The 72,089-nt window shown below is 36.7% G+C and overlaps 1 protein-coding gene across 6 annotated transcripts; it reads left to right on the top strand.

The window, feature by feature from the left end:
* Positions 1 to 13,636: 13,636 nt before the first annotated feature.
* Positions 13,637 to 67,776, top strand: LOC149795686 (uncharacterized). Of its 6 annotated transcripts, none has more exons than XM_089965552.1 (5): positions 31,535 to 31,664; positions 32,519 to 32,623; positions 35,448 to 35,662; positions 43,815 to 43,925; positions 67,079 to 67,776. In XM_089965552.1, the coding sequence occupies exons 2-5, from the start codon at positions 32,605 to 32,607 to the stop codon at positions 67,424 to 67,426; spliced, it is 693 nt and encodes a 230-aa protein (XP_089821678.1). In that variant the 5' UTR covers positions 31,535 to 31,664; positions 32,519 to 32,604; the 3' UTR covers positions 67,427 to 67,776. The 6 variants fall into 6 exon arrangements, with proteins under 6 accessions (XP_089821680.1, XP_089821678.1, XP_089821676.1 ...); XM_089965550.1 differs by having other exon boundaries at positions 31,564 to 31,664; positions 32,510 to 32,623; XM_089965553.1 differs by having other exon boundaries at positions 31,579 to 31,748.
* Positions 67,777 to 72,089: the final 4,313 nt, after the last annotated feature.

The raw sequence follows: 72,089 nt of genomic DNA, 5'->3' as shown, positions 1-72,089 counted from the left end.
TGCACGCCATGTTATTTAACCATAATATTCCCAAAAGCGCTTTTCTATTTGTCATCATTACTGCACGTGGAAACAGGAGTCTGGAATATAAGGAAAGAAGAGTATTAATTACACTCACTAAAAATTGTTACTTGTGTTACATCCAGAAATTTTACAAGAAAATGATCAGTCTCAAACTAGCCCAATTCGGTCTGTTAGTAAAATGTTGGTCCTTGTTTGGCTGGTAATGTTAGTTTGTTGGCACTCTAAAAGAAATGCCATATTACGTTATGCGTATTACATGATAAGTCTTTCTGTTTGTAACCTGTTTGTTCTATTTTAGAGGGAAATGTAATAATCTGATTTCGTTAACCCTCTAACTGAAAATGAATATAGAATTATCACGTATGAGGACTGCAGTCCTATAACAAGAAATGTTACGATAAATCTCCACTTACTATAGGTAATGTCTTTGGAATGACCAATATTCACTGATTTACTGACTTCATAGGTTAGTATGCAAAAGAGGAGGAATAAAAAAAATGTAATTTCCTTATAATAAAAATACTTTCTAAAGTCACCCTACCACCATGCGATTCGTATTACAACTAAAGTAACAATCTCTAATCCGTTTGTAATGTCACTATCCATCTTGTATACACACAACTACCATCCCGTTCACAAAAGGTTGAATGCAAAGGAAGAGGTGTAAGAGTGCCGGATTACTCATTAAGCACACTAAGCACTTGCGTAGGGCACCAGCCCCCCAACAGGGGCACCAGCAAAAATTCAAATTAATTGTTGCTGATAAAACCGAATGAATTATATATGACCAATTCGATCTGCATGTATGAGTATTTTGATTTGGAATGATGGCAACACTGGTATTTGTTTCCACCTTTTAAGCTTTTAATATTGTTTCATTTTTTTAGTTTCACATTTTGTAGGAAGGTGGGCACTATATTTTCATTGAGTAGGGCCCTGGAAGGCCTTAATCAGGTACTTGATGTGTTTAATTGTCCTGTGGTCGCACGTCAATGTTATGTTTTATCGCATTTCTTCTTCCTTTTTTTGAACGATCTGAAACCCGTCTTAACTGGCGGTAACAGGAAGTTTCCATAGAGACCATATGACTATTTTTGCTGCTACATTTAGTCGATTTAATTGCAATTGCTTTCATTGCCCACCATTTGCAAAACATGTTGAGTAGATTGCAAGCAAATTGCTTTAAGTGGAAAGCATAAAAGGAATATAGAAAAACAAAACAGGAGTGATTGTATTTCGCAATCGCGAAATCGTTCATAATTTGACAAAATATACGTAACTGGATTGCTTCTTCTGTTTCACTCGAAGATAGCTTGAAGAGCTGAGGTAAGGATCGTTTATGATGCCAATGATATTAAAAATGTTCCTTTGTCACACTCTTTGCATCTCTAAGTGTACTCCAAATGCATTCATATATAATGAAGTAGGAATAATATATTCAGAAAATAAGATATGAACTTATTAAAAAATGTTAAATATCCTAAACAATATTTCAATTTACAATTAAGATGGAGAGAAATTTGTGATAGCTGGGCCAACAGTGCTAAAAAGTATATTTACGCATTGATTTGGCAATGTTTGGTGTGGTCAGGGCTTAAATCGTAAATAGAGATGTGAAGATAGTTTTAGGCCAAAAAATTTCATGATGAGATGAAATTAATGGAAAGACTGCGTTTCTATAGGTCATTGAGAATATCATACACTTGCCAAACTTAGCTATGTTTACCATGAAAGCCTGAAAGATTAGATAATCCTTTTTATCATCAACTCCTGCTACATACACTCTATTTCAATAAATATTATACAAGTTATGTTTGTTCCATACGGGATTTAGGGTTTTCTTGAAATTATATTGTGATTACTGTGTTTTTCAGGAAGCGGTCCCAGTCGCTGATAGAGATGTTGATTAACTGGGAATCTCAAAACGATTTGTATGGACTGGAAGTCATTCTTCGACACACAACAGCTTTTCCAAAATCCCGTGGCAATATAATCCGTTCTCGGTTGGGTATCCATGGCTTTATGATAGCAATATGAACACATCCTAGTCTGGCCCGTCAATAACACCGCTGACAATATTTGGAAGTCAGTTTTTAAAACAGAGCAGCACAACACACGCAGGCTTATGTATTCGTCGACAGTTGGTCAAAACAATTCAAAGTTCGCCAGAATGTTATTGTTTTTTCTATTATTCTACCGTCCACGAGATCGTGAAATAGTGTCCTTACAGTCATGGGGTCGAACGTCTTTTCTTGGAAGAGTCAAAGGAGAAAGTGTGCTATTATTAGTGTTGATGCTTTTACTGGAGTGGTGTGTCTCCGCTGGCATCAGGCGGAGAACACTCTCCGCCTCTCTTTGTATGATTTCAAAATGGTAGACTTTCTTGTCTGAGCGATTGTATTCGCCATCTATTTTAAGACCTTTTCCCCAAACAGACACACTAGATATAAGCCGGCATGTAGGTGCAACAGTCTAGGATTCTGATGAAACACATGTCAGAACGTATTTTAAAGGTTCAAGCCGAGCCTTAATTACCGGAGACCAAATAAGGGTCAAACTAAAAATATCGCAAGGAGATGATCCGATCGTTTTTTTTGTGGAAATACTACTTATCCTTCGGTGTGCCTTATAGAATAATTTTCTATTTAGCCTCCACGTTTCATGCAACACGCTAGATTAATTTCGTCCAAACCTATCCCAATGTTTGACAAACTACCTGACATCTCCGAAAAGGGTTAAAATAAGAATAATTTAAGTAGGGGATCTTATAGGAATATTATCTTTGTCATTATTAATCTCTCTACAGCCAATAAACCATAATGACCATGCTATTGCGGAAAGGATCACTACCTAGGAACGGACAGAGGTTAAAACAAAAATTCTCTTAGTAAGGGATGCAAAGTGATAGGCTCAGTCCACCATGTGCTTGTTTAGCACATCCGGTTTCGCTCTTATTTCTTTGATTTCACTCTATAATACGGTCATAACTTCTTTAGGGGTTCGAAAAGATCCATAGGTTCAAAATATCATAGAAGTATCCATGTTCAAATTGTTAGGACGAGGGGATGTTAGGAACCACACGTGGACATAAAGTTCAATCCACCGGACTTTGTTATGGCTTCCGTCTATTTGGTTCATATTACTCGGAATCTGCTCGACAGATGTTCTCAAAAAATGTCTTACAGTTGTAAAAGATTCCTATAAAGAAACTTTTAACAAAGAATTGAAATTAACATTCTCTAAGTATGAGTTTATTTGATGCTAGTTGTTAATAGAATCGGTCCATTATGTATCTCATTACCTAGCCGGTATACATAATGACCCTCATATCTATTTTATTCTGTCTTTACCTCTTGTTGGGGTCGATCACATCCCAAGAGATAAAATTTCACAGAAAGGTAAAGGTCAAAATCCTTAAAGGGGGGTATGTTAGGACTTGTTTGTGGATGTAATATTTAATCCCTAACAGCCTTTAACATAGCCACCATAAATGTAGTCCCGTATTCTTAAAATTGGTCGAACAAATGTTCTCTTGACTTTGCTGTAGTTTGAAGAGAGCCATAACTAGGAACTGCCAAACAGGGGTTGAAATCATCATTCTTTAATTAGAGGCTCACAAACTGTAAAATGTTGATATAATCGGTACTTTCTGTAAAGGTATTACATATCACTAGGTACAAATTATCATAGAATGATCACACTTTTTTAGGAGGAGATTGTAGGGTCGATATATAAACTTAGGAGATGATCTCTTTATGGGCTTTGCTATAGCTACCATGTATTTAGACCCCGTCTCTCGAAATCAACTAATTTTCACTAAACGTTTCTTACTGTTGGCGCAGCTCATAACAGGAAACTAACAAGAACAATTTCGATCAAAATCCTCTATGTAATGGTTTCCATAGTTCAGCTTGTTTATAGGATCGTTCCACTATATACCTGTTTACGTGGCAGGTAAGCATAAGGACCTATTATGTCTGATTCCATTCGATGAACTGTATGAATAGCTCTTTTTGGGGATGAAGATAGACCAGGATGCAAAATCTCAAAGAAGTGTCCATGTAAAACATATCTGAGGGGAGCATGTTATTTTCCATATATGGAAGTAAGATTTAATTCCCTTACCGGTGTTGTTATGAATTTCGTGGATTTAGTCACATATTTTTTGAAAATAGTACGCAAATTTGCTGTAAACGTTTTGTATTTGTTGGAACAGATCCCTGACTAGAAACTGTCAAACAGGGGTTGAAAACCAACATCCTCTAAGTGTGGGCTCATTTAATGCTGATTAATCATAGAACGAGCCAGCTACTTACCTCCTGCATTTAACTGGTATCCACCGTTTTTTTTATAAAAAAATTCAGATATATGAATTTCGTCAATACCTTTTCTTTTGGTCGAAGATTTTTGTAGGTAGAAAATCTCAAAAGAAGTTGCCCATGCCAAACTCTTTTAAAGATGCATTGTTAGGGTTCGTATGTGTACGTAGGGTTTAATATCCTTTCAGCCGTTGTTATACCCTCATATATTTAGACAAATATTTCTCAAAATCGGCTCAACCAGTCTTATCTAAAGCTTTGCTACTGTTGGCAGAGACTCCCTTTTTGAAACAGGAGCTTAAATGAACTTACTCTATTAAGGGAATGACGTAATGCAAAATGTTGACATCGGTGTACATAGGAGCCATCCAATTTCTCTAATTCCCCTCGGCAAACATGGTCACTACATTTTTTGGGGGTCAAACATATCCCGAAGAAAATATCAGATCAGGGTCCCTGTCCAAATCTTTTAAGGAGGGGATGTTTCGGCCGATTTGTGGACTTAAGAGGTAAACTTCGTTTGTTATTGTTATGATTTGCTACAGCTTCCTTATTTTGAGCACCCATGTTTCTTGATATATCCTTGTCAAATTTTCTCTAAACGTTTTCTACCATCAGAGCAGTTCTCAGCTATAAATTTTCATAGAATGAGGGGTTGAAAGAAGCGGTTCACTTAGTGGAAAATGTTGATAAAATTAGTCATCGTTTACCTGTTTTGTATAGCGTTTATCCATAAGGGCCCTTCTATTTCTCCGGTTACTCTAAAAGAATTTCGTAAACGCTCTTTAGGGGGGAGAGGTCGAGTGTATATCTAGATACTAAATCTCACAGAATGGTAAAACCCAAAATTATTTGACTTGGGATGTTAGAGTTCATATGAGGATGTAAGATTTAATCTCTGTTTGGAATTTCGTTTCATATAGCTACCAACTATTTAGCCTCTCCAATATCATGAAAAAGACTCGGCGAATTTCGTCTATACTTTCTATACTGTGGGAGGAAATTCATAAAAATAAAATGCCAAGAGGGGTTCAGATGAAAACATTTTAAAGAAGCGTTCACGTTGATGTAAATATAATCGGTCATCTTTTTTTGTGAAGTTTATATGGCTGTACCCATAAGGACATTTCTATTTAATTACTAATTATTAAGTTCCAGTTTATTATAGTGGTCTAAGTTGACCCCTAAAAACAAATGTCCTGAAGAGTGCTCAGGTCTGAGTTTGCGCTTCTTGGATATAGAGTAGGTAACTGGTTACTTATTTCTTATGAATCGGGAATAAGGAACAAGGAATAAGTGACCAACTTGATGTCAATTACACCATAAAAAATCGAACGCTGAGACGTAGCTGACAGGTTTAGAAGTTTTTGTTTGTTTTCTGGCAAACATCCACATCAACATTCAAAATATATTCCTTGTAGTCCAGCAATGGTCTTCGAACAAGCTTGGGGAAAACAAAGAAAGAAACAATCAAAAACGTAACTCAGGCAAAACCACCTCCAAACCACAAATACTTGCTCCTAATTGTGTACATAGTACAGATGACACAGACAATAAGATTTGTTTCTTTGAGTTTCATCCACAATAAATCTAATTAAAAAGTTGCAATGCACATGATGGATTTCCCCAATAAGACTTATTATTTATGAAGAAGTGTCCGGAAGTAATATACAAACATATGTTGCAATATTGTAGCAATCAAACATGTACTAGGTAAGATGGAGTCAACCAGGTTCATTTACTTGGCAAAGTGCAAGTTCCAGATTTGACTGTCCGAGACAATCTTCCATTCACAGGCGCTCAGAACAGATGCAATTTTCGTTTATGCTAATGTGAAGAAATACCTGTTTAGTTCATATATAAAATAATAAATAATTAAAAATGGATGGCGACAATAGAAAGTTGTATACGATTAATGTTGCATTAGATGAGAGCAGTTATCACGTGCCCAAGGTGTGTGTGAAAAAAAAATGCAATAAAACAAACGGACTTCAAGAAACAACAAGTAGAGGTCGTTTTGTATGGGTATCAATAACAACCAAACAAGCTGTAAGTGACACAAGCATGTAATAATTAAACTAGAATCAAGTGATTTACATCAGGATTTGGTTCCCCGCATGCTTAAGAGGGCTGTATTTCATTGGCCGAGATAATTATTGACGTAAATTAAGAACTTCATACGTTTGTTAACATAATAAACTTCGAATTAATGACATTAAAATGACATGACAGAATTGCAATATAAATCTCGAATTATTGAGATTAGAATGACATGGCAGAATCCATTATTGTAAAAGTAAAGTAAAAAATACCATATTAACAACTTTTAACGTTTATAATACTGATTGCAATATGGATGTTTGAAATAAAAAATACACACATACACTTATATATGCATGAAGAGAGAGAGAGAGAGAGAGGACATCGACGTTGTCATCACTCCAGGCATTGATCACGTTACCTGAAAGGTTTTGAAGAAATAAAATAGGAATGCAAAGCAACAGCACTAAAATTATATAATAAGACAAAAGCTGAAAAAGCAAAAATAAACTGTTTTCCTTTGCTAACGTTTCGTCCTGAAAAAGGTGTTTATCAGCGGACAATAAAGAACATATACGCACGCACACACACATCGATACGGGTGGACAATAAGCATGCATAGTTTGGCACAGAGAAACAAACCTGTCTACAATAATGACAGGGTCGAAATTTTAAAACAAAACAACAAGAAATAATAAACTACATGACTCGTTAAGGACCTAATATTTTTATATTAGATGAACGAATTCGGAAGCAAACAGGAAGAACGATAGTGCAATGCTGTTGAGCGTGACCTAATAATCATCGTCATTACGGAAACAGGGCAACATAGGCATCTATAGCTGTACATTATCTTTGCTTGTAATTTTTACATCCTGGATATAATGTTCACTACGACGAACAAAGATATGAATGGCACATTACAAGTGAAGGTAGTGGAAATAATAATAATAATAATAATAATAATAATCTTTATTCCGTTTCCCATAGGCCACCTGCCCAAATTACATTCATGGATATAAGATATCGTACAACCATAGAACATAACAATTCTAGGATAATTAAAACACTAACTCTCTAATTTTCATAGACTTTGCTAGATAAAGAGCTACATTATGCAGGATATTAATAGTGTTATGGAAAACTATGTGATTAGCATTATAACGAACACCTCAAGGTAAACAGGCCGTTCTCAAATCATAATACTTTAAACGTTTAGCAGTTACATGAATAAATCTACTTCTATTTACCAATACAAGGAAGGGTCAGTTTCTGAACGTAGATAGTAAGTACACAGTTTGAGAAGAGTTCAGACTCTCTGTAGAGTATTGACAACTAACATAGTTTCTAATCTTATTATAATTTATCCATTACATTTATTTCGCCATTTAGTTCTTGTACAACTGTATCTTTACAACGTTTTATAATATAATGAGAAAGAGTTTCTCATCACCAACTCCTCAAATGACCCAAACCTTTCCCATATGAACAGTTGTTATGTATATTTGATTAAATTTATAACTGATTTCATTGTTTGTAAATTTAAAAAAAAATTTCTTCACAAATTTCATTATATGTCAAAATAATGTTGAACTCTTTACTAGGAACTCGATACGTTTTCCAGAAAATAGTTTGACCTTGACTGTTCAGTTTTGTAAACATCATTAGGCTAACCTGGTTCTCGACCTTAATTCAGAATTAGTAGCAGTAACGTCAACACTTTTTTTATATATTTATTTTTATTGTGGGAATAATAAGGTTGAGATCTAGGCTGTGTTGTGTACATGTTCTTCGACTTGTAAATAGTTTTTGGTGAAGTAAACATCTTTTATTCTCGAAGTAAAATGATTGGTTCTTATCAAAGACATACGGGGTCTACGTGACGTTTTATAAGTAAACATGATCACGTGACCGTTATCCGGTATCTGTTTTAAACCATCGTTTTAGAATCTCAGTTGGGCTTCTTTTGTTGTGCCATTTTGGGAATTAAATTTTAATGTTTATTCGAAATACCTGGTTTCTAAAAGGATTAATTCGTTTCTCTGGAAATATTCTTAGTGCTCATATAGAATTCCTGAACAAAGAAGTTTCTTAAAATTTTATTCGGATTTAAAACACCGGATTACCTGTGTTTCTACAAGGAACTGTAGACCACAAAACAATACAGCATACGTCATCGCTTTCCATCTTGGATTCTTCGTCAGGACTCGAGCTTGAAATCATTAGAACATTTCATTATTAGAACTTCTAAAATTATATTCGTGCATTATTCTTGGATTATTTTTTTATTGGATTCTTAAAACTGTAAGTTCTTATTTTTTCATTTATACAGTATTTTTCCAGGGAAATAAATAATTTGTTAAATTTCTCAAATCTTGTTGTTTTCATTCTTTCTTGTGTTGCTGTCTATTCGAGCATAAACACGGAACATAAGACAGTACATTCTTAACTTTATTTACCCAACAATCACAGGGTTCGCCCCATGTAGATTATATGTTAAAGATTTGTTTTGGGTATCTATCATCAGTCATCTTTGATAATTTGAACCAGTACTTACGAATTATACTAAATTTTACAACTTGCATTGACATTCTACCTAATTGATTACAGATGTACATCCTCAGTGTCATTTGATTTATAAGACCCCGAAACGTCCGTCCCATAATTCAAAATTGGTGTTACTTTAGTATCAAATGTTTGGAATAGAGTTTTGTAGACAGTGTTTTGAAACAATTAACATTTAGTATAATTCGTAAGTACTGGTTCAAATTATCAAAGAAGACTGATGATAGATATGATTAACCAAATAGTTAAACAATTCTGGACAATATTACTGAGACTTTGAATCGGTTACCTTCATCCTGGCCCGTCTTTGAAATATGCAACACTAACAACATCAACGGTAGCGGCACCACCAACACCATTCACCACAACAATTCTTCTAAACACAATTGCAGTCATTTTCTGGAACATTTGGAAAACTATCACAATGAATGAAACCTCGGATTTCAGAACCATTGAACTATTAAGCCAACATTATTTACCGAGTGACAGTTCTACTTTGATGTGTTTCCAAGAACAAATTATGTTCGTTCAAAGACAAATTATCTATAGTCATACGACTGGATCACGAAAATCATTGGAAAGTAGCTTTGATAGAATTCATTCGCTGGTAAGGAAGGTTAAAATACTTTCATCCTTTATATCCTAAACGAACAATATCGAGAACAGTTGGACAAACGATTCTCTTATTTACACCATCTGCAACCATTCTTCAGTTGAACACTATACCATGGAAATTCATTCAGAATATCATTTTATTTCTAAACATCTGGTAGATTTTTTAAAGTTATTTCCAAGGATCAGTCTGGCGGATCTCTGGAGGAAACCATAAGCATTTACATCTTATAAATGAATCTTTCTGGCAAAACAATTTCCTTTACCTTTTATCACCGTTTATTTGTTCTTCTGTGTGGACGCACCGCTCTCGCTACTATGAAAGACATTCACAACAAGGGTCGATTCTACAAATATTTTCTCTACACTACATAATTGAACAAATAAATACATTTGCCGTTTGTGTACACTGATGTTTTCAAGTACAACGTCGTGGGAAACAAATCTGCTCCGTTGAGAGAGCCATTCCCTTCGAAAGTGGATTCTGTCATTGCTACTTACAATAACAGAGGAAACATATCATATCCAACGATAATTTGTGCATCCTCATTACCTTCCTCTCAGCATTTGGGCAGTGTCAATAGAATAAAGGAGATCGTGGACGATACATTATATTCTGGAAAGGAAAAGTCACATCCACATTTTCGACAGCGGTTCTCGAGTGAATTGTAACAGATGCAGATGTACATTTAATCAGTAAAAACGATATGTACCTACAATGTTCATTTGCATATGAATTATGCGGGTTCGCTCGATACGGATTAATTCAATCTATATCGTATTTTACTGAGAAACTTATATAATTTAAGTTAATATTGAACCAGATTATCATAATTCATTGTATGAACACTTTTCTTTACAGAAAGAAATTAATTTTCGCTGCCGGTGGGCTGTGAGCTATTTTATTTTGGATTGTGAATTATGCGATAGTTTTATCTTACAAAACCAACGCCGTCCACTTCTGATGATATATCTAATTATACGCTCTTCCTACCAAATAGTAAAATTCCTGCACAACTGATGTGATTTGAAATCTAAGTATGTACGTAATTATATAATTTTTTATTTACTGTCAATCCGATGTTTTGCAAAACTAATTTAATCTCAGACACTTTGTATCCCGTTTTCCACTTATGACCTTTTAGGATCCAGTATTAGGCAGTACTCTGCCTATAATGAAAACTGTAGAAGGATGACATGGAGAAGACAATAAAATGTCACAACATGACACACATTTGCGATAATGTTTGGAGGTATAACAAACATTCCGAACAACATAATTACATAAAAATATATATGCCAAGAAACCACAACCCCCTCAGTGAGAAACATATCTATGACCTTTTGTGATGCCGATCATTTAGAATATACGTGAGAGCAAACTGTTCTAGTTTCTAAGATTTCAATGTCATTGAAATTTGTATATATTCTTTCCATTCATTTACTGGGTAGCCTGAAGGAGTCTTGAATGAAAAGATTTGGGAATAGTTAATAAAGGGAGAGAAATCTTTAAGGAAAGCAAGGTGGCATACATATAAAATTCATCGAGTTCAGTGGAGTTGTGACGTAATGTCTCCACTTTTGTGTTATTTGAATAAACGTTGCAGTATAACTATTTGGGACAGTGTTGAAGTGTGACAGTCAATCATAAACGATTATACATTTGCACCTGTTTCAATTAATATAGCTCTCACCCTTTGCGCAGGTCACTAGCTCATAAGATTTACTCGGTCCGGTGACATATGGTGCGCATGATATGTATATATATATATATATATATATATATATATATATATATATATATATATATATATATATATATATATATATATATATAGAGAGAGAGAGAGAGAGAGAGAGAGAGAGAGAGAGAGAACGCTCGTTGGTTAATGTTGTGAAAAAGATGAGATGATACTTTTTCATCGAAATAATGACTCTCATGTTACGTGTTTGGCTCGAATAAACAGTAACACAAGAAAGAGTGAAAACAACAAGCTTTGAAAAAATACAATAATTTATTTCCCTGGAAAAATTCTGTAAAAATTTAAAACAATATGAACTTACGGTTTTATAGAATCAAATCCAAAATAGTCCGAGAATTATCGAAGAATAACTTTTTTGAAGTTTTAATAACAAAATGTTCTACTGATTTCAAGTTCGAATCCGACGAAGAATCCAAGATGGATGTGTGTGTGTGATGTGATTTGGATTTTTAACGTAGCTTTAACACTTTGTCAGTCATATCGCTACGATGTCTGCAATGTGGCAGTTATAGTGATGTCTAGCACTGGGGCATCATGCCGCAGACATGTAGCATGATGTCCTACCCAGTCACATTATCCTGACACAAGGCCGACAAGTCCTAACACTAACCTCTTAATGCTGAACGCCCAGCGAGGCAGCTGTTAGTATCATTTTTGTAAGTCTTTGGCATGACTCGGCCGGGGGATAGAACCCATGACCTCCCGCATCCGAGGCGGACGCTCTAACCACAAGGTCACCAGAGCGTTCGAATGCAAGATGGAAGACAATGACGTATGATACAATCTGTAGTGTTGAAGTCTACAGTTCCTGATAGAAACAAGAATTATCACTCCGGGTTTGGAAATTTAAAAAAATCTTATAAGAACTGTCTTTGACTAATAATCTCACATGAGCACATGTATTTTCCAGAAAAATAACAGAATTAATTCTTTCGAATCCAAGTAATTTGAAATAACTCCAAACAGCACAACATACAACTTCCAATTTAACAGCTTAGCTTCTACTTCTACTTCTACTGAGAATAATTCTCCAAAACATAGGTTATATCGTATTCTAAACGTAAAACATAAACAAGGGCTCATGTCATCATCTTCAAGAAGATTATAGAAATTACGTATTTGTTAAAGGTCACGTACACTCAGTGTGACCCTAACGAGAACCAATCATTTTACTCTAAGAAATAAAAAATAAACAAATTTGTTTACATCTTAAGTACGCAGTCCTATCATGACCTCGACAACAACCAATCATTTTAAAATAAAGATAGAACCTGTTTACGTGATTGCCGCACATTTTGAAACAAGGTCAGGATTTAGATCAACACATGGTGTTTATAAACTAACAGTCAAGGTCAAACTATTTTCTGAAAAAAGTATCATCTCTAGTAAATAAATTTACATTACAATATCATGTAATGAAAAATAAAAAATAAATATTTAAAACCGACAAACAATTAAATAGAAATAAATATATATTAGGTCAGATATAATTAAATCAAATATACATCACATGACGCATCAATGAAAAATGACATATAGTAAAATTAAGCAGAGACATACTTTACACTGACGGTCACGTGATCAACACTTAGAGTAAGATTATCCCTAGTAGATACGATCTTCATTATATCTCGGAAAGCTAATGGATTAAAAGGAAACGTATGTGTTCATGAGCATGGAAAGTGCTATCTGACTGTGACATTTTACTTTCGATTGAAACTTGGGTCAACCCCTTTCATACATCTCATATGAATATAAATGACTTTGCTAATCAATAATTCAAAACGAGTAGGGGGTATTTAGTGGGTGGGGTATTTCAATTGTTATGTATATTTATTTTAATTTATATATGATTGAAATATTAGTAAGTTTTAAAAACTTTCAAAATTTTTAATTGTTTTATATATTGAAATAATGTAATTCTGTTTACTACGAAATCGTACTTTTCTATAAAATAGTTTGAGCCTGACTATTCATTTCTGTGAACATAAGGCAGACATGGTTCTTGGACCCTAATATAAGTTTAGTAGCAGTCACATCAGCAAGTTCTTTTTTTAAAATTTATTTTTTTGTGGGAGTAATAAGAGTGAGATCGGGGCTGTATTGGATACGTGACCCTAGGTTTGTAAATAATTTTTACTGAACTAAACATCTTTTTAAAATTTTTATTCTTAGAGTAAAATGATTCGTTTTTATCAAGGTCATACTGGGTCTACGTGATTTTTAATATGTAAACATGATCAAGTGATGCTCTATCCCGTAATTCAGGCATTTCTAAAATTACGCATTAGTTAGTGTTAATAAGTGATGCTTAGAGAGAATTCAGTCAGTCTGGGCTTAAAAACGCTCGATTTCATGTCATTTCCTTCTGTTGAAGCCAGTTTTCGAGCTATGTGTTATTTTTGCTTCAGATTTGTTTTAGATTCAAAAGGATTGATTCTTTTTTCCTGGAAATATACATGTGCTTATACAGAATTCTTGAACAAAGACATTTCTTAAAAAATTTTATTTGGATTTCCAAAACCGGAAGATTATTTATCGTTTCTACAAGGAACCGTATATAACAACATTTAACAGGATACAGCATATGTCATCGCCTTCCATCTTGGATTCTTCATTAGAACATTTTATTATTAGGACTTTTACAATTTTTTTCGTGGATTATTCTTGGATGATACTTGGAACCGTAAGTTCTTTTTTTAAATTACTTTTACAGTATTTTTCCAGGGAATTTTTTTTTGTTAAATTTGTCAAAGCTTGTTGTTGTCACTTTTTCTTGTGTGACTGTTTATTCGAGCCTAAACACGTAACACAATGTACTGCAAATCACTGTTGCACTTTTGAAAAATATATATTTATAATACAAGTATTTGTAATAGGAGAGTTCAACATGATAAATAGAAAATGTCAAGATACCTCCGTGTCACGTTTCTCGCGTAAACAAAGACCATGTAGCCAAGGTGAAAAGGTGCAAAGTAACATAACTGATTTTGCTAAATGGGAAGGTTCTCTAGGTGAAGACATCGCTACTCCAACAAGTGGCAGAGTGGATTATTTCCTTTAGTCATAAAAAGATTTCATACACATATACTAGATTTCGCGTACTGCCCTTAGGTCAATTTTCTGGCTATGCACCGCTGCATTTAATATAAAATCCGTAATAACTTAGTCCTAGAACTCCCTGCTAACAACACCAATAACAACAATAAATTCCGTGTGAAACTCATTTGGAATAATGATCAAAGATGACTGATAGTATAAGGTATATGAAGTGTACGTGACCTAAGTTCACGTGTCAGCAGTGCAGAGCACCTTGCTGCGCTAAATGATATTGATGACAGTTTTTTCCCCTAATATATTTTGAGTGTGTGCTCTTTTCTTTGGAAAGAATGTATGTATATACTCTAATGAAAACAAAACTAAGATCGGTGCTTCGATTGACACCAGATTTCAGGACGCACAAATTGCGTTTATTGTACATATAAATGTGTGTCTCAGGCACAAAAGTGTAAGGTGTTCTAAATGTGTTACATTAGGGAGTAATACATGTAAGAAAGTTGTGAAGAAGCATAAAGTTACAGACGGTAGTGTATTAATGGCTATAACGGAAGATTTTGGAGAGAGGCTTATACATACAACAGAAATAACAGTAAGCCATCTGGTGAATTATACGCGAACTGAAACAACAAGAGCAACACAAACCTTTATGGTTCTCAGACAGTAATAATTGACCATTCTCAGAATGATGAGCCAGTTTCATTAGATAGTGAAATAACTGATGGAGTACAAGCTATGGAAATTTCACCTCATCAAATATTTTAAAAAAAACCGCCCCCCCCAAAAAAAAAACAACAAGAAAAACAAAACGAACTATGTTAGTGTTATCATTCATTTTCTCGCAGAGGTGTGGAGCATTTTAATGTATTTTCCGAAGCTGTTGAGATCCAAATTTAAGGGATAGGGATTTTAAAGTATTCATAAGACGGCTATATTCACGAAGTTGATAACTTTATGGGTTTTACAGCTAATAGGACGTTAGAAAACGATAATTCGAATACTTTAAATGAACGATTATGCAAAAGGCCTGACAAGTATTAAAACAAAAGGAAAACAAAATCACACCAATATGGATTCCATAAGAATATGCCCAATATATTTTACATTCGTGTCTTGGACTCATTGATTTCCATAATGTTGAGTTGTGTTAGAAAAACCAAACCAAAAAGACCCCCCCCCCCCCAATAAACTATCTTACGCATTCATCCGTAATGCGACAGCGTTCCATAAAATTGACTGCATTTTTTTTAGGGTATCGACTAACCCGTAAAGGAGTCAGTTTAGTTATGGTAAAGTTCTTACGTGCCAGTGCCAGATTAAACCCTGGGGAGGCCCTTAGGCAGTCGAAATCTTGCCCACCCCCTCCCCTCGCAAATTATTTACTTATACGTTTTGTCAGTATTATTTTGATCCGTTGTCGCGGGGCCCTTAAAAGGCGTGGGGCCCATAGGTAGATGCCTACTCTGCCAATTTGGTAATCTGGCACTGTCACGTGGTATTATGTAAAATATTGTGAAAGTTATGCATGTATTATACTCATCCTAGTAATGCGATCTTGATTGCTCGCTCAGGTCAATTTGTCAATATTAGAAAATCCGGATAATTATCAGACGCAAAGCATAGTTTCATGATCCGGATTTTCCGATGCTGACAACAAAACGTGATATGGAATTCAAGATCGAAATACTATAACAATGAAAATTTTGTTATATCCATAGGAAGTTTCAGATAATTAAAAAAAGTCACTAGACTTAACTGACCCCCACCCAACGTTAATCGCTTAACATTACTTAACCGAATTACATATTGATCAGTTGATATGCGCATGAATATCGCAGTTTATGAACAAGTGCGTGAAACAACAGTCACTCATTTTCCATTCTACCACTGTTAGTAAAGCGAATTCTTAGACCCATGGGGACAGAAGAGCCATATATGCGATTTTCATTTATTCAATTTTTGCATCACATCATCTGAATGACTATGAAAAGATCTCTCCTGAAAGTGATGTGAGAGGCTCAGGTGGGGAACTTGCATTGGGACGACAGCCTTATTTCGACAGTTATTAAAAAAATCGATCGGATGAATTGCTGGAACTTGTTACAATTCTTTTTTTGTTTTTTTACAGAGAATGTTCCTCACCCCCTTTTTTCCCATGTCAAGTGAGGCTACCTCATATCTGTTCACGCTTCTTCAGCTGTAAGAGGGAAACATCTAGGAAATAAAGCAGTTCCAGTTTCGTTAGAGAGGATCGTGATAACCAACTGAAAAATGAGAGTATCAGTGTCTGACTTCTAGGAAATGATGGAAAAATTCTGTTTTTGAGTAAAAAGTGATAGGTATAAAACAAATAAATTTTCATATTTTTAACTGATTTCCTGTCGTCTCCACATGGATGCTTGTCTGCGACTATAGTACCATCTGCAACTCCTTCCACACTGTTACCATTGGTGGATGATTTCAGAAAGAAACAGAAGGAAGAATTGGAGAATTCTTTGCAACGACAGCAAGAAGCAGAAGAAGCATTTGTTCAACAATAACAATAAGAAAACAAAAGAAGAGAAATTGAGAAGAAGAAGGGGAAAACAGTCAACAGAAGGAAGGGAGTGAAAAAAATGCCAAGTGTGCTACAAGACATTTTGGCGGATTTAAAGTGTCTGAGACGAATGTATCAGTCTTCATTAGCTAAAAATAAGAGAAAGAGACCATCAAGTGTCAAGATTTCTAAACATTCACTCAGTAAATCCACTTTCACTGCCACTTTGATGCCAACACCAGCAATTACTACTACCACTGCCAAAGCAGCAACCGCGTCAGTAGGAGGATTTGGATAAGGACAATTAAAGTTTATGATGCCAAATCCATAAGTGGTTTATGAGTGATTCAAGAAAACGTCCACGGTTCTATTAATTTCTATCTATATCTGTTAGAGGAGATACTACTCACTGGTTGAAAAATCAAGTAAAACCTAAATCTCTTTCTATGATTCAATGCGTTAGTGTGCTTGCTTGAGTATCTTATCCGTGCTAAAAGAACAAAACTCAAGACAGATATACTTACCTTTTTTCTTTAGCATATTCTCTCGAAATCAGAATTGCAGTGCAATTTCATAACACATCATGAAAGTCCATTTTCTTATTCTTTCTTTCTTTTACTGTTGGTCTCTTCTGTCGTCTTTGCTGGCATGGGATTTTATTATTCAGTGTCCCATATCTTGTTTTCCTTCTTGATGAGCAAGAGCACGAGTTCTTTGTTACTTTTTGAAGAATTTTGTTCATTTCGTCCTGCTTGTCCTCTTTTCTTCAAGAGACACTCAGGAGACCAATGTCCTTTTTTTTGACAATGATAACAGGCATCTTTACCTGTTATGTCTCTTTAGCTCTGTATTTCCTTTCCTTTGATGTTGTGGAGATTCTGGAGCCCAATGTCGTTGCCCTTGACAGACATAACAAGTATATTGACTTTTATTTCGGGTAGAGTAGCCTTTTGTCTTATTGAAGCAATCTTTCGAATGACTCTCTGTAAATCTCTCAAGAGAAAGGTGATCCGTTTTTACCCTTCCATCTTCTTCTTCTCAGCGTTAAGCTGAATGAATATACTCTTGGGTTAAGAAGCTTATATATATATATATATATATATATATATATATATATATATATATATATATATATATATATATATATATATATATATATATATAAAGATAATGTGTGTGTAAACAAATAAGTGCACGCCAGTTAATTTTGGGGCTGAACAAACAACGTCTACCCTCTCTTCCACAAGATTACAAGCGTCAAGATCCACCAAGATAGATAGCCGATAAGTAGTAGCAGGTGAAGATTAATTTCATATTTGACAGACATAAAAAGTGATTTACAAAAAAACGAAGACCACAACAATGCAAAGAGAAAGTGTTGGATTTATCTTTGTCTACTTTGATTGTACACAAGAGACAGCAATTTTTTGAGTAGCTCAGATTTCCTGGAACATTTTAGACGGTCTCCGTGCTTTCACTACCTTCTTTTAATCGGCCATGAATATTATCTACACGGAAACTTTAAAAGAGAGCATTCGTAGTTTCCATCCTGATCTACAAGAACCTTAGATACAGAGAGCTTGTATAGATTGAAGTAAAAAGCAAAGAACAATCACAACTGTTACCACATAGACGTTTTAAATACTGGTACCTGAGTACAATTAAAAAGCTTATAGTGCAAAGATTGTCGAACAGACAGATTCACTGTTACAATTGAGGTACATACAGGAAAGAGGTACCTGAGTACAATTAAAAAGCTTATTAGTGCAAAAATTGTCGAATAGACAGTTTCACTGTTACAATTGACGTACTTACTGGAAAGACATGACTACAAAACTTTCTATATACAATTATGACAAATTGTTTTAAAAGTATTGGGAACACAAATGAAAACAAGTTGTCAATCTCCATATGAAGAAGGCATTCTGGAACTTTATTCACGTTTTGTAACTAATATAGTGCAATATAGATAGTAGGCATCACCGACACATTTTTGGACTCGAAAGATATACGTGACTGGAAAAGTCTTGGCCTCCATACCGGATACAAGAGGTAGCTCATTATGTCTACGACATTGCTTGTCATTAATATAAGAAACGTTAATCATGAGTCGGTGAAAGACAAATCAGAAGTGAAAATGGAATTAGAAATAATTTTAGAAACATAAAAGGAAGTCCACGACAATAGCAGCGGACAGATAGAAAACAAAAACATGGAACATTTCCGGAGAAATTAGAGGCACCGAATTCCACAAAGACTATAATAACACCAGAACGTACAGACGAATTTAATGAGACATAAATAGATAAATAACAAGGTACACTTGTTTCTATGGAGCTGCTTTTATTTAAATTTGAATCACATTGATGTCGGAATCAATTATGCATTATGCGTGTTCACGGTTTCATTCTGGCAATATTAATGTTTTTCTAGTTACACACTTTGAACAAAATTAAACGCGTAACAAATATACAAAATGTCTTGTATGATTGATAGTAAACTCAGAATTCTCAACACCAAGTTTATAGTTGTATTCTGTCCTCCCCCGTTCTCCAAATGATTGATAAACTGTTAGATCATCAAAGTTGTGAAAAACATTGTTGCAGTGTCGCCTAAACATGAAGTGATAGCATTTGATCCATTGTCACTTACCACTCCCAAAAATAGAACAGATATCTGATTCGCATTGGAAAAACCAAACACGAATTTATAAAAGGTTATTTACATAACTGGACGACCAAATTGCTTCGGGTCACGAGACAAGTTCTTGGACATGATCATCCTATCTATAAATTGGAAGACATGAACGGAGAAGCAAACCTCAAGAAGAAGGGAGAAATGCTTATGGAATGCCCAGCAAACCTGTCCGTCATGGTTGCGACCTTTTTAAAACATCACCATCAGCTTACCGGACCGGCAGTACGCTTCCCCGCAGCTTTTAACAAGTGGATACTGATGGATCTGATCGAGCCTGGTCCGCTTAAAGAGCGACAACGGACGACATATTTTCCACCTGCTGACTTTACGACAGTGGGTCCTCCACCAAAATATTGTCGCCTATAAAGCCCTTCTCAGGGCTACAAATTTTCTCTTATCTATATGGAGCCATTTGGGCTTGGTATTCCTCCTTGATTAAACTATATTCACACAAACTTGATCCATTGGATTACCACAATAGACTTAAAAACTTTATGACCTAACAGTGACCAAACATTTTAAATGTCGCTTAGACATATTAGTTATATAGGAATTCTTAGGGCATTCACACGTGCACTATGTACTAGTATTAGAACGATGAATTAGGAAGTAGGAACATTTTAAGACTTGCTGGATTTGATCTAATTGCACTGGTGGCTAACACATTATTGGTAGTTTTTATTGTCCATTAGTAAAACTGAACTAGATTTAAAATAAGTACGGGCTGGTGTTTCTGGGAGTACACAACATCCACGGCTGGCTTTCCGAGCAAATTTCTACCTTGACTAGCTCGGACATCATACCATTGACCGAATGTGGGACCATTTCCACCCGTCAAAAAAACAGGTGTCCTAATGTGACGTCATCGCTGCCGACCAATCGCAGCGGACGTTACATACTGCTTGGGTTGACATCTGGTGAGTTCAATCGCTGGCTGAAATTCCAACTTTATATACATGAGTGTGTATGGGTCTATTCCCCTTCATGTAAAAACCTTTCATTCAGATTGTTAAGGACTCTAATAGTCCTACAATCTGAGGTTAGAATTAATAAGTGTTCTTTGAACACATAAAAGCCTGGGGGATGTGGCTCTCTTTCCTTCCCCCACGAGTAATTAACAAGCACGCTGTGCGTGCAGTAACTCGTGGTACATGCCCAGTATGAGCGCAAATCACGTTAATCCAACGAAGCAAACAAGGATAAGCATTAAAAGGAACATTTGCTTCAATGAATTGCAACGAGTGACCGAAACTAGAAGATAACGTCTGTAATATTGAAAGCATTCTCGATCGAAGAATACGTAAAGTAGGCTAAAGTCTACTTAAAGCAATAAACGTGCTTTGAAAAGGCTATCCACCTAGTTTCGAATCTTCGGTTGCCACTTCACAAGTCATCAGTTATAAAATTAGGAGGAAATGACTGTCATGCCATTAAACACAGCAGCATTCCCCTATTATTAGAGTTCCTCTCTTCAAAAAGTGCGAAAACAGCCACTGTGTGTGTGGTGTGGAAAACGTGTTCCTAACACCATTTCGTCTTACGTGGAAAAATGTTGATGTGTATTGTATCATGGGATCAGCGATTGCAAAGTTAATTTTGAAACATGGAGACAAACAGCTGTTGACAATGTTGATCAGCAGATGTATTAGTTATGTTCTTACCACTCCTTGCTTGAAATATAGTACTGATAGTAACAACAACAACAAAGACGACGATTTGACGCATGGAAAATAATTAGTTCTAAACGTCTTCATTGAAAATCAAAGTCCAAACGAAGCCTTCAGAAGGGCAGGAAAAATGTTTTACTTCAAACTGGAGAAGCCCTTTTTCGTCGCTGAGACATCACTATCAATTGGTTTCAAACTTTTGGCCAAGGCATTACCTTTTGCTCTACGTCCTTCATAGGACGAGGCCGAAATAACCCCTTCAGATCTCATAAACACATTCAGAAAAATAATACGAAATCAAGAAGAACAGGAGTAGTCAGAGTTATGATTGCTAATCGAAACACTACATTATAAAATGATGTACTGAGATTCTTGACAATGTTCCAAGCCAGAACTCGATCTGATTGCAATGCCATCGACGATGATGTTACTATTAGAATCCAACTGGGTAGAAATTCATCATTTGCTGTCTTTGACTTCATCAACCCTTTTCGAATTTTAAATCAAAGGATAAACCGAAGATTACATCGATCTGCATAACAGTCACTTGTACTTGAAATTCAAAGTCCTGAACACCAATCCAGGCATTGATGACCGAGTAGCTCCCATCAACAATTTGACTATTCGTTGTTCAGCAAAGTTGATGTGTACTTGAATAACAAATTACTTAGCAGTAGCATGGATACTTATCCTTACCAAGCGTACCTGGAACATCTCTTGACGTAGGGAAAGAAACCAGGAAGCCACATATAGGTGCCTTCGTTGTATGGAAACCTGATATCATGGACAACATCGCGGAGTTGACAGAAGGTGACAAACCTCATAATGTCGGATGTAACAACCGTCGAACGAAAGAATGAAAATTAAACAAAGCGGTAGTTTAGAAATGATGGATCGCTCGTATTTAGACATGTTTTTGCAAGACAAGTTAAATGTGGTGGAAGTACGTCTGAGACTAAATGGAAGTATTAAATTGTTCCATTTTATGGCCGATGCAAACGAGTACAAAAGCATCAATGAAGAAGCCAGATATGATGTGCGCCGTGGGGAAGTTTTATATAAAGTGCGACACGACATCAGTTAGACGTTGATCAGAACGACAACCAAGTATCCTCTACGACGCGTGGAAGTTACATAATAGCAGAGCAATCTTGAATGGAGTCATCGATCAAAGTAAGTTCGAGTTCCAGCTAAACAAAACCCCATGGGAACAACGAACAACCCACGGGAAGCCAATGGCAAGCTTATCACATAACCAACAGTGCTGAGATATGTGACGGTTGTGAGATGTTTGTAATCTGTAAAGGTGATCTGCTTAGACCACTCGGACCCCTTAATGTAAAATATATATCTTTCAAAGTGTTCAGCATATATAGGGATATTGCGACATGAGAACATCACTTGTCTGCTACAGTGTTGCTTATGCTATAGAAACATTTGCTTCAAAGCTATGTCACAATTATGGATAAAACTACTAGAGAAGTTATCTAGATGCACGGAGAAACCTCTAGATGAACTTCAAACACCCACATGTTAAACTTCAAGGTAACGCAACTTTATTCACGCCCAGTTTTATTACAAATGACATAAATAAACATATTATCGTAGCATTCTTCTTTTGAGATAACATACCTAACCTTTGGAATATCAATTATCTAGTGAGTAAATTACAGGTTATAAGAAAAAGTGACAGAACACAGATTTGTAGAGAGCGGAAACACGACAGTTATTTGAATTACTCAGCTATAATTCTCGTAAGTTTCGCAACGTAATAAGATGGTATGATAAATCATGTAAATACACGTATTATCTTTACATGAAACAACATTAGAGTATGTGAAAACGCGATGAAAAATATGGTTACCAATAAAAAGCAGACAATCATTTGCAAAATTTAAATTAATTTGCTTTTTTACTCTTATATTTTTTAAATTAAGTTTTATTCTGTCAAACCTTCTTTGGATTATTTGTTAACAATTGTAAATGTGTTTTGCAAATTCAACTTTATAATAAATTCTATGGGCCACGATTCAAAATGAACTTCTAGTAAAATAGTTCGGTTCCAATCTCAATATTAAATGTATATACTTTAGTTGTTAAAACTGCAATAATTCGACATCTAACTGAGGCTGTAGCCGCAAATTGATTCGCAAACATATCTGTGCTAATAACCAAGGATACAATTGTTGAGCTAATAGAGTAGAATTATAAATAATTGCAAATATGTGATTTCTTGGTTATTTGTTTTCTTAAATATGTTAGCGGAAACTCAATCATTTTATTGCAGTCTTGCACTATGACATTTATTTGATGTACATGTCTTACCAACGATTAAAAATCATTGGCCTATGTCCGTTTTGGTTTGGTTCAATGTTTAATCGTGTGTGTTAATTTGATAAAGCGTTTTCATTCAAATCAGACCGATAATGTACAAAAAAAAAATTAGACACATCACATATCATTTAATTTTCAGTTGTTGAAGACAAAGTTCCTAGCCACACGTAGGCGATTTGATATATAGTTCTTACGAACACGTGACGTTCAATTAAGGGCGTCCAATTAAGATAGCTAGGTGAAATGAACGACATATTTTAACGTTTTGAAAAACACATAGTTTTAAATAATTAAGAGCTCAAGTAAAAATATTGGTTAGTTGGTGTGCATTTTAGCGCTTTAGTCGAAGTGGAATATTTGTTCGAGAATAATGGTCCTTTCATTGAGTGACGCACTTGTGAAAGACTATAGATTAATCTTATGAACTATGGTAGGACAAGTGAGCGTTGCTGAAATAATTATTTTGTCTGTAACTCTCTGTTTTGTTTAATATCTCAGCGGAGGTCTGAAACGTAAAGCCATCTAAGACCTTTTGCGAAAGGTTTTAGATCTCAGGTTTCCAAGGTTTCGTTTACATTATTTTATTTTGTTTTACTTATAGTGCTGTTACTGTGGTTAAAATTTATATAAACATTTTAATTCCATTATTTAACAGGGCACATATGTCGCAGCAAAACACAGCAGGTTTTGTTCAGTCTCTACCAGAATTCTTCGAATCATAACGACGACATCATGATGTAATGGCCACGTCATTTTCAACTTGGTACAAAATTTTGATTTCACATTAATTTGATGAACCATATGGATTCACTTTCACTTAAGAACGAATTCGATAATGGTACTTTCTCTTTCTTCCTTGAAATGTCCAAGATGTGCATTGTTCTTCGTTTCATATTAACTATTAACTCAAATCAGTGAAACATTTACGTATACGAACAGTCCACACGAATAGACTTGTTTTGTCATTGTTTAAAGAGAAAGGTACTACTAGTACTACTAATTTTCATTGACGTAAAGTATCCGGTTTGGAGAGTCGACATGACTTGTAACAAGTGAAACAGTTATATTAAGTTTATTCACAAAGATGAATATTGGTTCTTTTTGTGTCACAAAAGTTCATGCATGATATATTAAAGGTACAAAGGTTGATATAAAAGCCTACAAAATGTATCTCAATCGAAATAAACTATTACAGGTTAAGTTTAATTTCGACAGATCAGAAGATCAACATTCCTCGTGCGCACCTTGAAAATAAACCATTCGCTTTCAAAATTGATTTTTCCATAGTTCTCTTTTGAACAATCACAAGCACAGCAACGACGATGCAAAAATGGGCACAAAACCTTGTAAATGTCAAGTAGTTCTTTACGAGTGCTGAGGAAGCAAATAATCCTCTCTTTATCGCATATCCGCAAACACACAACACTTCATAATGCTTCTTTTAACTAAAGTATTATTTTTGTTTTAGTAAAGCTTGATTAAGATTGCAAATGGTTGCAATAAAAGTATAACATAAGAGATCAAGCAACGAAAGCCATGCAAGTAAAAAAAATCCTGATAGCTATGAAATGTTAGAACAAAAACTGTGTCGCATGAAATAATATCGGCACAAACGAAGATGACCTATCGCTGCCATTTCTCTTGACCCCGAATATTTGAAAAGAATTTCATTACTAGTTCAACTTCAGTCAAACCCCAATACAAGACAATACTATCGCATTCAGTGGAGAAGCTTAGTAGCATAGGTCTGACTCTGATTAGTATTAACAGGTGACTATAAAATCGAGAAATCGTTAAATAAACTCCTCTTTAATTTTGTATGTTCCTAAAATACGTAAAACACAATTTCTTTATGTCCAATAGCCCACGCATAAGTCAATCTATTTATTTACCGTTAATCCGAATGAATTTAAAAATGTATATTTTTTATTGCTTTTTAAGTCAGAGAAATATTTTGCAGCAATCTAGAAAATAAATATGTATAAATTGTAGTAAGCATGGACAGTAATATATGGATGATGCATAACAACGAAAGCAGCGCAGCCGTGTGTAACCCATTTCATATGTAAATTAGTGTTGATTCTTTTTTAAGTCATTGGTTCGTTTATTCATCTGTAGTACAAATAAACAATATTATCTAGCTTATTGTAAATATTATAAAGTTTTAGCTGACATAAGAGAGGAAAGAAATGGGCAGTCTTGCCATGACGATAATATTTTGGTAAAGAAAGAAAATTTAACGCAAATGAATCCAAATAAAACATTGTTCACCTTGAAATATAACATCTTGTAAATTCATACCACCTAGTGAACTTTGCGAAATTACACCCATCAAAAACAAAACAATACATCTTACGTAAGCTTGTTATTGTGTCATGTTCCTGGTCAAAATTGCCTTTAAGGTAAACAAGTGTGTATAAAAATAAGAGAGTGTTTTCTTGCAAATAGAGTCCAACTCTACACCACAGGGAAGGACACCTATTAGATTTGCCTGTCGGAATATGTCACGTTTATTTAGTGCTTAACTACCGGCACGCAACAATATATTTATGTACGTTAACGAACTGAAGCGTCTCAAGTATTAACCACAACCAATAATATCGTTTTAAAAGTTGGGTTTAGTATAGGGGTTTTAAAAGTAAATATTTTATACATTGGTTAAAAACGGATTTGCAAGATCTAATAAAAACAACAAAGAGTGGAAAATTGATGTATTTCGAATTGTATAAACTCGACAGGGATCTCCGTGTAAAGCAATATTCTCAGCTGGACGATGCTTATTCGATTGAAGGACAAAAGAAAATGGGAAGAAAAAAGGAAGAAAACACTCTGTTTCAGAGAGAGAGAGAGAGAGAGAGAGAATAAGGAATATTTAAGCAAATTATAATTTCAATTAATAAATTAAATAAATTAATCCATTTTAACACAAAATACTAAGACACAATAAGATGATCGGGTTGAGGGTAAAATATTTATTTCTAGAACAGTCTATGTTATAAACAAAGTCAGGTATATTAGATGAATTTTAATAAAGAACACGATAAACATCACATACAACATGTTTATTAGGAGGAGATCCAGTTAGACTGTTCCGGTGACCTAAGAGATTAGAGCGTACGCCTCGGAATTGGGAGGTGGTGGGTTCGAACCCCAGACGAGTCATTCCAAAGAAGTTAGTGTTAGAACTGGTCGGCCTGCTGTCAAGATAATTTGACTCGGTTGACATGATGCTACATGTCTGCGTCATGACGCATCAGTGCTAGACGTCACTATAGACTGGGACACTGAAGACATCGTAGAGGTGTGACTGAAAAAGTTGTAAAGTTATGTCATAAATCTAAATCACACACACACATATCCAAATAAACATGTTTACTTTTTTACCTGCAATCTATAAATATCCTAATATATAATCTTCGATCATGGACAAAATTAGCCGTGTAATGTGTTGTCTCTAAAGAAAAGGCATTAGTCAGAAAGGCCCAAACTGCGACCCTAAATTGCTGACAAAGTTCAATCAAACAATGTAAATGAAAATACGGATGACAACTGCCCTCATAAATAAAAAGAAAGATTGATACAATAAACTTTAACGTTGCTTTTGCAAATTATTCAAATTTACAGAATATACCATAAAAGAATTACGCAGGGAGATGCGTTATGAATAACACAAAATATACACAAAATTGAACAATATAGTACTTCCGTACACGTGAAAATGCATATGTAATCATATTATCTTTTCCTTTCATACGTCTGATGTCAATATCGTATTCCCGCAACATCAATCTGAACCTTAACAATCCGATTTCTGATTTTCATTTTGTTAATAAAAGTTAGAGTGTCTAATCTCTGAATGCAACAATCGGAGATGTTCTAACATAAACTTCAAATTATTGCATAGTCAATATAAAAGTCAATATTCCTTCTCGAATATGGAATAATTTTACTGGTACCTGCCGAATTTGTTTGAAAAATAACACAATGAATGATCCACACCGCATAGTCTACGTCAAGTGCATCAACATAAATTTTAAACGACTGACTCAAAAAAGGACTGAAAGAACTGTTGTATTCGTACAATTGGCCTTTAATTGAGCAAACAGGTCTTTCATACCAATGCAATTTGGTTTTCTTACCCAACAAATTAGTCAGGGTTTGGCAATTATGGATAATATTGAGAACAGTTTACGATAGTAGTCGGCCATGAATAAAAATCGCATCAGTTGCTTTTTACTCATACGCACAGTGAATTCACAGATCTAACTTGCCTGTGTCCCATTATATGTCCTAAAAGCATAACACAAGCACAGCAAAACTAGCTTTTACCCAAACTGATTGTAATAATTTCTGAATGATTTCGAAGTGATCTTTCCAGCTATAGTTTTAGATGGTGTAAACATCATAATTATCTAGACTATATGTTATCGTGATCATTAAACGCTGGAAAGTTGACGAAGAACATTTCATCCCAAACGGCATCACTTTACATTGATAAATTCCACAGGTAGTCACGAGTATCGAAGTTACCTTTGCTCTTTCCCTCAGTGAAATTTAGCTGAATTCTTTCACCAGGCTGAAAACTCCTTTCGTTTTGAGTACGATCGTACATTAATTTAACTTTTGACTGTAGAAGGTTGATTATTTATTGCTAATTCACAAGGCTCTGACAATTTCTATTTAAATTCTGAGACATAGTCAAGAAGATTAATTTGGTATGTTCATTTGAAGAAAGTTTCCTTTTTAATGATTTCAGTAGTCCACGGACAGTAGGTCCAAAAACTAATTGAAAAATACTAAAACCCCAGACCTCTTAAACAGATTGACTAACAACAAACAACGGCAAATTAACACTATTGCCCCAATCGTATAAGTATTATTGAAACATGACCGAATCCTTTCCAAGACCCATGACATTCAGGATGATAGGCAGAAGATTTAAACTGTTGGATGCCTAACTTTATGAAGAACTTACTGGCAAATTCCAGTCATAAATTTGATCCTGGATTCGACTGAAAATATTTGAAAAGGCCAAATTGTGTACAAAATTTTATCAGAGCTCTTCCCTTACAATGGTTTCAGTTTAAATATTCCCCAAAGGAATTTCCTCTACAAATCCTGTGGATAGACGCAGTATGGTCAACAAATATAGGTTGCCTTGCTCTTACGAAAGGGATCGACACAGTCTGTCATCTTTTCTGTTTAATAGTTCGTCCAGTGGAGGAATATATTGCAAATGAACCTAAAATATCTTCTGATTGAGTTGTTCAACCATTTGACAAGTGTGGAAAGATCTACAATAAGTAGAAACATCATTTCAATTTTCGGCTAATAAAACTGATGTAAGAATTTATATGTTTCATTGACTCCTAAATAATAAACTAAAGGAGTTTAACGGGCTTGAATAATACTTGTACGTCAATATGAACATGGAACAACAATCTGATAGCTTATTGACCATTTATTAAGAGAGGATGCCTCTGGTGGTCTTTATATCAGTATGACCCAGTTTTGACAGAAAAGGAAACTGCTACTTGTGTGTTTTCTATTTCGTTAGTAGTTCTCTGATACAAACAGGATATATCATGACCTTGTTCTTGTTCGACAACTTGTGAACGTGTTTTGTTACCCTGATTTAAATAGAGAAAATAAAATAGTAAAAAGAGAATTACTATGATCAATCCCTCTTGATTTATCCATACTAGAATAAAAGAAATGACATCATCATACTACTGACTAATAAGTGTGCAAGCCAATGGAATAATTTCCTGATCAACATCATTCTCAATTGCTCTTCTTATCATAGCTCTACTAACTGCATAAACTGGGTATAAAACAGGGATTTTAATATCAACGGAATCAACTTTTCTATCCAAGTAAGGCTTGTCTTTTACAAATGGATTAACCACAATGTTATCTCCAGCTCGATCATTGCATATGAGAAATGAAAATCCTCAACGGGCAAAGAACCAACACTCCGACAGTCACGGATCCTGAACCTGAGTATGAGGATAAATTTACACAACGAGAGGAACATTAACAATTCACATTCTACTCCCTGACAAAGAACACGTTCATATGAAGAAGATTTTTCAGATAAAGGCAAAGTATCTGATAATAACATACTCTGAAAAGTGCATGTGCTCTTAATATGTTATTAAGGAAAGCTATTGGCAGAATGCCGAATAAATGACATTGACCCTTTAGACATGAATGAATTATTGTTCTCCATAATATAATCAGACTAGGAATTTGTTTAACACAACACGTGTACTGCTTTCAATATATGAATGTGACCCTGACCTCATGAAATAAGAGCATTTGGAATAACTCTATCCTTGTTCTATTGCTTTATCTGAATTTAAAGCATTCTTAAGTGTATTTCTGTCTGGTTTGTAATTGCAATTCTTTTAATTTCATATCCATAACAGATATAAACTTACAAATAAAAGCCAAAGCATTTTAATCCAAAAATTATTTTCTACCAGATAGTGGAGCAAAATATTTTTTATTTCTTGCTTTGTTAAAGAATCATTTGCTTCAGAACGATCATATTGTCTGGCAAGCTCAATCCATTCGTCCTTTTCCAAGGACCCGAAGCGTTCCTGAGTATGATTCAAAACAAAGTTGTCCGCTTTAGATGACATTGTGAAATATACTTGGTTTCAGTAGATATTTCTTAAATTTGTAAAACCAAATAAAAGATTAAAAAATCAAAAAAAAAAAAAAAAAAAAAAACCAATTTAAATGTCAAAAGAAATTTTATTTTCTGTGAAATATTTTTCAAATATTAGTATCCCGATCGATCACAAAATTTTCCGTTACGATTCTATGGTCTTAAACAAAGTAAGAGAAAAGAGCGAAAACCAACAAGTTTTGTAAAATTAACAAAGAATGTATGTCCCTAGAATAAAAAGTGAAAATTTAAAACGAACTTACAGTATTGTGAAGTAAATCCCAAATAGTTCTGAAAATTCCAGCACAAGTCCAAACTTATAGAGTATTTCAAGTGAATTTGAATGAAATTCCGAATAAATTATATTCTAATCTTAAATATGGTGATGTGCCAGTAGCCTGGAATATAGCGATGTGTCAACAATCTTGATGTATCATAATACTTTAGTCCTTGAATGAATTCACAATATTTCCAAATAGTGATTTGATGTTATCAGTGATCTTAATATGTATTATACGCTCGACGAAAAAAAAACTAGATTTGGAATATGTTGCTTCGAAAAAAGTGGTATTATTCAGATAGACCAAAACTCCTATCGTCAGTATTGGACGAAGGGCAATCACAAAAAACAAATTAAATATACATTACATGACTGATAGAATATTGTAAGTATGGAAACAGTTTGCCGTTTGTTTAACTTGCTAGAGCCATATAAAATAATATGTTATTATTATTTGTACCATGGATGTAGGCTGGAAAATTGTCCATGCTGAATTTCTTTTCACCTTCCCTTCTTTCCACTGGATATCTGTCATGTAAATGCAATGTTCGATTGCTCTTTTGTTATTTTTCTAATGAGCTCAATCGTTTGCCTGGCCAGTGTAAAAACATTGCATTGGTGGAAATTTCTTTGAACCTTTGTGGTTCGTTTGAATTATGCATATTAATAAGTTAGCAACAGGTGGCTGTGTTTAATATTTAGCCCTGTAAAATATTACTTCCCATAAACAAACCATTCAGAATGATATTTGTATAAGCTGCATAACACGTGTGTTCTTATTTTTTCGGGTTGTAGATGTACACAAATTCTCATTTATTCAGAATATCAAATGTAAGCGAAAATGTTGGCAGGGCTGTGTAATATGTCTAACTAACATTCTTTATAACCTAACCTCTGAAATATACTCTGTCACGTATTCTCTAATTGTATGGAGAGAAATATAACAGGTTGTTTATTCGTCGTATTTTTTCAAACAACAACGGAAGCTCTGCAGGTCTTTTCTTAGAAACGTGCACACCTTAGTGATGTTCCTTGTCATCACATTAATCGTGGCTCCGTTAGTACGACACTCTTATGTTTTGGAACCATTTAACGTATGTGGCATTGATTATCTTTCCACAAATATATGGAGTTTGACGTGATCATCCTCTTCGGGGATACAAATTTTACTTGCTTTTGTAAAAATTTTGCTCCGTTTGTTATTTACCTTTGTAATTTTTGAAGTCGCCTTGTCCACTAAGCGTAATATTTAAATGTCTTTCTAAGTCGCCTTGCTCACTGTGGATAATATTTAAAGCAATATGTGGTTTTTAATATAATTAAATTAAGAAGTTTGGTAATAACCACTGTTTTGAATTGGTTTTAACCTTCATAATGGATATTTGTATATGTTCTTCAAGAAATCTTTGGTTAGGGGAGCTGAAGAATTATTTTGTACAGTTTAGTAATTTTTCAAGTTTAGACCGGGAAAAGGCAATTTGATTTACCCGACGAACCGAATCTCTCTCATTTGCTGTCTTGATCGGAAGAAAACCCTTCTTAAACAAGAATATTAAGGTCAGCCGACCTGAATATGATTCTTCCTCAAAACGTATTCGATCGTTCAGCTCCAATGAATCTGGGATTGTTTAATGTAAAAGCGAGATGGATTTATTATATGCTTTCAATCCGGAAATCCGTGATTTCTTATTTTCTATGGCAGTTGTGTGATTTAGATTTTCGGCTCATTTGATTAAAATGTGAAATTTATATATAAGTGCTATTATGTACCAGTCGGAGTTGGTGTTAAATCATGAAATATTACTTCGCCATCGATGATAATGGAAAAAAGTGAAGGTTGTCTATCATCTATCTTTACTGAAATTGATAATCAAGATGTATGGTTGGTTTAATTTATATTTTGTGTGGTCCTTCAAAAATGAATAGGTATATATAAAAGTCGTTTCAGTGTCCAGTACGGGAATTACCGGAAGAATTGGATTTTTACCTTAAGAATTGGATTTTATTACCAGAGAAATCAGTAATTTGAGGAATATGGTTTTGAACCATATAAGTAAGTATGAAATTAATACCGTTGCTATATTTCTAATGTGGTTAGATATCCTAAATTTTAAAGTATAACTGTCCCGAACTTAAAATGTTGCAATTTTTAAAAATAAAATATTATTTATTATTTGTCACAAAAGTTCACATTTTGTTGAAGAAATTGTAATCGAAGTTTAATTTACATAAGATATTATATAAATTAACTGTTAAATTTAAGTTGGTTTAGTGTATCTATCAACTACATCTTTTTTTTAAATTTATACAGTTTTATTTCTTTTTCACTCTAATGATGAGAATAGCTAGGATGCAATGGATTAAAAACATAAATCTAATGAAGTGTCAATTTCAGATGCACACATTTGTTTAAAATTCTTTTGTGTTCAGCCGTTTAAGTATTTGTAATTATTATTATTATTATTATTATTATTATTATTATTATTTGACTTGTAGATGCTTTTGTTTTATATCATGTTAAATTTAGATGTTATTGATATCTTAACATATATTGTTTTTCATAAGGCTATGTATTTTATTTAAAACTTTTTTCACTGTAATTCGCTGTTGTAAATAATTAACTTTTATCATTAATTTTTTCATCATTCATGTTTCTACATCGCTTTAAATCTCTATTTATCTCGTGTTTTTTTTTCGTTGACAGTTATTGTCTTAATACGGGCAGAAGATAAATTAATTATCGTTATTTTGCATAAACCAACACTTTTTATAGAACATTACTAAATCAAACAGATCCTTTAATTGAAAAGACCGTCTGTCAAGATAAAGCATATCAGTACTTTAGAATAAGTATGATAGACAAAGTTTTATTCCCTTTCACTTGTGATGTGCTTTGTCTTCCTCAAAAGAAAACAATATCAACGAAAACCAGCATTTAAATACAATATTTCTGCACCAGAGGCCATAAAAATAGAGAATCTTGTCGCGATTATTAGGATTTTGGTTTTCTAAGTTTTAACGGCCCTTTTAACACATTATTGGAATATAATGCTGAGAAAAGTGCTAAGTGTCCTTCCAAAGGACATGCAGAGTCCGAGACCCTGACTAATATGGGTGGGTATAGGACACTTGGTCCTTATATCTGGAGTCCGACACTCTACCAGCTTAGCTACTACTGATGCCAGCGATTGCTAGGATGATGCATATTAAATTTACTTGAAATGATTTCAAATGGAGCACGAAATCAATATGTCGTGTATTCCACATCACAAAGAGCGCGAAATCAATATGTCGTTTATTCTACATCAAACAGGGCACTAAATCAATATTTCGTATATTCTGCATCAAACAGGGCACCAAATCAATATACAAAAGCGGGTGTCGTGTAATGCACATCCAATAGGGCAATAAATCAACATATAAAACCGGGTGTTATTATTCTACGTCAAACAGGGCACGAAATTAATATACAAAACCGGGTGTCGTGCATTATACATCAAACAGGGCACGAATAATGATATAAAACCAGGTGTCGTGTAATCCACGTCAAACAGGGCACGAAATCAATATATAAAACAAGGTGTCATGCATTCCACACCAGATATGGTACGACATCAATATATAAAACCGGGTGTCATGTATTCCACACCAAATGGGGTACGAAATCAATATATAAAACGGGTGGCACGTATTCCGCAGAATTTATTTATTTTGACAGCTCTTAGTCATCCATTTATAAAGTCCAATACTTTTTATAGTCGCGATTTTCCCTTCAAAAGGTTTGCCTAAATATTACATACACTTTGACTGTTGGTATAGGATTTCTGTTCACATGGTTCACAACGTTTTCCATAAACAATTTGCTTGTAGGAACACGATTTTCTCTTCACGTCGTTTACCTACATTTTCCATTCAATTTGCCTGTAGATACACAAATTATAGACAAAGAAAAATGCAAAGAAAAACCTTAAATTAGTATCTTTTACCCAGTACTTTAACTTTTCAGTTAAATACCTCTGTTGTCCAATACAACATCCATAACATGTAACTTGCTGCCGTTTCAGAGATAATTTTATACTCATCCCTTAATGATCCACTTTGCAAACAATTGCTAATTTTTGGAAATTACAAAACTTTATCTGAAGAATACAAGGTATTCGGCTCAACACATTGAGTTTGCCAATACCACACAAACTTGTGCTATAGAAAGGTATGATGCAACGAGATATAAAATGCATAAAACTAATAATATGATGAAATTATAAAGTAAAATAGATATTTATTTTTCTGTCACAAATTATATAATAATTAGCAACCATAGAAAATGTTGCGTTAGTAAGGCTACCTAACCTTTTCTCGTACAATTCATACAAAATTACAGTTTGCCAAGATAAAGCAAACTGTAAATAATACATCAAGTCCCTCTCTCTGAATTTATGTGTAGATAGGTTGTAATCGCCATTTTTCATTCATTCATTTCTGCAACATAATGTTGCATATGAATTATGTACTGTATTGACTATACGCCTTCTTACACACGTCAAATCAATAAAATTATGTTTTGTTCTGTTCTGACAAAACCCATAGAAAACAGGCTTAGAAAATTAGAAAATTGTTGAGTTCAGAATTACTCAACAGCTGCAACAACAGGAATAAGAAAAGAAAGAAGAAAAGCTTGACACCTTTAAGAAAGGTCATTGATATTTGCTAGATTACCAATGAAGAGTAAAATTTATTAAATCTGTGACAAAGATTGCCTAATTAATTCAAATTAATTCAGTTAACACATAACCTCCTTTACCATAATTTAAAAATTAAATATTTTGAAAAGATCTCCTACATGAATAATATTATTTAACAACCTATTTACCTTGCAGTACCTGCCACGTTTCTATTAATGTGGTGTGTTTGCAAAGCAAGAAAATCTCATACAATCGACCGATGGATAAAACCCTGTCAGGGAGAAATGGCAAAAGATAGTTCCACATTTTATAGTGCGCAGGAAGTGGAATCCAGACAAACTCTAATTCACAAACTGCATATCAAATCCTTAGAAGTCTTGAACACAGTCATCAAACTGAAAACGATCTATGTAAGTGAACTGCTTTACTTCCGTAATTGAAGCTTTGCTTACAAGAGAATAGCTTATTTGTAATTAAATACCTTCTGTTTTCCTTTCAGTATTACTGCAAAATTAGTTTAGTGGACTAGGTACAAGAATGACAATATATAATGAGTTAATAACATACATTTTAATGGTATAAAATCGGATTAGTTATTCAGCTCAGTTGTCTGCTTTGCTGTCCATGCATTTTGGAAATCACTATTGCCGAAAGATAGGAATAATTTGGCAAAGTAATCTACTCATTATTCGTGGCTTTTGTGTGCCTGCAACATTGCAGGGAACTGTGTAGTCAAGTCTCCTGCAATGTTATTGTTGATTCTGCATATAAGCATTGCTCCATAGTGGTGAGTTCTGATGCATGTTCCTCGCCTCTAATAATAAATGATTATATCAGTGAGGATGTTCATGATTTGATGCATCTGCACTTGGTATATGCTGGAAACTTTTAACTATTACGTGATTTATTTATTCCTCTATGTACAGTAACACTATAATTGTTGTTATTTTCAACTACAGCTGCCGATGTTTTAGGTGTATATGATCCTTTGCAATGTAAAATCATAATCTCAGGTGGATGATACATGGATCAATGTTTACACCGTTATCCCTACTTTTTCAGCAATAGATGTTTTACTTACGTATCATTGAAATAAGAAATTTATACATCTTCGTTGAATTTTGTCTTTCGGTGCGTTTTCCTTGAAAATCAAGACATCTTTAAAAACTACAGTTAATCTTCCCTCTACAAGTGGCACCTTTGTAAAACGGTTTCTTCTGCAGACTGGCTGAATATAATGACCCCAGTAAGGTCATTGTAATACTTATCCAACCTTCACATACTAGCAACATCTAAAAAGCGGCTAAATATTCTGACTTTTACAGTTTGGGCATAATTCAGTTTCAATGTCATAGGTTTAAAATATACTTTATTCCACTCTGGTACACATAATATTAAACATTACCTAGTTTCTAAAAGCTGAGGACATTTTATAACTGAAGGGATATTTAAATAACTAACCTATATCCAGGTTATAGTTCGCTTGGTTTGAATTTTATATTAAACTGATGATTAAGGAAAAATGTGTGGTAATCAGAGCGATCACTGTCGGCCAAGAACTCTTCTAGTATGATTTTTGTTGGTCCTCTTGTGGGACGATGGTGCCCATTTATTATTTAAGTTGTGAACGTTCATTTCTAGATGGCCAGAGCTTACTCCTGTAAAACTAAAAGACTATTTCATTTATAGCATGGATAAGAAATTTAGTTCTCATCAAAACACAACAGTGAGAATAAATATAGTTAATGGTTGAAAACAACCTTTTTCCATAGCATACGTTCACAAGGAATGTAACTATTAGCGTTAAACCTAATGAATTGAGGTTTGCAACAGTACCACTCACACCCACCGTAACGTGTTATAACTGAGGCAAACCTGAAATGTTTACTGCCATTGTGCTTCATCGTATATGTTTGATTCTAAGTCGAGTCTAAATACAAACAATTTACACCCTGTTGTTTGTTCTTTTGATTACTACTAGGTAAATTGACACAAATATGTCGGCGCATTATGAGATGGCAGATCTAGGTATGCCCAGGTTAGGGTTGGAATTGACTCATAAACGAATTTATACGATATATTTATAATACGTACACTTGAATCAAATAGCGCTAATATGTATACGCGTCTAAGGTCATTTTGCTAGTGCAGGCAGAGTGTATCAGCTCAAAATAGCTCCAATGGTAGACCACCTATGTAGGCCTAGATGTAGGATTATGTAGGTCCGGCCGCGCATTTCTCTCATGCTACAGTCCAAATAGTCACCATTTAACGCAATCCAAACGTACATTTTCAATTATATTTATGGTTATACCTTTAATGTAATATTTCATTTATCTGCCATATGTGTACATTTATTGTCAATACAGTCAGCCCACATTGATTAATTCCTTTTTACCTTTACTGTCCTATTACTCATAGTCATCCGTGTTTAAGTATTATGTATTAATCCTACTTGACTGCCTTGACATTATCGTACAACCCAAGCTAGGTAATATACCAAACAATAACGACACATGTATTGCATGTAAACATCCCTTTTCGTATTATAGCCTATTCTTAATTTAATCTGTACTTACACGCACAAATCACAGTTCAGTTCTAGGTACAAACAGTCAAGTCGATGCTTTTGTCAAGGACTTCAACAAGAATTCAGCCTGTTATATTACACAACAGATATACACAAAACTAAGAGCTCAATAAATTAAAAGAAATACACAGCAGAATGACTTGTATCAAGGTTATTACATGAAACATGACAGGCATAAATATCATAAAACAACAATAGTGAACATTACTTGCCCAAATTTAAAAGTAGGCATGTGTTATGTTTATTTCGTTTGCCAGATTGAGATTTGGAAGTGCTTGTATCAGACAGAAATTGGTTTCTACCAGAAGACTGCTGAGTGGAAGGCTTACTGACAAAATAAATTTTGTGAGTTAAGGAATAATGGTCAGCTGTACGAGCAACAGTTTCTAATATTTCGACTTTTTGCTCATCAAGGTAGGCCATGAGATCTCCTGTTTGTTTCAGAGAGCTATTAGCGATAACTGAAGCCAAATAAGTACCTGTTTGTTATTTTGTTAAACAATAGGTTCTTATGAAAACACTGAAACCACATGATGTACCTGCTGGTGACTAGTTGTCAGCGAGCATTCAAATTGTTGTTCCGAAGTCGTATAGACAGAATGTTCTTAGTCTTGCCTAGGAAACTCATTTGGTTGTTCATTTAGGGACCAATAAAAACTAATCACAATATCTTTAAATGTTTTTATTATTAAAAATTTTAAAGGTGATGTTTGTAAATATTGTAGATCTTGTAACACTTGTTAGATGATAGCATAACATAATCAGAATGTACCTAAGGCTCATCTACAACCTATTCATGCATGTGATGAATCATTTAGCAGAATGATGATAGTATGTGTCGGTCCCTTAATTAAACCAAGTCAGTCAATCAATTCTTGTTGACCATAATATTTGTGTCCAAAATATTCGCAGAGATAATTCATTTGTGGAATGATAAAAAAACATAGTTAAAGCTTTAATGAAGTGTGGGTTTTGTTTTGTTTTTCATTTTTGTTCGTACAGTTTGGCATACCCAAATCTGTGGAATCGGATCGGGAGTCAAATGTTATGTATGGAAGTTTCCAGCAAGTTATGCATGTATTAATCATTCAGCAATTCAAGACTTCTGCTTATCACCATGACAGACAAGTGGCTTTAGAAAGATTTCATCAAACGCTGAAAAATATGATTCGGTGATATTGCTTTGATATTGGAAAGATTGGGACCACGGTATTCATTTACTGTTGTTACCTGTTAGGAATTAGTTCAGGAATCGTTACGATTTGGTCCCTTTGAACTAGATTTTGGATATACCGTGGACTAATGAAGTTGTTTAAAGAGGAGCGTCTTTCAAATGAAGATACAAAAGTTAATTTCTCGACTATTTTCTTCCATTTTTAAATACAAGTTTTCGAAGGCTTGCGGTGTTGCGAAAACTAATCTGCACTCTACTAGGTCAAAAATGAAATTAAGGTATGACAAAAATATAAAGGAAATGAGTCTTCATCCGGATGATAAATATCTGGCTCGCTTGCCTCAAAATCCTCTTCAGGCTAGGTAGTATGGTCCTTACACAGTTGGAAAGAAATTAAGCGATTTACATTATATCATTGACACCCTGGGAGGAGAAAACAAAAACAACTTTGCCATAAAAATATGTTAAAGGAGTATGCTGATGGATTTTTAGTTTGGATTTTTTCCCCACGTAGTTTTAGAAAAAAAATTCAGTCATATCGTTACGATGTCTGCACTGTGGCAGTTTATAGTGATGTCTAGCACTGGGGCATCATGCTGCAGACCTCTTGATGCTGAGAGCCAAGCGATGCAGCTGTTAGTACCTTTTTGTAAATAAGTCTTTGATATGACTCGGCCGGGGATCGAACCCACGACCTCCCGCATCCGAGGCGGACGCTCTAGCCTCTAGGGCACCGGACGGAGCGATCGTATGTTGATGAATATAGCAAGGTTAATCATGCAACCAGCATAATTGTACCTGTCCTACACACTGGGGAAGTAAGCGAAGGAATGCAACCGGACTGTAATGACTTTGGAGAAACCAATCTATGGAATTAAGAAATTTTATGAATAATCTAAACCAGAAACTTTGTTCACATCTGCAGCAACAAAAAAAGCAGATATTACTTGATTATAAGCAGTTTTTCCACATTTTCCGAAAAGAACAAATAAAATGTACTGTGAGATTGAAATTGCAGATTACAAACCTGTGTAATAGCATCCGTAAAGGATGAATCATCAAGCAAGAAATTCAGTATTTGCTGGAGAATGATTTCAATAAACCAAGTAAAAGTCACAGGAGTTCACCATATATACGTTTACCGAAACCAAATAATACTTTCAAGTTGAGCATTAGCTATGGAAAAGTGAATATTGTGATCAAACCATATTCATTTCCATTGCCATGAATCGATGACTACATAAGAAAATTGGAAATGCAAAATATGTCACCAAATTTGACCTTTTGAAAGGATTTTGGCACATTTCGGCATTCGTAACTCAAGACGGACATTATGAGCATATATTAATGATGTTTGGGATGAAATGTTCGCCTTGTACTTTTCAACGTTTAATGAACATGATTACATCTGGTATAGATAACTGTAACGGTTACATCGACGATGTTATCATCTACAACGACACCTGGACAGAAAACGTACAGACGATTCGAAAATTCTTTGGCAGACTGACTGATGCAAATTTGATAATTCATTTAAGTAAAAGTGAGTTTTGCCTTGTTTGTGTTAAATTTCTTGGACATATGGTGGGTCATGGACAAGTGAAACCTATAGATGCTAAGGTCCAGGCTATCTCTGAATTTCCTGTGCCTATCAATAAAAGGCAACTGATGCGATTTTCGTATGGCTTGATGCTATCGGAAATTGTGCAACAAATTTTCCATACTTGCTGAACCCCTAAGAAATTTGTTCAGTAGAAACACTAAGTTTTATTAGTCTGACAAATATCATGATGTTTTTGATAAGATAAAGGCCATAATTCAGAGTGTACTAGTTCTTTCAGCTCCACATTCAGTCAGTCATTTAAAATGTCTGTCGATGCAAGTGATGTTGGGGTTGGTGAAGTATTTTTAATCGCATGTATATTTTGAGTAATAGTTGAAAGAAAGCTTTTGTATATAAATCGTTTCTTTATGAGGGAAGGTGTTGTATATGTTTATTTGCATTGTTTGTGAGCGTTTTATTTATTATATGATATCGGTTGTGTAAGGTTATAATCTGTAGCTGACCTTGGACAAAATCAAGTTCATTATCTACCTGGCCAGAATTATAGGATCATTTATTTTTGTATATTCTGTAAACAACTAATACATAGATAATATTTTCTGCATGAGTGTGGGTTTAATACTGGAATCATTATCAATAGACGTAACCATTTTTACCTTGGTATGAGTCATGTTCTTTCTTATAATTTTAGTAACAGAATTTTCAAGAATGGACGTTTTCATCAAGAAATAGTTTCATTTTTAGAAAATGATAATTGTGACCTAGATCAAGTAGAGAGCTTTATAAATTTGTTTTTTTTCTGGGAAAACTATTAATATTACGAAAACATCTAGCAGAAATCATTTATATTATTGCATTCAGATTTTGATTGGTGTGAAATTATTTATTATTCTCTGGAAATACAACGTTCTTTTTAATATTCTTGGTTAGAGACATTAAGTAAGAGTTTAGTGAATTCAAACAAGGAAACCTTGGATTATATTACTGTGATTAAAGAAAACTCTGCTGTTTAGAACATTAACAAAGTTTAGGCCATTGGTATTTAGTACATTAGAGACTACCGGCAACTACAAGCACATCAACACGTTCAACGTAGGAACTTATTTAGAATACCACTAAAGTTTATTAAAAACTTTATACACTAGGACTTGTGTTAGTAATTCTAGGATTATTTGGGGTTTAATTAGCAATAACGTAACTTCGTTTTATATTTTCACTTTGAATTACAAGGAAATACATTATATGTTGAAGATGACAAAGCATGCTGCATCTCTCTCGTTTCTATTACTTGTTTTAAGACCATAGAGTTGTAATGGCATTTTGTATTATGCTGATACGATCTCAGAGTAACTTAGCGAAAAATTTATAAAGCGTGCGACTTTAAATCAGATTCTTTAGCTATTATTAATTTCCACTCCTAAAATCCGGATGTATCCGGAGAAGAAACAACTTTGTTTATCATTGGAGTAACAGCCGCTATAACCAAAGTTTGTGGATATAGTTTATTTACGAGTAATATGGCTCAAAGAGTTTTTACATCTGTAGACTCACATAGAAACATGGATTACTGAATCCATATAGACTCACTGGGAACATGCATTACTATGTCCAGTAGACTTATACAGAAACATGGATTACTGAGTCCCTATAGACTCACTGGGAATATGCATTACTATGTCTAGTAAACTCACATAGAAACATGTTCATGTAGACTCCCATGGACACATGTCACAGTCACTTTAGTCTCACAAGTCAATATGTATAACGTAGTCAATGTAGACTCCATGCAGACTCACATAAAAACTTGCATTACTCAGTCCCTGTACACTTACATGGAAACATGTACTACTCAGTAATTATGACATCATACCCATTGACATGTGTATAAAAATTGAAAACCTGAAGATGACATTCCACAATATAGAGTTTCTGGTTCTTAAGATGAATATTGTACAATTTAAGAAATGTTGCTATTTTTCGTTTCAGTTGTAACTAAATCATGAACTTTATTTGACATACAATTGTGAAGTTGTGTACCGTTTTTCAGACTTTGGCATTCCTTGTGAAGTTGTGTACCGTTATTCAGACTTTGGCACTCCTTACCAAATATAATGAGTTTATATAAAATCTCGTACTGTAGCAACATTTGCTGTTACCAGTAGCGCACTTCTGTACGTAGAAAATGTTTTTGATTCACGTGCAATTAGTTAAAAATTTATTAAAGGGGTATAAGTTTATTTGTTTACGTGCGTTCATTTAAATCTGAAATATCATGCAAGTATGTCTAATGGTTAATAGTAAGTTGAAACTTACCTTCAGCATACACACGAATCTGTTTGAGGTGCATGTATGCATGCGCACGAGTAGTGATTACAGAGCACAGTAAGTGAATTAAAGCTATGCTACCCCTTTTCTGAATAATTCCATGTTTTGTTCAAATAGCCACGACTTGACAAAACCCATCACTTTCATCAGACCTGATAGAAATATCATTGTCCATGGTATATTTCATGTTTTTGGCCGTGTTGAATTGATTTTATTTCTGTGATAACGAGGGTCTACAGTGCTCTATTGTTCCCATTTAGTTCTGAATAAAAAGTCACCTTTCACTTTGCATGATTCCAGATGAAAATAAAACGTGAATTAGTAATCTGTTGTTGAGATACAACTTAATTATGAACCAATTAATGGCTTAGCTCAAAAGTGTATTATCGCGTAATTATTAATGTATTGTTAAGATACCAGAGAATTATCAACCAATTAATGGTTTAGCTCAAATACATTATAGCGTAGGATGAGTAACATTTGCTGTGACAATATTTAAAAACACTTAGGTAGAAAAGTAATACATGAAAATTTGTTTTAAAAAAATATGATGCACTTTTGTCTGGCGTATTTAAATAGAAAATATGGATTAATAGGTCGTAGTGTCATACAATCCATGTCGTATTCCGTAATGTCAAGCAACCAGAAAGACTCGTATATTTAATTGAATAAATCACACAATATATGAAATTAAAGATGTAAAAACTGATTGGCTTGTTAATTATATTGCCGTGATCGGTTAATGCTTACCAAATTATTTTGCTGCGCATTAAGATTTTAACATGATTTTCGAATTTCAGCAGCCATTGTTATAGGGTTATATACCATACAAGCAGATGAAACCGTAGCTATTCCCACCTTTTTTGCGTAAATCCTGTTCCTTTTCGACTGTTATTTAATCTCATACAGGCCACCCAACGAATACGAGATGATGATTTGGAGATGGAGCTAGAATTTCAAGGGTGGATACCAGGTTTTTCAAGTCCACGACATACAAAGTTAAGATCAGGGCACCTGTCCGTAAGTAGCGTTTGTACTCATAAACCAAATGCATCTGTGAACTGCATATACCCGGATCTTCCGTTGTATAATAATAATATGGGTTTATGCTGTTTGTTTGGAGTAATCAGTCGAACAAACAACATACACCCTGATCTGCAGGCGTATTATGCAAATCAGGGTCCATGCTCTTTGCAGTCTTGACCTTACCTATAAGCGATAATGATTAGACTGTAAATCCAGAAAACACGTTACCGATTCAGCGACTTGTTAATAACTTGTTTGAAATTATAAGGCCATGTCATGGGCTCCAACAAAATGTAAAGGTTATTCGAGTTCAGCTAATAATTAGTAACTTTTTGAACAAAATTTTAAATTTTAAGTACCTAAAATAGTTTTCTTTGAGGCGCACCATGTGAACCATTAAACAGATTGATATGAATTATATTAGGCCATGATGTGAACGATTAAATAGCTTGATGCGAATTAAATAAGGCCATGATGTGAATGATTAAATAGGTTGATAAGAATTATATTAGGCTATGATGTGAATGATTAAACAGATTGGTGTGAATTATATTAGGACATGATGTGAACGATTAAGTAGGTTGATGTGAATTATATTATGCCATTATGTGGATAATTAAATCGGCTGATATGAATTAAATTAGGCTATGTTGTAAATGATTAAATAGATTCATGTGAATTATATTAGGCCATGATGTGAATGATTAAATAGGTTAATATGAATTATATTAGGCCATGATGTGAACGATTAAATATGTTGATATGAGAAGTGTATGGGGGCACCCTAGGGACAATGGGACTTTAATGTTAAAACAGGGTCCTGGCACTCTAGGGACAATGGGAATTTAACATGGGAAATACAGGACCGGTACTCTAGTCACAGTGGGAATTGAACATGGTGGGCCTGTCTAGGGACAATGGGAACTGAACATGGTGGGCTAGTCTAGGGACAATGGGAATTGAACATGGTGGGTCTGTCTAGGGACAATGGGAAATGAACATGGTTGGTCTGTCTAGGGACAATGGGAATTGAACGTGGGAGATTTATATAACACAGACAATAGACAAACACTGATACAACACACTAAAAAGTTGGGAGGCAAGAAAAGTCAATTCTTTTTGAGGCATGTGAATGACCCTTACATTCACTTTACCTATTATGTAATATCCACACACGCCGAGACGCAAAATCATAATCATAATCTAACATCCATATACGCGAAGAAGCTAAATAACATAACCATAATCTACTATCCACACATGCTGACAAGCCTAATAAAACCCCAAACTCTACTATCGCCACACGCAGAGAAACGGAACAAAACCCAATTTACCATCCACACAGAAGGAAAGTTAAACAACCACACACTCTACTATCCACACAAAGGTACGTGAGCGCTTACATACCCCAATAATCAACTATCCACACACGCCGAGACGCAAAATCATAACCATAATCTACCATGCACATACGCAAAAAAGCAAAGTAACATAACCATAATCTACTATCCACACACGCGAAGCAGCACAATCATAACCATAATCTATTATCCACACACGCGAAGAAGCAAACTTAAACCCAAACTCTACTATCCACACACGCGAAGAAGCGAAATCAAACACAAAATCTACTATCCACACACGTGAAGAAGCAAACTTAAACCTAAACTCTACTATCCACACACGTAGAGAAGCGGGTCAAAACCCAATTTACCATCCACACAGAAGGAAAGTTAAACAACCACACACTCTACTATCCACACAAACGTACTTGAGGACTTACAAACCCCAAATAATCCACTATGCACACACGCCGAGACGCAAAATCATAACTATAATCTACAATGCACATACGCAAAGAAGGAAAGTAACATAACCATAATCTACTATTCACACACGCGAAGCAGCACAATCATAACCATAATCTACTATCCACACACGCGAAGAAGCAAACTTAAACCCAAACTCTACTATCCACACACGCGAAGAAGCGAAATCAAACACAAAATCTACTATCCACACACGCGAAGAAGCAAACTTAAACCCAAACTCTACTATCCACACACGCAGAGAAGCGGAACGAAACCCAATTTACCATCCACACAGAAGGAAAGTTAAACAACCACATACTCTACTATCCACACAAACGTACGTGAGTGCTTATAAAGCCCCAGGTCTACTATCCACACATGCGGAGAAGCAAAATCATGACCATAATCTACTATACACACATGCGAAGAAGCAAACTTAAACCCAAACTCTACTATCCACACACGCGAAGAAGCAAAATGAAACACAAAATCTACCATCCACACACGCGAAGAAGCAAACTTAAACCCAAACTCTACTATCCACACACGCAGAGAAGCGGAACAAAACCCAATTTACCATCCACACAGAAGGAAAGTTAAACAACCACACACTCTACTATCCACACAAACGTACGTGAGAGCTTACAAACCCCAATAATCCACTATGCACACACGCCGAGACGCAAAATCATAACCATAATCTACTATCCACACATGCGAAGAAGCAAAAGACATAACCATAATCTACTATTCACACAAACGTACGTGAGTGCTTACAAACCCCAATAATCTACTATCCACACAAACGTACGTGAGCTCATACACACACACACAAACAACCACACACACTCACATCAGTAAATGAGTGAGTTTTTATATTCACACTGATACGAATTGGCAACTTGAATAGTCTCTTTTCTAGAGTTTTTGTTAGCCATGAAAAGGGCTGATTTTTGGAACGTCAGAGGCACCAGGCTAATGCTGGCATCTCCCAGGTCTGGTACCGCACACGCATCGTCTGCTCAAATCCCTTCCCAATTTACCCTTGCGGTTGGGAGTGCAGAGGCTTGATGAGTAGCCTCAGCACCCAATCTTCAGTTTCTGGGATAATGAAAACTTCCCTCTGTCTTCTTCTTCTTCTTCTATCCAGCAGTCTAGGATGCTGTCCTTGTCTTTGTTCCCGTTCTCTCTCTATATCCTCCTCCCAGTTTTCTCTCTGGTCAACCACTAGTCTTTGTACTGGTTGTGGTTCTTGTTGGCGCTGTTGTTGTGACTGTGGCTTTCGTGCTACCTGTGGAGGCGTCCTCGCCTCAGGTTTCACCTCATACTTAGGTCTCTTAGGTCTCTTAGGGTGAGACAGGATAGGTCTTTTCTTTTCCTCCTCTTCTATCTTCCTTCTCTGCTCCTCCTACTCTTTCATCCTACCTTCTTCTACAATGGCCTCCCCTGCCAGCTCATTCAGGAGGCGCCTGCGTATTTAACTTAGCGATTCTGCTACTCATTTTTCGTTCTTCACTAATCAACAGGGATAGTCAGACTGACGAGCGTTTTCCTATAAATACTTGAAGCACGGATGCGAAGGAGAACATCCCTACAAGGTGTAGTATCGGAATGCTCAAATAGTTTGATGTGAGGGATGGAGAGAAGTCAAAGTGCATGGTTCATGATACCCACGGCAAAACAAATGACAAACGCATTTTTTTTCAAAACACAACATTTTTTATTCAAATAACTCACAACTAACAATTAACAATTTTTTTTAACATTAACCATTCAATCAACTAACAATTTTAACAAACATGTTTTTTCAATAGCCATCTATTTTTGGACAAGGTTGACAACGTTGTGAATTAAATTGTGATTTCCACTGTTGGAAGTCATTTGGCCATTGATGTACACTACGCTTGCTAGCTAGAAACAAAAGATAACCATAATGGTCGCAAAACCATCGATCTACTTTCTCATCGTTTCTTGAAAAATGACGATCAAAATAAGTCGCTAAATGTTCTAAAGAATATCCCAGATTACGTTGATGCAGAAAATACACACACTATTGTCCACACACCATTGAGTCTGTGCCTTGTAATTTCACATTATTGAATAGTGTTGTGTGCGCATTTCTTCTCATACAATCAATGATATCGTCTTCCAAAGGGGGCAATCCATACGAATATTCCACACATCCTTTTTAAGGAAAGTAGACGGCTACCCAGTGGGTTCCTGGGAGATGACTGTCGTCCATGTCGATCACATAAGCTTGATGGTCTTGAGGTTTGCTATGAGGTAGTTCACCTTTATCGCACACGACAGCATTCCAAGAAGCAGTGTACGAGCTGTGGTTCAAAAGGTAATAAAGTTCCCAGGTATCCATGTTTGTGTTGTTTATTTTCTTGTTTTTTTATTCACAGGTGATAATAAGTGATCAATTCGATCCGGACTTTCTCTTTGGATTTGTCTGACAAGCAATCGTTTCTTAGTTTTGTCTCTGCACTCTGATCCAAGAGGGTTTCGATGTAATACATCTCTTGAGTCGTTAATGGAGGACAGCAATGTTCACGCAATCCATTATACCACCGATGTAACACGTCTTCTTCCGAGATGAGACTCCAAGCTACGTCCAGATATTCGTCCAATTTTTCTTCTTGACTGGAATGATCGTTTTGACATCCATATCAGTCTTTCTTGATCCATTCCGTAATTGTTTCTGCCAGGTATGTAGCAAAGCAGGAGACTAAATGCTGTTCTTGTTCTGGCCATCGCGAATTTATCACGATGTCCTTTTCGTCTTTGTCTTGGGATTCTTCTTCTATGGTCTCCTCACATTCCATGTCCAAAGTTTGTCCACTATGTAAAGAGGGATAACAGTCTTAAATTGCGACTAATAGTCTAGAATGACTTCTCTCAAACTGTTGATTTCTAGCGTATTGTCAAATTCTGCATACAGGATGACGTTCACTGTGTTATCTGGGGGTAGTGGATTCGCAAACTGAAGTTCCACACGAATCTGACTGGTTTTATATGGTGAAAATGTCCCTCATCGATGCCTTAGTCTAGAGTGAAATCAAAACCCCACAAAGCATAGCCTCCTGCATAATCGTCGTACGAAATATCGTGACAGGTGTTGGTCCCTAACAGTCCGGTGGCTTCGTACAGGGATAATTACGATCTCAAATAATTCCTGTCACCAAACTTAGGCTCGAAGGGTCTGGTACACAGTGTCTTGCCATCGCGACTGCTTCGATTTTGGCTACGTTGTAATGTTGAAACTGGAAAGGGGTTTCGTTGTGAAGTCCATTGAAGGCTGAATTCTTGACGATGCCAATGATCAAACGTTTGGGTAATTGCCCTTGGAATAGATGATCTTCGATCATGGATCACTGTGCAGCAGGAATAGTGAAAGTTTTCACTTCCACTCTTCGTATCGGATACTTGGCGGTCGTTCTGCTCAAAGTATGACTGACGTCATCTCCCACTTTAGGTAACACTTCCACACGACGCACGTAAAGCCTGGCTTCTTAGATGATAGTTTTGTATTCGTTGGCGTTGGCCATCAAATGAAAAGCGGCACTGCTACGATTCAGTCTCAGGCGGATATCCACTCCGTTCAGCAAATACTTTTCTTGTAACCACATGTCCAAATGCAAACGATCCAACAGTTGTAAACTACGTCCTTGCAGAATTTTCTTACGACGGTCATTAAACCCCACATTGTGAGGATCGTCACCTGCTGTCAGGACTGTGTCGTTAAACGTGTTCTCACCCGCTGTGTGAGGTTTCCATACCACGCAAGCATCCAGATGAGTTTTCTTGGCTTCTTTTCCGTACGTCAAGAGATTTTCCAGGTACGCTCGATAAGGTTAAGTATCCATGCTGATGCTGACCAGTTTGTTATTCAAGTACAAGTCCACTTCGCTGAACAAGGAATGCATGTAATTGTTGACAGGAGCTATTCTAGCATCGGCTTCAGATCTGACCGTTGATATCAAACTCAATTGGAGCTGAATCTGTCAAAGAAGAGACGGGATGAAATTCGACCCACTGGGATTCGTGCATCGTCATCATGGTGGGTGGCATGGCAAACAGATCCAGTTCCGACTTGAAACAGGCACAAGACTCTAGGTACATCATTTTTCTGTTTCTCAATAATTTAATAATCAAAAACGTCTAAGTCTTGAGCATTTCTTCTTTTCTTAGTCTTTCTAGCTTTAGGTGTATGAAGTCTTGTGAAGGGGTGTTTTCTTCGTCGTCTTTTTCTACCGTGTCCTTGCTGTTGAGTCAGGGAAGCGGGAATGCCTAACGCAGTAGAGTTCAAGGCATTTATAAGAGTTTCTCGTCGTCCCAATATGTCTTTGCCTGTTTCCAACAAGACATTTTTGCCTGCTCTCAAGAAAGCTTCTTTAGGGTTTTGTTTGTCAATGATGACATTTTGGAGAAATTCTTTGCCTTGCGTCAGTGCGGAATCTTTCAAGGCGTGCAATCCTCGTGTCACCATCGGTTTCAACACAGGAACCACTGAACGATAAGCTGATTTTAGCATATCTCCTAAACCGTGTCCTCGCTGTCGAGCAACGCCTCGGTACACTGGATACATGACTTACGAATCGTTAGAGAACCGTTTTCGAAAATGGAGTTTCACCGTGACTTTTCCTTTGGTGAATGGACTATTTTGTCCCAGATCTCCTTTTATAGCAATGTTGACAGTGTCAAAGTACGACTTACTGACGGGAAAATAATGAGGATGTACAAATTCGCGGTGAACGTGATAGGTGTTTCCACCATCCTCGTCAGTGACAGTGGCAGAATCCACTTTGAAAGGAATGACACGCAGTAACGGTACGGAGGTGTGTCCCAGCACATAGTACTCCCCCACATCGGAATACACAAAGATCAAATTCAGTCCTTGGTTCATTTCTACTGGGGAACGAAATAACTTGGTAAAATAATCGTTGTCGGAAATGACTGTTAGTTCGCCTTTTTCCTATACTTTCTTTCTCATTTCCATGTCCCCGCCCAAGATGTCAAACAATTCAGGACAAAATAAAATAGACATCATTTTACCCCCCTCAAATATCATCAAGAAGCGACGAGCTACTTGGTGGTACTCAAGGGTGACACTTTTTCTGACACTCTCCAAAGCTTTAAGAAACACGACATTAAACCTGGATGCAATGGTGCTCACCAAATTGTTGACCACTAAAATAATAGCCTGGAAGAATGATCAAGTGGTAGGTCTACTTCTGAGTTTGTTCATTATATGTTTTATTATCATGTTTTAAATTATTCAAGTACTTTGCATTTGCTCGTCATGAACTTCGACCCTAAAAAGTTTTTATTTTGGAAGGACATTGAGGACTTGGGTCGGATGAATGATTTCCACTAAAGCCACTTCGCAATAGGCTTCGTGATCCAATTGGATAGCCTGAGGTAATTTGACTGTGTAACAGTACAAAGTGTTGTTGAGAAACACCTCCATGGAACTGTCAGGTCAAGTAAAATTGGTTATGGTGGCTCATAATTCCAGAGTTCTGTGGTTGTCCGAGGGGTTACTGGAAGTCAGAGGAGTGTCTCGGCCCAAAATGGGGTTGTTGTTTTTGGAGTGGTGACTGGCACTGGACACAAGATTCCCGTTGTTCCCGTTCGAGGAGAATTTCAGGGAGGGATTGGGAAGAAGATAACTGATACACCTGCTCAATAAAATGGTCCACAATTATTTGTCTCCTTGTTGCAAACTCAAATTGGCGATGGCTGCACCGATGACACAATACACCACAAAGATTTGGCAGAAAAAGACGATTTGCGTTTTAGGCACACGTTCTCCACAACACACCCACAAGAGTTGTTTCTGTAAATCTTGCATAGAAGAACTGGGTGAAGGAGTGGTCACTGCAGTGGTAGCGTCAGTTCAGGATGTGTGAAAGGGCATGATGGTCACTTCTTTTTATAGTCGATGACTTGCGAAGCGTCGATCCAAGAATCAAAACTGGGTGGATATCCTATCCAACGCACTTTGATACGTCGTTTTCCCACTTTACGGGTTCTGCTTTCGAGAATGCTTTCGATATCGTATACGTCGGCTTGTTTTTGGTGACACGTTGTAACTCAAGCAAGTAAAACGTTCCTTTTAACACTTTTCCGTTCATGTCTTCCAATTTATAGACGGCAGGATGACGGCTATGCACTCGTCCAGTGACACGAAACTATTCGGTGATCCAGTTAGGTAAGTAACCTTTGTCAAAAGTGCGTTTGGTTTTGCCAATGCGCACCCAATCTCCTACAGCCAACACTTCACCTTTCTTGGGGACAGCCACCGTCGGGGACGTACCAAACAGGCGATCAGAAACCAGCACTTTGTTGTCGGGAGTCACATCTTGCGGGGCACGTCCAATGCTTCGATGGTTAGATTGGTTGTACGCTTGAACCAAGTACGGTAAGATGTCAATGTACTTGAGAGTGTGGTGATACGTAAAATATTTCCACATGCGTTCTTTCAAAGAGAGTTGAAAACGTTCCACGATTTTGGCTTTGGTTTCGGGATTCTCGGTGGTAAAAAAATGAATGTTACGTTTCTTTAACCCTTTCTGGAAAGCTTGGTTCAGATATTCGGTGCCTTTTTCCGTTTGACATCGAAGAGGGTGACGACTGCTTTGTTTCAACACCCGTTGCAGGGCTCGCACTAATTCGCTGCTCGATTTGGAAGTCAATGGCACGACCCAGGCAAATTTGGAAAAGACGTCGATCACATAATACAAATATTTGTAGCCGCGATTGTAATTGGCCAAATGAGAGACATCGGCTAAATCGGCTTGCCATTGATGATCGATGCCTTCCACTTGAGTGCGACTTCTGGAAAACTTTCGTCGAATGGGTGTGTGTAAAGTGTAGATAGTTTGTTCTTGTAACCATTGTTGCACTTGAGGTAAACGGAGACTTTTCAGCCGGGTTTTGGCAGTACGATACAATTTCTGAACTCCTCCGTAACCTACATGATGGGATGGATCGTACTAAAAGCTGGCTAACACCTTCTCCATTTTTTTGTTTGTTAATAAGTCACCCACTCTTCGCTGATTTTACTTTGGCAGGGGGGAAAGGGTGGCTAGGAAACGGATTTACGTGTCCGATGGGCCACGGGAGTAGAAGTCGAATCTTGTGGTGGAGTTGGTAAAGAAATGGCTTTGGTCTTTTCTTGTTTTACTTCTGGTTTCCCTTCTTTCTTTTTCACTTCTGTCGAAGGAGGAGTGGACACCATCCTTTTAACCCAAGCTTTCATTTCTTCTCGTTGAGGTGTGGCGGAAAGGGTCAACAAAGACTCTGCTATCGTACTAGAAATGGGAGCTGCTGACGGTGTTTGAAAAAGTTATGGTATCTCTTCTTACTCAGGCTTTTTTGGGGTAGCGTCTCGTATAACCACTGGGGCGGTAGTGGTGGTGTGGGGGATGAACTTTTCATCAAGGTCTTAAAATGTTTTAGAGTGGGTAGAGCTGTTTCGTCTAAAGCTTTCTGTGAAAGAGTGAAAGAGTTGCAGTCGTTGCAAGAGCTTACCTACTTTTGCGATTCTTCTGTTTTGGACAAATCGTGGCGATCCATCAACGACTGTAATTCGTGTTGTAACTGAGACATCTCGCTCAAATTGGGATTGGGAGGTAAATGCGGGGTTCGTTGTTCTTGCCAACGATAGTATTCCATCCATCGTTTGTAAGGCACTAAAGCTAGTTTTCGTCCTTCCATTCGATGTCAAGGGTCACGTCTGAGATCTTGGGACTCCAGAGGTCCTTTTTATCTTGCTCCCACGAGACCTCCCAACATGGTTCCCAATACTCCGTTCAGCAAGTGTCCTGACAATAGAGGCAAAATTCATCCATGTTGGACCAACATCTTCTTCTTTTGACGAATTGGGATTTTCTTTTGAACCATTTGTCGAAGAACGTGACGATGTTTGCCTAAGCATTGTTTCTGGTGTTTCGACAAACGTATCGTGCCTTTCAAGACGTTCAAACAACATTCGCACAAGGTATCGATGTCATCTTTGGAGGCTGTTTGAATGAGTTTTTTTCGCAGGGGTGGAGAAGCTTTGGACAGGACAGACATGTCCCCATAATTGACTAAACGAGGAGGCAGTGCTTTCCTTTTCTTTCCTTTGGGTTTAGAAGAGGGATGTTTTCTGGGTGGTGACATCTTTGCTTGTTGGTTCCGAGACATTCACCAAAAATACACTAACGTCGATAGCTTAGCACATGCCCTTTTATTTTTAATTTTTACTATCGCTTCGTCATAAAGTTGCAATGTGTTTTCCAAAATTGCCAAGGAATCCTGGCCTTTGGTTACTCCTCTTTTTCTCTGTACGACTGTGTCTTCTTTTAGCGTAACGTCGATGATTGGCTAAGCGCTTTGTCGGATGACGACACTGTCTTTGTCTCTTTCCTTTTTGGACAGGAGAATGACGATAGTGACGGTGTGCACTTCTTTCTGCTGACATCTTTGGTCTTCAGGAACTCAAAAACACTGATACCCATGCTTTGTCTCAGACCTTTTTTTATACTGGAACGCGTCGCCACTGATTGTCTTTACCTCGTATCAACTTGAGGACAGGCATCACGCTTCGTGGAGGGGTTCGCAACGGACTAAATCCAGTCAATTCTTGCTTGGAGAAATCCAGTAAACTCTGTAACATGCCCTATGTCTCTTAGACTTCGCTTTTGGGAGCAGGTACTTTGTGAGTAGCTGCCACTGCTGATAAAGAGGAGGAGGGTGTCACCACTGGAGAAGTTCTTGGAGACACGGGTTTCCAAAATGTCATCAACGGAGAAGTGGATGAACCTGAGGCTACCGGAGACGCGGTCACCATCGTTGCAGGTCGTGCTTTGCGAATGTAAGGTTGCGTCCTGGCCGAAGTGCCCCTCTTGCGCGTAGAAGCTGTTTTCTGTGGGCTTTTCTTTTACTGGAGTTGTGACCTGGTCTTGACACGGTTGCTCTTTTTCTTCTCGGGGCTTCGTTTGGCTTTTTTGGGAGTGGTTTTTGTCTTGGGGAGAACTTTGGGAGCATTAGGATCCCATCTTAAGAGGGAGCGAATGATGACAACTCCTAGAGTACCGCTTCCTCCAGGTTACAAAATTATTTGCTTTTTGGTTTCAATGTCAATGCGGAGATTGGCCAGTTGGCTCAAGGCTACTTTGTTCCTATCAAAAAAGCGTTTGGTTTGACGAGGAATCTGAATGATGGATTGCAGTAATTGACGTGCTGTCACCGTAAACCATCTTTGAGACTGGCTTCTATGAAACCAGCACGTATTTGTGGATTTTTCTTTCGCGACTGATGTCATATAAGGCTCGAATAAATTTGAGGGGAAAATGAGACTGAAGGGACGTCATGTTGACGCTGTGTGAGATAGACGAAGTGTGTCCGAGGTTTTTATCGATTTTTTTTGAGTTAAGTCGAAGGCGGAGACATGTACAGGACAGGCCCTCCATCTTGACACCAGTGGTGAAACAAATGGGTACGAAAACGCAAATAATCGGGGGTAGTGGGTTTCAAATCGACGAGTAAATAGGCGTGTGAAGTTTGAGTGGCATCGTCGTACGCCTGAGTTAGCCAAGGCGTTCCTAACTGTTTGGCTAAGACTTGTACTTGCGATTTATCTCGAGGGCTTCTAAACAAGACCACGTAATGAGCATTACGGCTGATGGTGCGATGGGCTTTACTTTGTTGAAACAAATTTTGAGTGATGTAAATGACACTGGCATTACGACGATGTCCTTTTCCTGTAAACCTAAGTTTTATTTCTTCTTCGTCTTCTCCTAACATGTCGTCGAAAATGACCAAATGGGTTTGACGGGAGTCAGAGACGATACCGTCGTCTTCTTTAGGAATGCCTTTCACAAACACGATGGAATCGCCTTGACTTTCTCGCAAGAGGCTGTACGCCGATTGCCACTCTTTGTAACACCACACGATGCGTTGAGGTGGACGATCGATCAAATGATGTTTATGTTCGATCAAATGTTTGACGATTTCGGTTTTGCCTGAACCGCTAGGTCCAGCAATGAGCATGTTAAAGGGATGGCGAAGATATAAAGCCTCCCAACTGGCACGATCTAAGTGTTCGTCGATGACTTTGAAAGTGGAGGAAGAGGGAGCAGAAACATTAGAGGTAGCCATAGTGTCAGGAATGTCACTTGTAACACGAAAACAGACAGGACAAGAGCTTTTATACTTTAAAAAAAATAAACACGAAAGACAAAAATACATAAAGACCAAATGCTTAAGTACAACGATAAAATGCACATTAAAACGATCAAAGTGAAAGAGAAACTAGTCTCTGTACAACATGTTCTGGGTAATGTTCTTACATTTTTTCAGGGGGTAATGTCACACAAGTGTCCTCCCGCCGAATGAGAATGTCGACGACAGTCCTGTCCTCGGTGAAGGGTTCTTCTGGTACTGTCACTAACACAGGTTGAAAAGTGACTTTTTTCCTTGGACGTTGGAAGGAAGGATCCCAACTCTCGAGCATACTGGGCCACTTCGTGGGTCCAAGCCCCAAAACCCCTTTTTTTCCAGTCACGTACATCTGTCCAATGGGGGGTGTATGTCACAAGCTACACACACACACATCGTCCTACACCTCTTCGGTACCCAGAAGATGACGAATCTTTTTTTCCCGTAGAGGTCGAGAAGTATCCAGATGAAAACGCAAGGCTTTGAGCAAAATGAGTCTCTCGTGACCATTTAAAGGCACTACTTTCACGTTTGATTGAGTGGTAAGTACTGTTCGTAAAGAGTCCACAAGGAATCGGCTGGTAAACGAAATCCTAGAAAACAAGTCACTAAGACACATACCAAACGTTGACCCAAATTCAATGGATACAGCTGTCGTACTAAGTGTTGGTAATCTTCCACGGTTTCAATAGTGTAATTGAGTTCCTTCCACGGAATCTGTTGAATCACTTTTGATAAAAGCCGTGACATGGCAGCCTGTTTTTATACCCTCTTTTTTGGGAAGCAATAAATGTACTTTCTGCACTGAGATGATTTTACTCCAGTAGCGAATATAAAAGGTTCAATCACTAACCTACAGATCACTGTTCGTTCAGAAGTTTCCTCTTCCACTAAGTTGACGTTGCGTAAAAGACTTTTGTAATCCTTCAACTCTTCTTCCTCAATTCGTTTCAGTAGGTGCATCTCGAAGTAACGAAAACATGAACATACCGATCCTTCTCGTCCTCGAAGTGTTTAACAAGGTCTGACCACTGGAACACTTTCTCATGAATCAGTCCTCTTATAGCATTCAGGTACCAGTGGTTTAAACACCGGTGACGTAACGAATGCAATTGTTCTTTACGTTTCACTTGAAGTTTGACCAGTTCTCGGTAAATCCGTTCTCTCAACTCCTCAGGCAAGCCCAAAATGTTCTCTTGTAAAGTATCCATGATCATACCAGTCAGCATTATTGTATTTACAATCTTCTCCTAGCGCGAATGTAATCAACATGATATTAATTTCTGGTCACTGCCATTCAGGGTAACGATCAAGAATGCCGCAGAAATCTTCTAATGTAAACGGTCTAAAGTAGAATAATAGGGTGAACGCACACTTGATCCAGAAAAATCTAATCCGTTTGTTGACTTCTTTAACTTTCCTCGACACAAAAGTTCTACAGTCACCCATTGAGATTTCGCTCTGGCAACTTCCTTGTACATCTTCTCTTGCAGTTCGTTTGTCAATGATTGAATATCATTTTTGAATGGGTTTTAAATACTGGTCTCAGTGGTGTCCAACGTTAGACTCATAGCAAATCTGGTTTCTTAAACGACATGGTAGGTTACGTCAATGATTGACCCCACTAAAGGTAGGTAGTGACAATTCGGAGACCATCTAGCATGTTCCAGGTAGGCTGAATCTTGTTGTTCCCACTGGTGTAGTGACGCACCGCAACTGAAGCACTTGACTTTATCCCCTTCGCCCAAGTAGAAAAATCCGGCTCTGGCTAATTCTTATGGGGTCGGTCCTCCCAGATATTTAGGCCATTTTCCTTTGAACGATTGAAAACGATTTTCAAAGTTGCAGTATTCAGGCAAACGCACAGGGAACGAGTATTCGTTTTTCACAGGTTCGTTTCGATGAGGGTAGGGTGACATCAACAGCAGGTTGCTCAGGGCTGGATGACATCCATAGGGTGGTAGCCATGAAGGTTGACATCCACATTCACAATGAAACCCACTAAAGAGCCCACGATGACGAGTGGCATCGCGTTCGCATCCGTTAGGTTTGACACGCACAGCATCACTTTCCATGATAGGAGTAGTGGTAGTGGTAGTTCCCATGATGCTCTACTGCATCGCTCTCAATGCAAGGCACAGCATCGCACTCTACTTGAGAATCACCCAACTTGAATTGTGCGTGTCTGAACTTGTTTTGTGTTTCTCTGAAAGTATTCATCTTGTTCACTTGTCTTGGTAGTCACAATGAACTATCGATCTTGCACATTGTACCTTTTATATGTTGTTGTTGTTGTTGGTATAGGGTTTAACGCCATTTTTCAGCACAAGATAGGCTATACATGGCGGCCAGTTTTCAGTTTCAGTTTCAAAAAAGCATCCACGTAGTCTGCGAAAATGCCTTTCTTAGTCTCGTCGCTGTTGTATTTCTGTGTCTTGGGAAAGTGGTAAACCTCGTACACTTCTAACAGTTGGTATCCCATGTCCAGAGTTTTGAACAATTCCACGCTAACCCACGTTCCCGTCAAGGCGCGTTCTTCCTGGGTGTGCTGACAAGGTTGGTCTTGGTTGTATGTTTTGGCACAAGTACGGCACAAGGGAAACATCAGTTTTCCTTGGCAATGGTGAGATAACACAGGATGGTACAAGTCGGTGGGAGGCAAGACTTTGCACTTGATCAAGCCTTCGTATTGTCGAATGTGGTCCAGGTCGATGTGTTCCGTCAACAATTCCGGGTGCCCTGCAGGAAAGCGACAATATTTGCACACGTAAGGATACAGCGAGCACACCTTCAAGTATTTGATTTCTTCTCCATTCTCATAGTGAGAGTGGTACAGCAAACAGATGTCATTTGTCCTTCCTCCGTACAGACTGTCCCTCAGGTTCAGGGGGTCCATCAACTTGTAACTTTCTACGATACGTTTAATCTCGGGATCGGTTTTCAAACGGTGATCTTATTCGTGTTCCCACATTTCCACCACTTGGTATCCTTGCTGTTCTAACTTCAATCGCTTCTGACAAGTGGCCTGGTACAAGACTTCCATGGTTCGTTGTAAAAACTGATTTTTAGTGCCACGTTCAGGGTAGCAGATGGGACATCCGTGAAATGAGCAGCCGTTAAACTTGTACACGAACTTGGGGTTTTCTAAGTCCCAGCCATCTACCGAATACATTCCGATGGTCTTTTTGCTCCCTCCGTTGCGGGCATTGTGAATCCGTTTGTCTTCCTTGTCGCACAAGTAATGTAAGCAGCGTAGGGCTTTGACCGAGTATTGACGTTTGATAAAGTTGATCATTTGAAGACTGATGACAGTCAGGGTGTTTTCAGGCACGAATCGTTGTCTGTACACTAAGGAACATGCTTTGGCAATGGTGCAAGCTTCGTTCAAAGGATCGACCCCTCTGTGTTCCATGAACAATTCTCGAAATTTTCCACAGCAATGCCGTAAAATGTTCACGTCGGAACGACAATACTTTAACATTTCTTCCTGAAAGTCGAAAGGGTCTGAGACGTGAGCTTGGTACCAAGCGTAGAAAGCTTCTCGTTGTTCGGTACGCATATTGTCGGGGTCGTAGTCTTTAGCCTCAGGCAAATGGGCTAGAACGGCATGTTGATTGGCTTCGGTATTGAAAAAGTGTGGAAAGTATCCTTTGGCCATTTCTGTCATTCCAAACGTTTTAGGCATTCGACTCAAAGGCACGGCCAAGTAGCTCATCGAATCTTTAAATTGTACTTGTCCTACTTGCATGGAAATGATTTTGGGTCCGTTCAAAGTCTTTTTAGGACGTGCGGTGCCTTGTTCAGTATAGTATCTGAGAAGAAACTGTCCATCGTATCCAGAGAAATTGTGGGCCATCACCGTGGCATGGCGATGACAATCTCCATAACGTTCGATGTTCTCTTGCCTCCACGTCTCCTCGATGGGGTTTAAGATGCATCGGGCAAAATTGGCTAGCGTGTTCGGTCCCCGAAAGATTTTTTCACGTCCTCCAGGAATCTTGTTGCAGTGAGGGCAATGACTAAAGATAAGCTCTTGGATGCACTTCTCGCATGCTCGGTGAGCCACGCAGAAGTTAGGAATGTGAATGCCGGTCTCTTGGATGCGTTCGAAATCGAAAAAGATGAAATTCCTTCTTCTTGTGGTCATCATTTTCCTCTCATTGGGAATGGTATTTTTGAATGTAGCATTGGTGTTCCAAGTCCACGATTTGGTGACAAAGTGACATTTTTTCTTTCCTGAACATACGTGTGCCTTGACACTGTTGGTACGTATGCCTTGTTCACACGTAGGGCACAATCTCAGCAGCTGACAAGCACTTTTCTGCTGTGAACTTTGCATTTTTAGATGTTGTTGGTAATAGGTAAGGCTGACAAAAGTGCGCTGACAAGCAGGGCAATGCACTCGTTCTTGTCCTTCGTCCAGATAGTGTTGAGAGGCCCAACATCCTGAGCATTTCGAACCACAATGCTTGTGTTGCTCTCGATTGTTGTAGCCATAGTCATATTTCTCACAGTAATAACTGTATTCCAGGAATGCGATGATAGTCATGAATGTATTTTCCACCCTTAAAATCTTTGCCTCGAAACAACAGAGGTCCGCGCACTTTTTGAGGGTCCAATTTCAAGGTGTAGCGTGGAGCTAGGACATCTTGTATTTTTCGCATTTCATGAATGCCACAAGGTGTGTCTTTGGACAGGCCGGCTTGTTGTAACAGTATTTCTGCTTCACTTCTTTGTTTGGCTCGGTTCGATTTTCGAATGTTCTTCCAGGCTCTTTTCCATTCTACCGTGTCGTTCTTGTTGGCATAGGTTCGTCCCACCACGATGTCTCGGGCTAAACACATCTGGTCTTGAGGGTTGTTAATTCGGACGAGGCTTGTTTTGGTGTTACGAAGGTCGTCCACCAATAAGACCTTTTTGTGTCCAGTCCCTTGGGGAAGAGACACGTGGGTCATGGACAGTGTCGCTTTTCCATCGGTGATGTGAAACTGGTCATTGGATTGTTGCACGTGTTGAATCTTGTCGATGACTTTGGAAGGTGTCAATTCTGCTGAGCTGCTAAACACGATGCAAACAGGGGATTTCAGGCTACACTGATGTATGGATAGTCTCAAGCGATCGTCTTCTTTGGCTTGACATTGGTGTATCAGTGTGGTTAACAAAGAATCCCACATCTCGGTGATGAACCCTTCTGCTTTCTTCAACGGTATGTCGGATTTGAAATCTTTAAACTTCACCGTGTAGGTGTAAGATGTGGTTCTAAATTTTCTAGAGGAGAGCTTTTCCGTCTCTCGAATGTGATAGTACTTTTCAGGGTTTACTGGTGAACTTTGGCTAGGTGAAGACTCCCTGGGTCTGGATTCTGGTTCACTCATGTCATCTTCAAAATCACTGGCATGAATTTGTGCCAAGACTTCAACTGTTGTACGAGGCGATACATCACGTTTCTACCTCTTACTTTCTTCTCCTTTCTTCACGAATTCATGCGATCGTTTCATCTTGACTGCAAAAAGTTAAATGACTAGATTTTAAACAGCATGGGTCACTTTATATCCATGGCAGATCAGCGTATATATAAAGGATGTGTGTCTTGCCTTTCACTATTCATTTCACTCTGGGTTTTGTTCTGCTTCTCCGCGTGTGTACATAGTAGATTATGGTTATGATTTTGCGTCTCGGCGTGTGTGGATATTATATAACAGGTGAAGTGAATGTAAGGGTCATTCATATGCCTTGAAAAGAATTGACTTTTCTTGCCTCCCCAATATTTTAGTGTGTTGTATCAGTGTTTGTCTATTGTCTGTGTTATATAAATCTCCCACGTTCAATTCCCATTGTCCCTAGACAGACCCACCATGTTCATTTCCCATTGTCCCTAGACAGACCCACCATGTTCAATTCCCATTGTCCCTAGACAGACCCACCATGTTCAATTCCCATTGTCCCTAGACAGGCCCACCATGTTCAATTCATATTGTCCCTATAGTACCGGTCTTGTATTTCCCGTGTTAAATTCCCATTGTCCCCAGAGTGCCGGGACCCTGTTTTAACATTAAAGTCCCTTTTCCCTAGGGTGCCCCTATAAACTACTGATATGAATTATATTAGGCCATAATGTGAACGATTAAATAGGTTGATATGAATTATATTAGGCTAATGTGTTGACCATTAAATTATTTTAGGCCATCACATGAATGAATTAATATGTTTATATGAAGTATATTATGTCATTATGTTAATGATTAAATAGGTTGATGTGAATTAAAATGAGCTATTACTTTGACAATTAAATAGGCTGATGAGAAGTATATTATGCCTAGAAACATTTACAACAGTTGTCAGTTATCAAACATGCAATGAACAAAGTGTTTCACTTGTTCAAAATTGAATACTTCATATGTATGTACATTGAAAAGTACATGAAGGGACACAACTTTATGGCTGAGCATATTAATAAGTCTCCCTTGTAAATGTAAAACCATATAAAATAAAAAATACTTAAAATATTGTAAACTATGCCCCATAATATTATTATTAACCTCAATATGGCAAACTGGGCCCCACATCTCTTCTTATTGACTTAAGATGCAGATTTTCACATTTTTCACATTGTGTTAACTTGCTGAAGAAAGCAAACGAAACTGCCTGATATTTACATGGAGGAAACTTGCGGCGATTAAAAACTTGAATGCTAAACTCGCGTGTGGTCTGTGTGTGTGTGTGTGTGTGTGTGTGTGTTTGTGTGTGTGTGTTCGTGCTTTTGTTTCAAATGGCGTCTTTCTTACGTTGCGTGTTTAGGTTCGAATAAACAGTAACACAAGAAAGAGTGAAAACAGCAAGCTTTGAAAAATATAATAATTTATTTCCTTGGAAAAATTATGTAAAATTGAAAAAATATGAACTTACGGTTTTAAGAATCAAATCCAAAAATAATCCAAGAATAATCCATGAGTAACATTTAGAAGTCCTAATAACAAAATGTTCTAATGATTTCAAGTTTGAGTCCTGACGAAAAATTCAAGATGTACGACGATCACGTATGCTGTAACTTGTAGTGATGGAGTCTACAGTTCCTTGTAGAAACAAGAAATATCACTCCGGTTTTGGAAATGCAAATTATTTTTTATCAGAGCTGTCTTTGTTTAGGAATTTCACATGAGCACACGTATTTTCCAGGAAGAAAAAAGAATGAATCCTTTTGAATCCCAGTAAATTGAAATAACTCCAAACAGCACAACATACCGTCTAGTGTAAAGAAAAAGCTCAACACAGAATATCTCTCCAACGAAATGTTATATCGTATTTCAAAACGCAAAAGAGGGTCTCGTGATCATGGATCAGAACCTCGTCGAAATTATTTACTTGTTAAAAATCACGTACACACAGTGTGTTTACTAAAACGAACAGTCATGGTGTAACTATTTTCTAAAAAATATTAAGTTCCTAACAATCAGAAATACATTATTTTGACATATAATGAAATTAAAAAATAAATAAAAAGATTTAAAACTTGCAAACAATTAAATCATATATAAATAAACCAAATATACATAACACTTCCCCATAGAGAAAAAGAAAGATTTGTATGATAAATCTTTGTTTTTACCACAGACTAATTATAAATGAGGTTAAAAAGAACTTATATAAATTACACACAGTGTACATGAAATAATACATTGTTATACACGGGACAGCGCGTCTGCTATTAAATTAACGTTTCCCTTGATGTGCCTGATATCACGATTACATTCTTGTAACAACAAACTCCACCTATGTAGTCTCTGATTTTTTTTATCTTGCCGATGAAAGTAAGGGGGTTGTATTCACTAAACACAATGACAGAAGAAGGTGCTGTACTAAGGTAAACTTCAAAATGTTGCAATGCCAATATCAAAGCCAAACATTCCTTCTCTACTGTTGAATAAATTATTTGGTGCTTATTTAATTTCTTTAAAAAATAGCACACTAGATGATAAATACCATTTTCATCTTCTTGAATCAAAACTGCTCCAAACCCAACATCACTTTCATCAACAGACAGTTTAAAAGATTGGCTGAAATTTGGAGCTGTAAGAACTGGTGCGTATTCAAGTATGGCTTTCAACTTGTAAAAAGCCTCCTGACATTTTTCAGTTCAAAGGAACTTGTTTTTCTTACTCAATAAATTTGTCAGGTGTTCAGCAATTTTCAGAAAATTGGAACAAAAGTTTCGATAGTATCCGGCCATATCTAAAAATCGCATCAGTTGCTTTTTATTACCAGGCACGGGAAATTCAGAGATAGCCTTGACGTTAGCATCCATTGGTTTAACTTGTTCGTGTCCCACGGTATGTCCTGCAAAAGTTACACTAGCACAGCAGAACTCACTTTTATATAATTAATTGTCAAACATGCATCTGTGAGTTTGTTAAAGAATTTCCGAATTGTTGCTAAATGTTCTTTCCATGTGTCGTTGTAGATGATGACATCATCGATGTAAGTAAGCATCACAATAGTCTAGACAAGAGGTAATCATATTCATGACACGTTGATATGTGCTTAGCGACCCTTTCATCCCAAACGGCATTACTTTATTTTCGTACAGTCCATCTGGAGTTAGGAATGAAGAAATTTCCTTTGCTTTTTCCGTTAGTGGAATTTGCCAAAATCCTTTCAGAAGGTCAAAATTTGTGACATACTTGGCATTCCCGATCTTATCAATAGTCACCATGCTTGGTGATGGGAATGAATCTGTTTTTGTCACATTATTCACCTTCCTATAATCAGTACACATACGGAAAGTTTTATATGATTTTGGAACAAGTATGCATGGTGAACTCCAGTCACTTTTACTGGACTCTATAAAATCATTCTCCAGCAAATATTGAATTTCTTGTTTCAAGAATTCCTGTTCGAGAGGGTTCATCCTGTACTAGTGTTGTTTCACAGGTTTAGAATTTACAATTTCAACGTCATTGAAAATTGTATTCGTTCTTGTAGGAACATCTGGAAATAAGTGCTCATATTCGAATAATACCTGATTAAGTTCATTTCTTTCTTGCTCTTGCAAATGTCAAAGTTTCTAGTCCGGATCTTTCATAATTTTTTAAATCCGAAGATTTGTCACTCTAATATCAGTAGAATCCGATGATATTCCTGACATGAATCTTCACTGAGTGGGACAGGTACAACTAAGTTAATTGTATGTTTAACCTGGCTATCTCTTTCAATTTACTGGTACTCCTATAACTTATTTAGATCCCAGGAGCACTATAATTTAACTCATTAAATTTCTTCTTAACTTTGTATGGGCCGTAATATATAATCTGAAGAAAATTGTGAAGAATGAGCAAGAGAGACAGAACTCCATTATTACCAAACTCAAAAGTTCTCTTCATGTTAGTTGTGTCAAACCATAATTTCACCTTGACTTGAATTGCTGAATGCCAAATTCAAGTATAATAGGCTGGAAAGTTTCAGAAATAACGTTTGACCCTTGACCCGATTGGACAGGCTTGTGAAGGCCATATTGAGTAAAAAAAACTTTATCAAAGTTTTAATATTCCTCCAAGGAATTGCCTATGGAAACCTTGTTGACGTACACATAAAAGTCAACATCTATTGATTACCTGACTTGGTCTAAGATACGGGAACAACACAGTCTACCATAATTCAACTAAATGGTTCGTCAAGGGCAGGAATAGGTTGTAGATGAGCCTTGGGAAATTTCTGATTTGGTTTTAATATCATTTGACAGGTATGACAAGATCTACAATATTTACTAACATTACTTTTGATTTTTGGCCAATGGAAGTGGCTTAAGAACTTGTGATAAGTTGTACTGATCATTAAATGACCAGCCAATGGACATTCATTGGCCAGACTAAGTCTTTCCTGCTTGTAAGGTTTTGGAACTACAATTTGATAGTTCACTGACGATTCATCATCAGCAGGTACCTCGGGATGTCACAACTTGCTGTTAAATTTTCAATGTTTAATGAAATAACAGACAGAAACTTCAGTAGCTTCAGTTTCACTAATGGCCTTTTGAAACAAACAGGAGATCTCAGAATATTTTTCCTGTTCTACGATAAGTGATTTTCGTTTATCACCCTGTTTAGAATAAAGAGAACGAGTCGTTAAAAGAGGATCACTGTGATCAATACCTTCTGATTGATCAAAAGAAGGAGTGAAAGTGACCTCACCAAAATCCCGACCAATACATGTGCCAGCTAAAGACATACTTTCCTTATCTACATCATTCTCAAGATCTTTCTTTGCCCTAGCCCTGGAAACTGCACAAGCTGGGAATAAATCAGGGAATTCTTTTTCAATTGGATCGACTTTATGATCCAAGCTAGGCTTGTCAGTTACAAGTGGATTAACCAGAACCTTGTCTCTGGCTAGGTCGTTGCCTAGTAATAAATGAACGTCCTCAACGGGTAAAACAGACACTATGCCGACTGTCACGGGTCCTGAGACTACGTATGATGACAAATCTACACATTAGAGAGAAACATTAACAAAGACGCACTCTACTCACTGAATAAGAACACTCTAATTAGAAGAATACTTCTGAGAAAAAGGCAAAGCACCTCACAATAAAAGACTCTGAGAAGCTCCTGTGTCCCTTAAAATTTTGATAGGGATATGATTGGCCGAATCACCCAAGAGTGATATAGAACCCTTCAATACTAATGGTTCATAATTCTCATAGTCAAATCAGACCGGGGTTTATTAGACCCAACAAATGTATTTCTTTCAATACATGACCGTGACCTTGACCTCTTAGAAATAAGAGCATTTGGAATAGGTCTGTCTTGCTTCAGATGCCTATTTTTCAATTTGTAGCATCATAAACGTGTCCTTTTTTCTTGCGATAGGTACACGTAGAAAGGGACAAGGATCTTACATCAAGCTTATCATAAGCTTGATTGTTAGAAGTTGTGCCAGCCTGGGCTGAAATACTTTTCTGCCAGAATACTGTTGAGTAGAAGTCTTATTTAAAAAAGAAACTATCTTATACATAAAATATTTTATACATCTTTATAAAGTTATAAATAAAATCCCAAATTATTATTATTATTATTATTATTATTATTATTATTATTATTATTATTATTATTATTATTATTATTATTATAGTTTAAGAAGACACTGATTGAGGTGTACAACAAAACAGCCACAGCAATCGTCTTTTTGGAACAGATGCATTTTGAGGAAGGTGCTATACACACTTCAAAAAGTTTATTCAGTGATGAGTCTGACATTTTGGAGAAACTGTACGGCTTCCTCTGTCAACTACATATCGGCATATTGAGTGAAAATGCTCACATTGATGAATATGTTAGCAGAAGCGTTATGCCTCAAGAATTTAAATGGATGGAAAGTGAATCCCTTCGGCATTCCCGAGACTTCGTGATTCTTCGGGACACGCTCGACCTTTTCCTTGAATTTTCAGATACGTTTGGAGTGCATGGTGGATATTTTTAATAGGAGCTTTATATAAACCTGTAACCGTTGATCTCTGACCTCTTTGTTAAGGGCAAAGCCATACCAGTTTACGGCCTCATATTGAAAGAATCACTGGTATGTCGAGCCTTTTGAATTCATATACTGGTACGAGGATTTATCAATATATTTAGCAAAATTATGCTTTTATTTCCGTGAAATTGTCTGAAATAGATGTCACGCTTTGGATGATTTGCATAACTATTTCTTAATTATTTTTTTTAAATACAAATTTAGTATTTACGTTATTTAATTGTTAGGCCGTATACGACGAAAGCTGATGGAGGTCATATATAATTAAGATATCTAATAAAGCTTGTTTCATTATCTTACTTCCATTTTCAAATATACACAGTTTATCTATTATCAACTCATTCCCATAGGAGAGGCTGGCTATATGGCTCTCGCTAAGTGAAGGGTTGTATTTTTGGCGTACGATTTGATGATGGATGCAGAGTTTATTACAATGCAGAGCAAGTATTTTTGCGGTCATATGTTCACACTTTTATTTACTTTGACACCGCTAAATCATTGAATTGCCAAAACATTCCCGTTGAAATGCAATTTGTATGTTGATAGGATATTCTCTCTCTCTCTCTCTCTCACACACACACACACAAACACACACACACACAGACACCCCCACCCCACACAAACACACTGTTTTGAAGAAGACAGATTCAAGGGAAGTTTTTGCTGGAGACTTACTTGATTCAATCAATGGCTTCCGACGGAAATAAATGTGCAGCCATATTGCATCGGCATGCACTTAAACACTGAATGAATTCACATTCCTTTACGAAAAATAGTTTCTGAGACTTCATGCTAACAATTTACAACCGATCTGATACTCTTAATATGAACATGTACAAATACAAGGTGACGTCAATGATGGCCACAATAATTAGCCTTTAAACCAGAGCTGCTTACTGATTTGCATTCTCAGGGTAGACTGGAATGGGTCTCGAGCTGAGAACAGCACTGCCCGCTGTGTTTCATTATAACTGTAGACCGCTCTGATAGCCAAAGGAGCTTAACGCGTATGTATTTGTCTAAGTGTAGTCGATGTTTGAAGATGCAGTGCATTTTCAATTCAAATCAAAAGAATTGTACTGTATTATGTCGAAATTTCAATAAATAAAATTCAGTTAAAAGTATATGCTCTTAAATAAATATGTACAAAGGCGTATATCCTTCAAATTAATGTTGATGCCCAACTAAAACGATACTTCAGTATTCGCATCACGTGTCGTTTCCTAATATGCTAATTTTTGACAGCTTAATTACGCCATTATTTCTGCATCAGTGTTGTGATCTAGCGCTCTCACCAAAGGTGTATATTTCGACTGAGAATTAGTGATATAAGTGGAACGTGTTTACCGGGTCACCGCATAGCCTTAGTATGGTCCAAACCTTATATTCTGGAAACCTTTCAGGCAAGAACTCAAGTTCAAGTTCTAAATCTTTGACAGTCTGTAACTTTAATTGGAATAGAGCCAAAATCTGATAAATTTCAGATTTTGTAAACTTGAGTCGCTCGACTAAATTATCCAATTTCGTATACGTAGACGGTAAGTATCATATCTGATTTTGGAGTTTTGAGAATACGGGTCCTTGAATGACTGTCTGACGTCATCCTTCAGGGTAGCGTTAAGTAGCTAAAGAATATCTGAAATGCAAAGAACTTTAGCTGATTTTCATAAGGCAAAATAATACGATTGTTTCGTATGTATATGTTGAAGATGTTTGCATATTTTCAATTTAATAAATAAATAAAAATCACATCATCCTTCTAAGGGGTTTTTAAAATGAATAATATGATTTGTCTAAAGACATATTTTGAGAGAAACAAACTGAAGATAATGCAGATTATTATTGCAAGGGACCTTACCGGGAGAAAACGAAAATGCTGAACTGAAATTTTAGACCAGTTTCTTCTTGAATTAGTATCAAAGGTGACTTTACAAATAAAGTCATTTATAAATAAGTAAGAATAAATATAAAGCTGGCAATCAATCTCAACAGTCTTCGGGCAGGCTGCTTAATAAATCAGTGTAGTTTAATGTAAACAGTAGAGTGTGACCTATCATATGTGACCGCTCCGGTGGTCTAGTGGTTAGAGCGTCCGCCTTGGATGGGGGAGGTCGCTGGTTTGAACTACTATCGAGTCATTCCAAAGACTTTAAAAAAATGATACTAACAGATGCCTCGCTAAGCGCTCAGCATTAAGAGATTAGTGTTAGGGCTGGTCGGCCAGGTGTCAGGATAATCTGACTGGTGGGTGGGACATTATGCTACGTGACTGCGGCATGATACCAAGTGCTAGACATCGCTATAAACTACCACTGCAGACTTCATAGCGAGCAGCTGGGAGGGCGAACAACCTCTAATTGGTTCACTCGTATTTTCGCAAATTAAGCCTTCCTACGAAAACACAAAAAATCGTAAAAAAAATGCGCATCCAGCGTAAAACAACTTCGTTTACCTGTTATCGCCGGTATGTTTTTTTTCCTTTGTCGCGCTGAAGGAAAAATGCGCGATCGTAAGTGACAATTTGGAGGCATGCCCTACCTGCTGCTATGATCCAAAAAATCGTATCTAACCCGATTCGATACCGTGTTCGAGGATCATGTAAATTTATTGTTATAAATCCGTGCGGGGTTGATTGGGCATGACTAAATAAATTTCTAAACTTATTCATATCCATATCGCCACTGCACCAAGTCTGATGTATATTTCGTAACGTGTGTGTGTATCAACACCGTTAAACATTGCAAGAATATTACAGTTATCCCTGATCACTTTCGGTATCTGGGTGTATCGCTGGGTTACATAAATCACATCTGTGTTTTTGTGCCTACCTCTGGAAAATATCCTGGCAGGATTTGATTGTTTATCCAACATCACATCATCATACACGACTAAATTATTAATAAATGCATCAATATCATCAATACTTGGCGCTTCATTAATGTCAGTTATAAATTCAACAACATCATCGCCGTTTTTATTTAACAATTTTGCACTTTCATTAAAATCTTTTAACACTTCGTAGCATCGTTGATCGTCCACAGATGGAACTACCAAATGCAACTTATCCCACTTCATCAACTTCATTATTAAATTAAGTAACAACTGTGTCTTACCACTCCCAGATGGTCCAGTTATAATGATACGAACAGAATTTGGTAGCGCTGCGTGATGCTTAACTGGTTCTCGTTTCCTTGTTGCAGAAAAGTCAGTGATTTCCATTAGAATAATATAAAATAAATATGGATTTATATTGTGTGAAATGCAGGTCGCCAACAAGTGATCTAACAACCATTACAACAAAAAATAACAGATCTGCGGTTACGGGCAAGTGTGAACGATGCGGTACAAAGAAATTTAAATTTATTTTCACTGGCAAGTCAACACAGTCAGGTGAAAAACCAAAGTCAGCGCCAAAGTCAAAGTCAAAGCCAGCGCCAAGTAAAAAAAAAAAAAAACGAGGAGGTGATATTGCAGCCAAGTTAACAAAGTTGCCAGGGGCTCCGTGGGCGAAATATCCAGGAGAAAAACATCTCCCAGGATATAATTACTGTGGTCCTGGGACCAGACTTGATATCAGACTTGATGATCAAGATCAACCAAACCCAGGTGAGTATCCGATAAACGATATTGATAAAGCATGTCATGTTCATGATGTAGCTTATAAAAGTAATAATCTACAAGATAGGCATCTCACGGATGTGAAATTAATTCACGCGCTAAATTCCATTACTGATAAATCTTTCAAGGAGAGGTTAGCTAGTTTGTTAATAAAATCCGCAATGAAAGGTAAATTAGCGCTAGGGGCTGGTAATTAATTATAATGGAGTCGATTTATTATTCCCCAAGAGGTATTGGAAAGGTAGCGCAGCAATTAGTAAACTCGCTGAAGCAGCAAAAGTCACACCTGATACTGTAGCAGATTGGTTATCCAAATAGGCAATATGGCAAATTTATCTACTGCGTCCTAAGAAAATTAATTTTGCACATTTTAATGTTAGTGTGCCAAATGAAGTTCATCAAGCTGATATATTATTTCTACCACATGATACCGTTAAAATCCGAAGACGTCAAATAACATACAAGTACGCGTTAACTGTCGTTGATGTTGCAAGTAGATACAAAGAAGCAGAACCGTTAACAACAAAGACAGCAACTGAAGTAGCCGATGCGTTTAAACGAATTTATCAACGAGGTGGTCTACGATGGCCAAATTTATTACAAGTTGATCCTGGCAGGGAATTTCAGGGTACAGTATCATCGCTGATGAAGCAACATAATGTCAACATTGGACGAGGACATACTGAAATTCACCGTCATCAGGCAATTGTTGAACGATTTAATCGAACACTTGCTGATCGGTTATTTGGATATCAGTACGCGAAAGAATTCATTCAGGACAAGAGATCTCGCGAATGGGTTGCAAGATTACCAAGTGTGATAACTGCATTAAATAATGAAATTACTCGAACAACCAACATGAAACCTATTAATGCAATTACCAAAAAAAATATACCACAGCGACGTGATTTTTCAACACAACCAATATTGGGTGATGTCTAACATAATTAGTTCCACTGGTAGACCCGCAATTTATAAACTGGATTCAACTGCT

Source organism: Sinohyriopsis cumingii, chromosome 7, assembly GCF_028554795.1.
Source record: "Sinohyriopsis cumingii isolate HCF-2022 chromosome 7, ASM2855479v2, whole genome shotgun sequence".
In the NCBI taxonomy this organism is placed as follows: domain Eukaryota; kingdom Metazoa; phylum Mollusca; class Bivalvia; order Unionida; family Unionidae; genus Sinohyriopsis; species Sinohyriopsis cumingii.
This window is presented reverse-complemented; position numbering and strand designations above follow the sequence as displayed.

Bases quoted from the DNA above. Each gene is read 5' to 3' on its own strand.
- LOC149795686 (XM_089965549.1), top strand. From the start codon at position 32,385: ATGATAATGGAAAAAAGTGAAG. The intron at 32,407-35,447 runs GTTGTCTATCAT...TTTACCTTGCAG, and splicing joins GATAATGGAAAAAAGTGAAG to TACCTGCCACGTTTCTATTA. The intron at 35,663-43,814 runs GTAAGTGAACTG...AATCTCATACAG, and splicing joins TCAAACTGAAAACGATCTAT to GCCACCCAACGAATACGAGA.